Here is a 72,089-nt window from a genome sequence, read left to right on the forward strand (position 1 = left end):
CTCTGTGTATATACATCTCCCTACTGTATTTTCCACTGAATGCATCCGATGAAGTGAGCTGTAGCTCACGAAAGCTTATGCTTAAATAAATTTGTTAGTCTCTAAGGTGCCAAGTACTCCTTTTCTTTTTGTGAATACAGACTAACACAGCTGCTACTGTGAGGGTATGTCTACACTACGGAATAAGGTCGAATTTATAGAAGTCAGTTTTTTAGAAATCGGTTTTATATATTTGAGTATGTGTGTCCCCACAGAAAATGCTCTAGTGCATGAACTCGGCGGAGTGCTTCCACAGTACCGAGGCTAGAGTCGACTTCCGGAGCATTGCACTGTGGATAGCTATCCCACAGTTCCCGCAGTCTCCGCTGCCCATTGGAATTCTGGGTTGAGATCCCAATGCCTGATGGGGCTAAAACATTGTCGCGGGTGGTTCTGGGTACATATCGTCAGGCCCCCCTTCCTTCCCTCCCTCCCTCCGTGAAAGCAAGGGCAGACAATCATTTCGCGCCTTTTTTCCTGAGTTACCTGTGCAGACGCCGTACCACGGCAAGCATGGAGCCCGCTCAAGTAACCGTCACCCTATGTCTCCTGGGTGCTGGCAGACGTGGTACAGCATTGCTACACAGTAGCAGCAACCCATTGCCTTCTGGCAGCAGACGGTACAGTACGACTGGTAGCCGTCCTCGTCATGTCCGAGGTGCTCCTGACCACATCGGCTGGGAGCGCCTGGGCAGACATGGGCGCAGGGACTAAATTTGGAGTGACTTGACCAGGTCATTCTCTTTAGTCCTGCAGTCAGTCCTATTGAACTGTCTTATGGTGAGCAGGCAGGCGATACGGATTGCTAGCAGTCCTATTGCATCATCTTCTGCTGAGCAGCCATGAGATGTGGATGGCATGCAGTCCTTCTGCACCATCTGCTGCTAGCCAAAGATGTAAAAGATAGATGGAGTGGATCAAAACAAGAAATAGACCAGATTTGTTTTGTACTCATTTGCCTCCTCCCCTGTCTAGGGGACTCATTCCTCTAGGTCACACTGCAGTCACTCACAGAGAAGGTGCAGCAAGGTAAATCTAGCCATGTATCAATCAGAGGCCAGACTAACTTCCTTGTTCCAATAAGAACAATAACTTAGGTGCACCATTTCTTATTGGAACCCTCCGTGAAGTCCTGCCTGAAATACTTCTTGATGTAAAGACATCCCCTTTGTTGATTTTAGCTCCCTGAAGCCAACCCTGTAAGCTGTGTTGTCAGTCGCCCCTCCCTCCTTCAGAGCAACGGCAGACAATCGTTCCGTGCCTTTTTTCTGTGCGGACGCCATACCAAGGCAAGCATGGAGGCCGCTCAGCTCACTTTGGCAATTAAGAGCACATTAAACACCACACGCATTATCCAGCAGTATATGCAGCACCAGAACCTGGCAAAGCGATACCGGGCGAGGAGGCAACGTCAGCGCGGTCACGTGAGTGATCAGGACATGGACACAGATTTCTCTGAAAGCATGGGCCCTACCAATGCATGCATCATGGTGCTAATGGGGCAGATTCATGCTGTGGAACGCCGATTCTGGGCTCGGGAAACAAGCACAGACTGGTGGGACAGCATAGTGTTGCAGGTCTGGGACGATTCCCAGTGGCTACGAAACTTTCGCATGCGTAAGGGCACTTTCATGGAACTTTGTGACTTGCTTTCCCCTGCCCTGAGGCGCATGAATACCAAGATAAGAGCAGCCCTCACAGTTGAGAAGCAAGTGGCGATAGCCCTGTGGAAGCTTGCAACGCCAGACAGCTACCGGTCAGTTGGGAATCAATTTGGAATGGGCAAATCTACTGTTGGGGCTGCTGTGATGCAAGTAGCCCACGCAATCAAAGATCTGCTGATATCAAGGGTAGTGACCCTGGGAAATGTGCAGGTCATAGTGGATGGCTTTGCTGCAATGGGATTCCCTAACTGTGGTGGGGCCATAGACGGAACCCATATCCCTATCTTGGCACCGGAGCACCAAGCCACCGAGTACATAAACCGCAAGGGGTACTTTTCAATAGTGCTGCAAGCTCTGGTGGATCACAAGGGATGTTTCACCAACATCAACGTGGGATGGCCGGGAAAGGTACATGATGCTCGCATCTTCAGGAACTCTGGTCTGTTTCAAAAGCTGCAGGAAGGGACTTTATTCCTAGACCAGAAAATAACTGTTGGGGATGTTGAAATGCCTATATGTATCCTTGGGGACAGCCTACCCCTTAATGCCATGGCTCATGAAGCCGTACACAGGCAGCCTGGACAGTAGTCAGGAGCTGTTCAACTACAAGCTGAGCAAGTGCAGAATGGTGGTAGAATGTACATTTGGACGTTTAAAGGCGCGCTGGCGCAGTTTACTGACTCGCTTAGACCTCAGCAAACCAATATTCCCACTGTTATTACTGCTTGCTGTGTGCTCCACAATATCTGTGAGAGTAAGGGGGAGACGTTTATGGTGGGGTGGGAGGTTGAGGCAAATCGCCTGGCTGCTGGTTACGCGCAGCCAGACACCAGGGCGGTTAGAAGAGCACAGGAGGGCGCGGTACGCATCAGAGAAGCTTTGAAAACCAGTTTCATGACTGGCCAGGCTACGGTGTGAAAGTTCTGTTTGTTTCTCCTTGATGAAACCCCCCGCCCCTTGGTTCACTCTACTTCCCTGTAAGCTAACCACCCTTCCCTCCTCCCTTCAATCACCGCTTGCAGAGGCAATAAAGTCATTGTTGCTTCACATTCATGCATTCTTTATTCATTCATCACACAAATAGGGGGATGACTACCAAGGTAGCCCAGGAGGGGTGGTGGAGGAGGGAAGGAAAATGCCACACAGCACTTCAAAAGCTTACAACCTTAAAATTTATTGAATGCCAGCCTTCTTTTTTTGGGGCAATCCTCTGTGGCGGAGTGGCTGGTTGGCCGGTGGCCCCCCCACCGCGTTCTTGGGCGTCTGGGTGTGGAGGCTATGGAACTTGGGGAGGAGGGCGGTTGGTTACACAAGGGCTGTAGTGGCAGTCTGTGCTCCAGCTGCCTTTGCTGCAGCTCAACCATACACTGGAGCATACTGGTTTGGTCCTCCAGCAGTCTCAGCATTAAATCCTGCCTCCTCTCATCACGCTGCCGCCACATTTGAGCTTCAGCCCTGTCTTCAGCCTGCCACTTACTCTCTTCAGCCCGCCACCTCTCCTCCCGGTCATTTTGTGCTTTCCTGCAGTCTGACATTATTTGCCTCCATGTATTTGTCTGTGCTCTGTCAGTGTGGGAGGACAGCATGAGCTTGGAGAACATTTCATCGCGAGTGCGTTTTTTTTCCTTTCTAAGCTTCACTAGCCTCTGGGAAGGAGAAGATCCTGTGATCATTGAAACACATGCAGCTGGTGGAGAAAAAAAAAGAACAGCGGTATTTAAAAAGACACATTTTATAAAACAGTGGCTACACTCTTTCAGGGTAAACCTTGCTGTTAACATTACATACATAGCACATGTGCTTTCGTTACAAGGTTGCATTTTGCCTCCCCCCACCGCGTGGCTACCCCCTCAACCTTCCCCCCTCCCTGTGGCTAACAGCGGGGAACATTTCTGTTTAGCCACAGGCAAACAGCCCAGCAGGAATGGGCTCCTCTGAGTGTCCCCTGAAGAAAAGCACTCTATTTCAACCAGGTGACCATGAATTATATCTCACTCTCCTGAGGATAACACAGAGAGATAAAGAACGGATGTTGTTTGAACGCCAGCAAACATACACTGCAATGCTTTGTTGTACAATGATTCCCGAGTACGTGTTACTGGCCTGGAGTGGTAAAGTGTCCTACCATGAAGGACGCAATAAGGCTGCCCTCCCCAGAAACCTTTTGCAAAGGCTTTGGGAGTACATCCAGGAGAACCGCGAATACCAGGGCAAAGTAATCCTTTCACATGCTTGCTTTTAAACCATGTATAGTATTTTAAAAGGTACACTCACCGGAGGTTCCTTCTCCGCCTGCTGGGTCCAGGAGGCAGCCTTGGGTGGGTTCGGGGGGTACTGGCTCCAGGTCCAGGGTGAGAAACAGTTCCTGGCTGTCGGGAAAACCGGTTTCTCCGCTTGCTTGCTGTGAGCTATCTACTTCCTCATCATCATCATCATCATCTTCTTCGTCCCCAAAACCTGCTTCCGTATTGCCTCCATCTCCACTGAAGGAGTCAAACAACACGGCTGGGGTAATGGTGGCTGAACCCCCTAAAATGGCATGCAGCTCATCATAGAAGCGGCATGTTTAGGGCTCTGACCTGGAGCGGCCGTTCGCCTCTCTGGTTTTCTGGTAGGCTTGCCTCAGCTCCTTCAGTTTCACGCGGCACTGCTTCGGGTCCCTGTTATGGCCTCTGTCCTTCATGCCCTGGGAGATTTTGACAAAGGTTTTGGCATTTCGAAAACTGGAACGGAGTTCTGATAGCACGGATTCCTCTCCCCAAACAGCGATCAGATCCCGTACCTCCCGTTCGGTCCATGCTGGAGCTCTTTTGCGATTCTGGGACTCCATCATGGTCACCTCTGCTGATGAGCTCTGCATGGTCACCTGCAGCTTGCCACGCTGGCCAAACAGGAAATGAGATTCAAAAGTTTGCGGTTCTTTTCCTGTCTACCTGGCCAGTGCATCTGAGTTGAGAGTGCTGTCCAGAGCGGTCACAATGGAGCACTCTGGGATAGCTCCCGGAGGCCAATACCGTCGAATTGTGTCCACAGTACCCCAAATTCGAGCCGGCAAGGCCGATTTAAGCGCTAATCCACTTGTCGGGGTGGAGTAAGGAAATCGATTTTAAGAGCCCTTTAAGTCGAAATAAACGGCTTCATCATGTGGACGGGTGCAGGTTTACATCGATTTAATGCTGCTAAATTCGACCTAAAGTCCTAGGGTAGACCGGGCTGAAACTTAGAATATTAGTGTTATTCCATTTTGGAGGCTTGACCAGGGTAATGTCTATGCATGATATGCAGAGAAATCTGCTTTATTATCCAGCTATTCCATTTTCTCCTCCAGAATATGATTTTTTTTTCTCTTTCAGATATATTCAGTGATATATTTGGGTATTAACATTTGTGTGCTAACGACCCAGGAGTTCTAGTAAAACACTCCTAGCAAGATTTTTGTAAGAAGCATAAAAGTGCCTCTCAAAACATTTAAATGTATAGTTTGATGGTTAAACATTAGTATGTTTGAGTAAGCTTAAAATAACTTTTTAGTATGTTTAAAAAATGAATATAAACACATTATGCTCCTGAATTACATTAACACTTATTTTCTGTTTCTTAATTTGTTTTGTGAAAGAGAAACATGAAATATAGAGGAAGATATAAATCTCTTTGAAATTCAAAGACAACAAGAGGAAGAGTTGTTTTCATACCTAGCTACTTGGATATCATCTTTATAACAAACAAGTTTCAATAAATTATGCCCCCTTCTTCTATGACAGGTTTTAAAGTGTAAAGTTAAGTCCATCCATTCTCAGTTAGAGAAGTTAACATCAGTGTTATACAAAGTTAACAGAAAAGAGAACATTTGTTCCAGTTAGTATACTTTGCAGAGTTTAGTTTACACTGTTTGTTTTGACTTTCCATAACTAAAACCTGTGTTAATCATGGCTTTAGTAGTGTGTTTGTGTACTTTGATAGGGAGGCTTTCATGAATACTCATGTATAAGTTTCTTCATTGCCTTGTACCTTTTTTATTATCTGTGTTAACATTTAAAGTCTCATACTCTTTGTGAGATCCTTTAGCCTTCATTTTTCTTTATTATGAAATAACATGTTTGCAAATAATGATCTTATTTATCATTATATGGAATCTGTTACGTGTGTGTGTGTGTGTGTGTGTGTGTGTGTGTGTGTGTGTGTGAGAGAGAGAGAGAGAAATCTAGTTTTTAAGCAGAACTTTCAAGGATCTGGCAAATATTCTTAATGAGGCTTTGACTGGAAGCATAAACTACAACAAACAACTTTGCCATTTCCTCCTGTCCTGAGTAGAGCTTGTAAAAATTGTTTTTAACTGAAACAAATGCATTTTCAGGTGCACCAAAACTATTCATGAATTCAGCAAATGGTTTCAGCTAAAAAAACCTGAGAATCAAGATTTACAAAATGTTTTAATGAATCATTTTGTCTTTTTATTTTGAATCAATATTACATTTAGAAAATCATTTCTAATCTATATATGAAACATTTTGTTTGTCCTGTACAATTTTTTTCAGGTTTTCATTTTGTTGAGAAAAAAATCAAAATATTTAGTTTCAGCTTGAAATAAATCATCTTTTAATTATTATTATTTTTCAGGACTAATCGAGGAAGGATAGAAATGTCTCTTTTTGAGAATCTCTCAAGCCAACATTAAAGGGAACAGACTGCATTTCTTGAGAAAGAAGATTTCAAACAACAGCAATCAATGTTATTCCAGGCCATTAATGACATTTCAGCTTGTGAGACCTGTTCTGTTTAACCATGCCCAAGGGTTAGGTTAATTTTGTTATTGATATTACTTTCGAGCTAAGGCTTTTATTATCAATTACACTTAATAATCCAAGACAGTTCGAAATATGCACCTGGAGGAAAAACAAAACACTAACTCAGCAAAAAGGGAGAGAGAGAGAGAGAGAGAGAGAGAATGAGAATGTGGGACTTATGTAGAATTTAAGGATTTCATTAATTTAATTAAAATAGCCTGACTGAAACAATTTTACAAATGTGTTTGGAGAGTTAAAAAGCACAATGATATTTTTACGCAAAAACGTCAGTAACTTCTTTAAAATAACTGACTTATCAACATCACTCTAACAGTCTAACCTTTTGAAGGAGAATGGTACAGTAGCAGCAGAGGTAGCTTCAATGCAACATAGTTTTATAAGAATATTATTTCCCATTCATAAACTAGGAAAAACTTTTTCTGTAGAAGAGTACACTCACCTGGGGGAGCCTAATGATCAGGCCTGGTGTCGCAATCATCCAGTGCCCCCTACTGACAGCTCCTCTGTCCCTGAAGCAGTCTCTCTTCTCGTGACTTAGCTATTTGCCCAGGTCATTTTAAAGTCTCTCCCTTCCTGGGAGCTGCAGGGCTGTCCATACTAGGGTGACCAGATGTCCCGATTTTATAGGGACAGTCCCGATTTTTGGGTCTTTTTCTTATATAGGCTCCTATTATCCCCCACCCCCGTCCCTATTTTTCACACTTGCTGTCTGGTCACCCTAGTCCACACAATCTTGTGTACAGCTGCACTTGCCAAAGCTTTCTCCTTGGAGCCTGGTTCCAAACTCAATAGTTCATTTTCTTCTTGGGTAAGGTGTTTCTACACCACCTTTTAGAGTGACCCAGTAGAGGAACTCAGGCCCTCCTGTTAGTTCCTGTCCAGGGACCTTGTGGTGAGCGGTAAAGTCTGTTCCCTTTAATTCCTCACCACCTCCCTGGACTTCCTCCTACTTTGACCTTCCTTCAGGCACTTTCCCACAGCTCCTTCCTGGCTTCCGGTACTTCCGGCTCTCTGTAGGTCTTTCCACCACTCTCTAGCAGTTAAAGAGGGATTGCAGTATTCTTCCTCTCTCCCGCTGCAGCGCCCTTCTCACCTGGGCTTCCTTTATGCTTGCCACCCAACTCCTCACCTACCTGGCCTCATCTTCAGTTAAGCCTGGTTCACCCTCCATGTATATCTCAATTGAGCTTTCTAGAGACTGTTAACCCTTTTAGCACCAGTGTGGGGCATATGCCCCACCACAGTTCCACTTCATTGATCTTTGGGATGCAAAGTCTCTTTTTTTAGCCCCTACTATCCCTACCCCCATCTCCAAATTACATATTCTCCAGATTACATATTCTTATGTATTGCTTTGGAGAGTTGTTTTTTTTAAAATTCATTTGCACATAATAAAAAAGGCATAAGCCTAACTGCTTTTTTGCTTTCCACGTCCCTATCAAGATCTGACATGCTTGAAAAAAGTTTCTTTTGTCATCCAGTTTCTAGTCACCATTGTGGAAAAAACATGAGACAGCCTGATGTTTTGGGGAGGTGTCTGACCTGACTCTGCAGCCTCAAATGGTAGAATTTTCAGTCTCACCTAAGAGAATTGGGCTCCCAATTTCCATTGAAACTCAATAGAAGTTAAGTATCTAATTCTTATAGATGCTTTTAAAAATGCTACCATAATATATTTAAGTTGCCTAGTATTTTCTGTTATAAAAAAAAAATCTTAACGCACTTTATTTGAGATTCTGTACAACCTTCCTTGTTTCCAGCAATCTACTGAAATTCGTCCAGAACAAAGTCTTGGGGCTACAGACGTACATTTCATGCGTTTCAAGAAATTCCATTCAGGTTAGGCTGAGATACACACTTTCTCTCCTTTCACTTGCATTCCTCAGGAAATTTTAGCAGTCTGCCACAATACCTGAACACAAACATTCATAGAGTCATAGACTCATCGAAGATTAGGGTTGGAAGAGACCTCAGGAGGTCATTTAGTCCAACCCCCTTTCAAATCAGGACCAACACCAACTAAATCATCCCAGCCAGGGCTTTGTCAAGCTCAGCCTTAAAAAACCTCTAAGGATGGGAATTCCACCACCTCACTAGGTAACCCATTCCAGTGCTTCTCCATCCTCCTAGTGAAATAGTGTTTCATAATATCAAACCTAGATCTCCCCAACTGCACCTTGAGACCATTACTCCTTGTTCTGTCATCTGACACCACTGTGAACAGCTGAGCTCCAGGCTCTGTCAAACCCCCCTTCAGGTAGTTTAAGGCTGCTATCAAATCCCCCCTCACTCTTCTTTTCCGCAGACTAAACAAGCCCAGTTCCCTCAGCCTCTCCTCATAAGTCATGTGCCCCAGGCCCCTGATCATTTTCGTTGCCCTCTGCTGGACTCTCTCCAATTTGTCCACATCCTTTCTGTAGCGGGGAGGGGGGGAGGAGGGAAAACTGGACGTAATACTCCAGATGTAGCCTCCCCAGTGCTGAATAGAGGGGAATAATTACTTCCCTCGACCTGCTAACAATGCTCCTACTAATGCAGCATCATATGCCATTAGCCTTCTTGGTAACAAGGGCACACTGCTGATGCATATCCAGCTTCTCATCCACTGTACTCCCCAGGACCCTTTCTGCAGAAATGCTGCTTAGCCAGGAGGTACCCAGCTTGTAGCGATGCATGGGATTATTCTGTCCTAAGTGTAGGACCTGCTCCATGATTTTTCCAGGGACTGAGGTGAGGCTGACCAGTCTGTAGTTCCACGCGTGCTCCTTCTTCTCTTTTTTAAAGATGGGCACTATATTTGCCTTTTTCCAATCGTCCGGGACCTCCCCTGATCGCCAAGAATTTTCTAAGATAATAGTCAATTGCTCTTCAGTCACATCAGCCAATTATCTCAGCACCCTTGGATGCATTAGATCTGGACCCATGGACTTGTGCACGTCCAGCTTTTCTAAATAGTCCTTAACCTGTTCTTTCACCACTTAGGGCTGCTCACCTCCTCCACATACTGTCAGGTTTCAGAGTAACAGCCGTGTTAGTCTGTATTCGCAAAAAGAAAAGGAGTACTTGTGGCACCTTAGAGACTAACCAATTTATTTGAGCATGAGCTTTCGTGAGCTACAGCTCACTTCATTGGATGCATACCGTGGAAACTGCAGCAGACTTTATATATACACAGAGAATATGAAACAATACCTCCTCCCACCCCACTGTCCTGCTGGAAATAGCTTATCTAAAGTAATCATCAGGTTAGGCCATTTCCAGCACAAATCCAGGTTTTCTCACCCTCCACCCCCCCACACAAATTCACTCTCCTGCTGGTGATAGCCCATCCAAAGTGACAACTCTTTACACAATGTGCATGATAATCAAGTTAGGCCATTTCCTGCACAAATCCAGGTTCTCTCACTCCCTCACCCCCCTCCAAAAACCCACCCCCATACACACACAAACTCACTCTCCTGCTGGTAATAGCTCATCCAAACTGACCACTCTCCAAGTTTAAATCCAAGTTAAACCAGAACATCTGGGGGGGGGGTAGGAAAAAACAAGAGGAAATAGGCTACCTTGCATAATGACTTAGCCACTCCCAGTCTCTATTTAAGCCTAAATTAATAGTATCCAATTTGCAAATGAATTCCAATTCAGCAGTTTCTCGCTGGAATCTGGATTTGAAGTTTTTTTGTTTTAAGATAGCGACCTTCATGTCTGTGATTGCGTGACCAGAGAGATTGAAGTGTTCTCCGACTGGTTTATGAATGTTATAATTCTTGACATCTGATTTGTGTCCATTTATTCTTTTACGTAGAGACTGTCCAGTTTGACCAATGTAAATGGCAGAGGGGCATTGCTGGCACACGATGGCATATATCACATTGGTGGATGTGCAGGTGAACGAGCCTCTGATAGTGTGGCTGATGTTATTAGGCCCTGTGATGGTGTCCCCTGAATAGATATGTGGGCACAATTGGCCCACATATACATTGGACTACAAGCCGTCAGGAACACTATCTCCGATAATGTCACGGCTAACCTGGTGGCTGAACTTTGTGACTTTGTCCTTACCCATAACTATTTCACATTTGGGGACAATGTATACCTTCAGATCAGCGGCACTGCTATGGGTACCCGCATGGCCCCACAGTATGCCAACATTTTTATGGCTGATTTAGAACGCTTCCTCAGCTCTCGTCCCCTAAAGCCCCTACTCTACTTGCGCTATATTGATGACATCTTCATCATCTGGACCCATGGAAAAGAAGCCCTTGAGGAATTCCACCATGATTTCAACAATTTCCATCCCACCACCAACCTCAGCCTGGTCCAGTCCACACAAGAGATCCACTTCCTGGACACTACAATGCTAATAAACAATGGTCACATAAACACCACCCTATACCGGAGACCTACTGACCGCTATTCCTACCTGCATGCCTCCAGCTTTCACCCTGACCACACCACACGATCCATCGTCTACAGCCAAGCTCTGCGATACAACCGCATTTGCTCCAACCCCTCAGACAGAGACAAACACCTACAAGATCTCTGTCAAGCTTTCTTACAAATACAATACCCACCTGCAGAAGTAAAGAAACAGATTGATAGAGCCAGAAGAGTTCCCAGAAGTTACCTACTACAGGACAGGCCTAACAAAGAAAATAACAGAACGCCACTAGCTGTCACCTTCAGCCCCCAACTAAAACCCCTCCAACGCATTATTAAGGATCTACAACCTATCCTAAAGGATGACCCAACACTCTCACAAATCTTGGGAGACAGGCCAGTCCTTGCCTACAGACAGCCCCGCAACCTGAAGCAAATACTCATCAACAACCACATACCACACAACAGAACCACTAACCCAGGAACTTATCCTTGCAACAAAGCCCGTTGCCAATTGTGCCCATATATCTATTCAGGGGACACCATCACAGGGCCTAATAACATCAGCCACACTATCAGAGGCTCGTTCACCTGCACATCCACCAATGTGATATATGCCATCATGTGCCAGCAATGCCCCTCTGCCATGTACATTGGTCAAACTGGACAGTCTCTACGTAAAAGAATAAATGGACACAAATCAGATGTCAAGAATTATAACATTCATAAACCAGTCGGAGAACACTTCAATCTCTCTGGTCACGCAATCACAGACATGAAGGTCGCTATCTTAAAACAAAAAAATTTCAAATCCAGACTCCAGCGAGAAACTGCTGAATTGGAATTCATTTGCAAATTGGATACTATTAATTTAGGCTTAAATAGAGACTGGGAGTGGCTAAGTCATTATGCAAGGTAGCCTATTTCCTCTTGTTTTTTCCTACCCCCCCCCGCCCAGATGTTCTGGTTTAACTTGGATTTAAACTTGGAGAGTGGTCAGTTTGGATGAGCCATTACCAGCAGGAGAGTGAGTTTGTGTGTGTATGGGGGTGGGTTTTTGGAGGGGGGTGAGGGAGTGAGAGAACCTGGATTTGTGCAGGAAATGGCCTAACTTGATTATCATGCACACTGTGTAAAGAGTTGTCACTTTGGATGGGCTATCACCAGCAGGAGAGTGAATTTGTGTGGGGGGGTGGAGGGTGAGAAAACCTGGATTTGTGCTGGAAATGGCCTAACCTGATGATTACTTTAGATAAGCTATTACCAGCAGGACAGTGAGGTGGGAGGAGGTATTGTTTCATATTCTCTGTGTATATATAAAGTCTGCTGCAGTTTCCACTGTATGCAACCGATGAAGTGAGCTGTAGCTCACGAAAGCTCATGCTCAAATAAATTGGTTAGTCTCTAAGGTGCCACAAGTACTCCTTTTCTTTCCACATACTGTGTTGCCCAGGACAGCAGTGTGGGAGCGGACCTTGTCTGTGAAGACCAATGCAAAAAAAAAAGCATTGAGTACTTCAGCTTTTTCCACATCGTCTGTCACTAGGTTGCCTCCCCCATTCATTAGGGGTCCCACACGTTCCTTTTCGAAAGAGCTGGACCTGTGACTCCACCAAAGTAACAGCAGCTCTGTGGAGCATCTGTCAGCAGCTCTGTGGAGGAGCTGTGTAAGGGCATAGGGCCCGAATACACACCAAAGGGCATCATCCATTTTAGGAAGCAGGGCCGGCTCCAGGCCCCAGCTTTCCAAGCAGGTGCTTGGGGCGGCATTCAGAATGGGGTGGCAGTCCGTGTCCTGCGGTGGCAATTCAGTGGCAACTGCTTGGGGCAGCAAAATTGGTAGAGCCACCCCTGTTAGGAAGACAGCGTTCTCGAATTCAGGGAGAAGAACAGACTGTGACTGCTGAAGCTTACAGCAAACTCTGATTGCTGTATATATAATGTTTAACTAAAAATATATTTGTTAAATACAAGATATCTTTGTATTTAAGAAAAGAAGAACCCACCATCAGCAGCAGCAGCCACTGTATTGGGAACACCTGGAACCTTACTGAGCAGCTACAGTGATGGGGAAAGGAGAGGTGAAAAGCCACGTCAGGTCAGACCAGGCTTCTTGCCACTATCCCAGCTACAGCCCACCCTGCATGTGCTCCACTAAGATGCAACACATGGAACAGGAGCCTATGATCTCAAAAAGGGGGAAACAAAAGTCAAGCCAGGCTATTTTCCCCCACCCCAAACTTCCGCTCTAGAACAGCAGCCTTCTTCTGCTGCCAGCTAATGTAATTATTCCAGAACCTCAAGCAGTAGAAGTCTGTGCTGCAATGCTGAATGTTCAGGGTTGCTTGATAGGAGGCTGCATGACAGGAAAGTTGTTACACTGAAATTAATAGAATTTTTGAGGTTTTGTTTTATTAAAGTCTAGGAAATTGCATAAAAATGTAAATAAATATTATTTGGCTTGTAAAGTCAAGCACTCGATTGTTAGGAAATGCTAACTTACAGTTGCCAGAGCAACCTTAATTTAGCCCCCTTGTGCATATGCATTCCCATATTAGAAAGACAAGGTGCGTGAGGTAACATTTTTTATTGGACCAATTTCTGTTGTCGAGGAAAGAAGAGCTTTTGAGTTATACACAGCCCTTCCTCAGGTCTGAGAAAGGTACTCAGAGTGTTACAGCTAAATACAAGGTTGAACAGACTGTTTAACATAAGTAGTTAGCACAAATTCTAAGCAACCATTCAAAAGGTCACTTCATCTTGAATGGTCCCACAGAACAAAAAGGGCCGGTTAATGTGTTACAGATAGTTGTAATATGACATAAATCCAATATTGCTATTCAGTCCATGATTTTTAGTTTCTAGCAAAATTTTTTGAATTTAAGCTCCCAGGCTTGTCTTTTGAAACTGTTGTGCAGGTTTCCTTTGAGGATGAGGACTGAAGTGTCAGATATAGAGTGATCACTTTATAAAAAGTGTTCACCCACTGGTGATGTGGCGTTTTTGTCTTTTATCATTTTCCTGTGTGTGTTCATTCGAGAGCATAGTGATTGTTTGGTTTCACCCACATAATTGTTATTGGGGCACTTAGTACACTGGATGAGGCACACCACATGTTCTGATATGCATGTGTAGGACCCCTGGATCTTGAAAGGTGTCTTGTGTGGACTGTTGATTATAGTAGCAATGGAGATGTATCTGAAAGTTTTGCATCTGTTGTTCTGGCAGGGTCTGGTGCCACTTTGAGTTGGTGTGTCCTGCCTGGTCTTGTTTCTGATGATGAGCTTGGAGAGGTTGAGGGGTTGTTTGAAGGCCAGAAGAAGGGGTTCGGGAAAGATTTCTATCAGAATGAGGTCCTCACCGAGTATGGGTTGTAGTTGTTTGATGATAACCCAAATGGGGTCCAGTGCGGGGCATAGGTGACAACTAGGGGTGTTCAGTCATGGGGGGGGGTGAGTATTTTTGTATTGAAGCAGGTTCACTACTGGGTATTTGGGTAGCCCAATCCATGATCTACTTCCCTGATGGAGTGTCCTTGTTCAGTGAAGGTGGCTTTGAGTGCGTTAAGGTGTATATCCTGGACTTTCTCCCCAGAGCACGTTCTGTAGTATCTGCAGTGGTGGATTAGCCACTGGGACAACGGGGCCAGTGCCCAGTATGATAAATTTCACTCCCAAAGGATTTATACACAAAACATTTAAAGAGAATGAAAAATAGGGGTTAGAATGCAATGGCTCCTGCAGCCGTAAATATGAAGTCACCATCATAACTTTATAATTTGCAGGGGATCAAAAGTTTGTAGGTGATAGAAAGGAGAGCTAATCAGATCAGGGGCCCTACGCAGTATTATTAAACTGGTGCCCCTATGCTCCACTGAAGGCGGTCCCCAGCCGGCACCGCTGACCCCCCACGCCTGCGGACCCCCAGAACCTCCCCATTGCTGACACACACCCTGCTTCGTAGGGCGCAGATGCTGCGGCAGTAGCTCAAGGCAGGCTTCGCGCTGTCACAAGGGGGCTGCATCTTGCCAGAGACCAGGGCCCTCCTGCAGCCCTTGGCCACTCCTGGCTCACCATGAGCATTTTGACAGGAAGTATCAAGCAGTAATCACAACAAGAATAATACCTGTGTGTGTGTGTGTGACAGAGTGTGTGCATATGTGTGTATGTGTGTGTGTGTGAGAGAGAGAGAGAGAGCCTGTGGGGGGGGGACTGTGTGACAGCGCGTGTGTTGGGTAGCGTGAGCCTGTGTGTGTTTGCGACAATCTGTATGAGGGGACTGTGACTCGTGAGAGGCAGAGTGTATGCGGGTGTGAGAGCCAGTCTGTGTGTCTGCTAGGGAAGTGTGAGAGACAGTGAGCGCACTGTCACTTTAAGCCCCTCCCCTCCCCCCCCCCCAACTTCACTCTCCCCGCCCCCGCGACTCACGTGGAAGTTTCGCTCCTCGTGTCCTGGCCCTGCCCGGGCCCCGACGGAGACCGAGCGGCGCAGGCAGGCAGGCTTCGGGGAGGGACTCCGCTCCGGGCTCCGCGAAGCTGGGGCGGCAGAGCCGGAGGCTACAACCCTCAGCCGGCCAGCTGAGGCGCGGGGCTGGGGGCAGGGGGAGGCCCGCTGGCCAGCACGGGGGAGGGGCCAGAGAAGAGAGGATTCCCGCCGCGGCCAGCGAGGGGAATGGCGCCCCAAATCTTCCGGTGCCCTCGGCAGCCGCGTATGCCTAGGGATGGCCCTGACACCGCTCAGTGTCCAGAAAACTCATCACATGAAAGGAGCGCTCCAAACCCCTTTCCTCACTGACTTTGATTTCATTTTACTTTACCAGTTGATGGAAAAACTTGCAAGGAGAATTGAATACCTATTGACAGTTCATGTTTGAATTACACAGGTGAACTGAAATGAAATGCCCTTGCTTTGTGCACCAGTGAACAGCCCAAATTTTCCATTGCTTTTATTACTATTAAAACTACTAGCTTATTGTCTCCATTCTACAATTTTCAGAACAGAATTCTTAGTATGGTGTCTTGAATGGGAGTTCAGGACACTTGCCTCATTCTGGCATGAGGCCAAAGCTTTTGTTGTGCATGTTAATTTGTACTTCTCTCTTTGCAAATAGGAATCTAGAACCAGTACTTAAATTTGAACAGCGTGTCAGTCATGCTATTGATCTGTCTTGCTGTGTATATATAGCTGATACAATAAAATAAAAAGTCTCAGGATCTCTCTTCCACAAACCTTAAAAAAATTAGCACCGAGTTAACAATGCAGATGCTTGGATCTAAATCCTGTTGTCCCCACTGAAAAATAGCGCTGAGTAAACATTTACCGTATCAGAAAACCACCACACAAAATTTGACATGATTACCATAGATTCACACTTTAACCCACATACTATTTTGGTATCCTGTATTTAATTACCTGATGAATTATTGTGGCCTAAACAACACTTTGAAAAAAGGGTTGTTTTTTTTTACAGATAGATGTTCTCTTTATATTGTGCTGTGCTGCAAAAAATGGTGTTAACTTGCTTGTCATGTGCCACAAAAACCTGAATGTGCTGACTTGATATAAGGATCTGTTTTAGAAATACTAAATATAGCTGACGTGAGCAGATCAAGAAGACTATTCATTTTTATTAATGTGATTTTTTAAAGGATTATTCAAAACAAAAAATCATCATAAGCCGGAAAGATTTAAAGAAAGAAAAAAGTATATTATGTTTCTACATTTTTAAAATAGAAAGGTCACAGACAAAAAAGGCAGAAATTTATAAAGTTTAAAAAATCAATGCAATGTTTATTGAAGTTTTTAAATTCAAGCTACAAGCTGCAAAATTGACTTTGGCTTCAGCAATTCTAACTGATGAAATCCATCTTCTGTCCCCTCTTGTTAAGTGCCTCTTGTGTACTCTTCTGATTACATATACAAAAATTATCTTCAATAATTAATTATTCTAATGAGGGCGGGGAGGACAAACATCAATTCATGAATTACAAATGATCTTACCTACCATCCAAATATATTTTAAAATTATAATTACTATCACAGCATCTTATTTGCCCTCTGCCCATATGATTTGTCCCATTCACATATACACCTTAAATTTGGAGGTGATATACAAGTGATAAATTGCACAATAATGTAGCAAACAAATCTCACCTCTTCCTCAACCCAGAACTTATTCCTACATTCCAAACCTCTAAGCAAATTCAAACAGATCCTTCCCCTCCCCCACTTTAAAAAAAAACAACAGACACATATTTTTCCTCCCCACCCCCAATTTAAAGCTGTCCAAGGCCAGGGCAGATTAGATTCAGCCTTGCATCAATGACAGGTTTTCTACAAATAAAAATCACATAACTGGAAAGTCTGTTATCAGACTCCGTAAGTGAGGGTTTTAGTGACAGAGAAGCAGTTTCCCCTTCGCTACTGTTTGGGTGTCTGTCTCTAGGAAACACTTTAGCTTTTTAGTGCATTCTTCCACCTCAGTTGGGACAACATGATCAACTGTGTGGAATGCTGCAGAGAGGTCCAGGAGGCTAAGAATGAAAGTGTGACCATCCATTGACAGCTTGAGATCATCCATCAGTGCCATTAAAGCTGTTTCAATTCCATGTCCTTGCTCAAACCCAGATTGTACGTTCAGTTAGATGATCTTGTAGTTGGCCTTTGGCTAGCTTCTGTATGAGTTTGCTCAGGAGTGGAAGGTTTGATACTGGGCAGTAGGGAGTAGCTAGAACCAGTGTATCCAGGGAGCATTTCTTCAGTGCTGGTTGCGCTATCTTGTATTTGAATAAGGAAGGGAAGATTCTTTTCCCGAATGAGGCATTGGCTATTTCGGTCTTGAGTGGCACCAGCTGCCCGTGACTCTCCTTCATCAGTCAGAAAAGACATAAGTGAGACTCCTTTCGGGTGTCCAGTACTTCTAGAGAAATGAATGTATTGAATTCTGGTCATGCAGGTTGGCTGGTACATGGGGAACAGATCCATGCTGTTAAAGAAGCCTTCCTGAATATGTGTGATTTTTTTCAGTGAAGTATGTTGATAGTTCTTCACAGCACTTGGGACTGTGCTCTGTTGCAGGGTGTAGCCACCAGGACTAGAGCTGGGGGCAGAAAGGTAATTCCATTTTGCAGAGCATTTCCCTACTTTTAAATTTGGTTTTGTGCTGATTTGGATTTAAACCAAACAAATTTTAAATTATCCATGAAAGGGATAAAGCCGCAGTTCTAGGGCTCTCTGCCTGATGCACTACCCTGAAGCTACAGATCCTGGAAGTCCCTGACTCCAAAGCAGTCAAACTGATGAGCTGTGGAAGACCTCAGAGCTCTGGGCCAATACAACCCAGCATAGAGGTTCATCAAAATCAAACTTAATTTCAAAAAATCTTTTGATTTCAAAAAAAATCAGCAAATTCTGACAAAAACATGTTTCAGCATAATTTTCCAACTGGCTCTGCTCAGGACTGAGAGTTCCTTAGGGCAGGATTTAGCAGTTTCACTGGAAGCTGATAGGAAGGTTTCTTTTGGTATGTAGCACAGCCTCAGCATAACCATGGAGAAATTCTTTATGTTTCAACCTGTGTTACAACTTTCATTTTCTGCCATCAGTGCCCAAGTTTCCGTTCCTTTCTCTTCATCTGCTGAAGGGTGTTAGAAAACCAAGGAGATCAGTGTGGTGGTGGGATGGAAGAGGCGAAATGGAGGCCTCTCTGTCAAAAACCAAGACTAACATACAATTATGATTCTCCAGATCCTCAACTCCAGTTTCTGTGGGTGGACTGATGCTGTCCTTTAGCATGCTTTGGAATTTGGTTGGGCCCATGAATCTTCATGGTTGAGATAGGATCATGGGTCTTTCTTGTTGCCTGGGAGCTAGGAGAGTTCTGACCAGTGCCTAAATGAGGTGATGGCCAGCCCAAGACAATAGCTGGGTTGTGATGTCCTTGATATTAGAGCTGAGTCAACAATAGATTTTTGGATCCCTGGCAATTGACAATTAAAAAATGTTTTGGGTTGACCCAAAAATGATTTAAAAAAACAACATTGAATACAAAAATTAAAAAAAGGTTTCAGATTTAACTATATGTTTTGTTGAGTTCTACCTTTCTAAATATCTCTCTTTTAAAAAAAATAAAATTAAAGGAAATTTTAAAATGAAATTTCATTTCAAATGGAAAAATCAAAATGTTTTATTTCAATATTTTCTGATTTTTAAATTTATTTTTAAACAAAAACAATCTATGAATTCATGAAGTGTGTTCGTCACACCAAATTTGCATATTTAGCCAAAAATATTTCAGACAAAATATTCACCCAGGTCTACCTGATACTGACATAAAATCTGAAGGCCAGGTCCCCGTGGTGACCAGCTGTGTAGGTTGCACCAGAGGTGACCTGAGAAAGTCCTAGGGATGTAAGTAAGGAGAAGAATTCCTATGCTTTTGTATCGGAAGCCTTGTCAGCGTGAATACTGAAATCCCCCAGAGTAACATGAGTAAGGTATTTTATCACTAGCACTGACAATGTATCAGTAAGTTGCTTTATGAACCCTTTAGTCTTTTGTTGCTCTGTAGATGAACATATAATCTGTTCTAGCTTTGGCTCTGGTGTCTATTGATAGATGAATGAATTCAGAGACTCCTCTTTTGGATTTCATATTTGAAGACGGTGAATGTAGTACCACCTGCTTTCTTGTCATGTCTAGTCTGTCCCTATGTGCCATAGAGTCCAATAGGGTGATCTAGGGGATTGAGTACTTGGATGTGCTGGCTGTTCTTCACCAGATAAGGAGGACATACGGGCTGTAGAAACCTCAGCATAATAGTCTGCAGTGGTAAGTATTGTATTCTCCCCACCCTCATGGGACCACTACTAAGATAGACCCATTTTTTTAAACTGGATATGCAACAGGGAGGGGATTTGCCCTGTAATAACCTTTGTTATTGCCTAAATGTACAAATTAATCTGTTTTAATTCTAATTTTCTGACATCAAGGTTGATCCAATTTATTTACTTAAATTACATTAGTGCACTATACTGACCTGTTAAAATGCTCATATTGTCTTGGCTGACAACTGTGTAATAGTGTATAATATAACTTCCTAACTCTTTCTTCATCAACATATTATTTAGTTAAAATTGAGAAGTGTATGTTGAATAGAAAGCCAAATATACTACCTTATGGAACAGACTTGTAGATATGAATAGAAATTCAAACAATTGTATTTTATAGAAATTAAATAGAATTTTATAGACATTACTGTCAAATCCTACTAAAATTGATAGAGAATTCTAGAGAAATTCTATTTTACATCAACATCTGCAATATAATAGATAATTATATCACTTCTGTGGAATTTTAACCAATCAACAGACTTCTATAGAAGTGTCATCATTCGCTATTAAATTGTATAGGACACTCTAATAAAGGTATATGACTACGTTTTGATGAGAAAAGGGTGATTAGAGGTGAATATTTGGGAAAGTATGGATTCTGATTGCAAAACCCCATATATATCAGCATATTTGTATCCAGTGTTTTCCTTTTGTCCATTATGGAGTTATCATATTCATATCCTGATCCAGAGTTCAAGCTGGGGTTTTAGTTCAGACCTCTACAAGAAACTTCAAGGGCTTTTTGGAGTATTCTAGATGCTTTGTGAAATCCCCAAAAGCTTAAAAGTCTCCAAGGTCTTGTGATATTATTGTTAAAGTGTCAGGGATGTATGTCCTCCACACTGCACAAGACACAAATAAAGGAACAATCTTTGCTGCAAGGATCATACAGTTTATACATTTGTGCACTTTTTATCGCACTGTTGAGTGCATTGTATGCAGTATAAGGGTGGCATTTCAGTTGTTGGTGAATTGTTGAATTGGAAAGCAGCTGTTGCGTACAGATGACAGAAAAATTAGTTACCTCCTGTGGTTGGTAGAGTAAGGGAAAGGATTTGCTTATTGTTACTTCCAGAACTGTTTTTCTTTTCATTGCTGCCACAATTGCTCTCATTTTCTCCAGTGCTGCTTCATGAAAGTGGTAGAATGTTGCTTCAGGGTTGAGCAGCCTTCCTTCTCTGCAATTAAGAGATACCTGGCCAGTTCTCTGAAAAAGTTTTTCACCACTGTTTATTACTGGGCTTAGAAGGATTAGATTTTTTAATCAGTAAATGTTGGTAAACACCAATTTCATTATATATGCACAAATGACCAAAAAAAATTTATATTGACAATGATAGAAATTTATAGGTAGGCAAAGTAAGAAAAATGTTGTTTGAGAACTTTTTTGAGTTTGATTTAATGATATTTACTTTATGTATTTTGACATGTGATGATGACAGTTTGTGTTTTAACACTTAAAAAGCTTTAACTTTTTGAATCTCAGTATCTACTGTCATTAAATAATTGTCTAATCTATTGTCTCTCATAGTTTCCTGCAACTGTGAAAATTAAGAGTGATAAAATTAGAAAAAAAAATACTAAAAAGTAAACATTGATATTATCCATCAAAATTATAAAACATAAAAATCAATTTCTGCCAAGCCTAATTATTACTGACACGTTCAGGAAATGCAGAGGCAAAAGCCTATGTACTCTTTAAAAATGTGTGCCACACTAATCAAACTCCCGTGAGAATATTACATTAATACGGCTAGAAGAAATAGCCTGGGTATGCTTCACATTAGCAGAAAACTTAAGCAATTTGGTTGCTGCTACTGTTACTAAGCTTTTGAGTGTTTTTTTTCCTTTGCCTCTCCCTCCAGAATTTCACTGAGATACCGTTTTTCACTTCGGATTTGTCTATATGGCACCGACAAAGCTCACTAAAGGAGTGTGATCTGTATAGTGTTTGAAAATGTTGAGTTCTAACTTCCCCGTGTAAACCCTGCTGGCATGCTCTAGAAGGAACATTAATGTACATAAATGTTTGCAAGATCAGGTCAAAAACTCCAGATCCTAATAACTGTGAGTATGTTTGGATACAGAGGTGAATTTTGCTACTTGAAACTATCTCATATTCAGAACACTTCATGGCCAATTCACTTCACTGAATCAGCAAGCCAGAATCAGAGCAAGCTAATTAATTTGGTTCTGACAGCCTTATGTGAGCAACCATACTGTGAAAAATCAATACATATTTATGGTTAAAATGACTTGAAATAAAGCTTTTAGAAAACAAGGGAAATATAACACTTGGGAAACAGACATTAAGGAGCTTACCTATTATAGCCTTGATCAAAGGAAAAAATGAAAATGTATTCTTGTTTAACAATGAAAGCTACATGATAAAATTTAAGACAAATAAAAATAGTTGTGTGCAGTTATTTGTATACAATAGACTAAATAAATGAAACATGTTATATTACTCCATACTAGCTGTAATATGTTCTAAGTGAACACACAAAAACGTGTGGCCTCTTTCTGAACAAGTTGAAGCTTTAATGATCTTCAAGTGTAACACCACATACAATATTTTAATATTCCTTTGGAAAAGAACTTCTGAGTACTGCTGCTTGTTGGACCTTCAGCTGCTTCTGGTGTCTAAAAGAAGCTAGATTGTGTATCTTATTTACAAAAGACTGCAGGGGACATATGTCATTTGGATATTTCCCCAGACAATCTCACTCTGGATCAACACTGAACTTTAGTCAATCATGCAAGCCTCAATTTTGGCTAAATATTGGGAAAGCCATGAGGCCCTACCAGCCAGGTCTGATAAAATATGAAGCAGATACGTAGAGCTGAGTGTAAACAGTGTATTGATGACACAGCATATTGAAGCCACTTGGGAGTGATAAGAGGTTTAGCTACCTAGCTCCCATAATGTATTTATATACTTGCTGAGAGGAATAGAATATCGGGGCACCCCCTATGAGAGAGTGCCTGGGGTACATAAGTGTCATCCACAGGTACAGTCTGGGTCCTTTTCAGGAGAAAAGGAAGAGTGAACATTCTGTTGCTTGGAGGATATAACTATTCAGAAGACTCTGTTTCCATCATTTTCAGAAATTAGCCAAATAATTGTTGGCAAAAATATCAGATGTTCATACCAAGACTGCAAGTAACATTTATTTTGGAAACGAAAAGTGTGAGCTAGCACTAAGTGCTGCCATGTTCTCAGAAGCCTTTCCAAGTATCCTGTCACAAATAGCAGAAACACTAAGCACTACCTTCTAGGATTGTCTTGCTGAATGGCATTTCTGTATGCCTGAAATACCTGAGTATTTTGGGAAGGCGCCTCAGTTGCTGAAGAGAGCTGAAATTTCAATTCCGATCTCTCTCTCTCTAGTTTATCTAAATAAGCTGTGATGGTGTTCACTCACCACAGTGGAGCCTCCCACTGGCTATCCCAGGGATTAGCTCTGACATTTGGTGCACCCTCTCCATGTGGTGCTTCTCCTGTCATCTCTGCCTGCAGACCCATACCACTCCAGGAACCACAGCGTCCTATTCATTACTCAACCCTCCAACTGAGTCACCATCTGTGTTTCCCCCTTTCGGGGTGCATATCACAGTCTATAGTTAGGCCACTTCTGCAGTGACTAATGGCAGGGACCCAGGCCCGACCACTACCCGGTGTCCTGACCCAGGGATCCTGTAATAGCAGCCACCTATTGCATCTCTTTAACTTCTCTCAGTGCTGCTATGATTCCCTGAGCCGCTTCCCGATGGCCCCAGCACCTTTTCTACCCTTATCTCAGAGCACTCAGATATCCAGCCCCAGCAGCCATCCAGGCGCATCATCTTGTTCCCCAGGTCCCTGCCAGCAACTGCTCTGTCCAAGGTGCTACAGTTCCTTCAGCCTGCTAGGAACACAGGCCTCACTCCTTGAGCTCCCAGCAGCAGCTGACCCCTGCTCTCCACTGCAACTTCTTATATATGGGCCCACTTGGCCCAGATTGACAGCTCCCTGCAGCTGTTTTCTGACTGGCTGAACCCCATGCGGCCTCTCTATGCCACTTGGAGGACTCAACTCCATTGCCCCTGTTGGGGCAGGATAGGGTAGAATCATGAGGCCTCTATTAATCCCTTCCACTCTTGTGTGGGGTGGACACACCATCACAAAGCATTTCTGTGTTAAACAGGTAAATAATTCACTTTTACTTAAAAGGTGAAGTGTAATCATTTGCTAGTAAAAACCTTGTAAAGAGTAATAGGAAAGTTTGAAAATTTTCCTAGTTTTTACATCTAAGATGTACTAGAATACATCATTATATCGCTCAGTGGAGGTTAAATATTAACAATCTAATGTTTTATTTTCCTCATTGTTATCCATGCTGCTAACAATTCATCAACAGGACATTTTCCCCCAACAGTGTGACAAATTAGAAAGGTGTAAATTTGATACTAAAATTTGCCCTTATACTAATATTGTGCAGAGAAACAAGTGAAAAATGAGGGACAACAAAGTATTCATGAGACACTTTCTTTGACAAATCCCCCTGAAAGTGTGCAATGTTTTATTGTCACTTATTATCCATCAGTCAGTCTGAACACCTTTTTCATTTTGGAGCTGTCACATCAAACTGTATTTGACTAAAATAAACCTTTAGAATCAAATGTTGTTATACAGTACAGTAGTTTCTGCTACCCATAAATCATTTGGCGATTTGACTTTTTCATTTGAATGAGCTTTCTGACTTGGCAGTTATAACTCACAGTCATATTTATTTATGACCTCAGGATTTTATTGCAGCAGAATACCAGTAAACATGATTCTAATGGTAACAGATGTTAGAAATGAGATGGACTAATATGCACTGGAAGTATGTACCACCAAAATGCTTATGGTTAATTGAATAACCTCCTCTAAATCATGAGCAGCCAAAGAGATGAAAGGTCAGGGATAAGGGTGAATGAATCTATAGAAGAACATCGATCATTTGTACTGGGTAAGAGTCACCACATGCTGAAGTCCAGCATAAAACCCATACCCACTAAAGTCCCATATTAAGTCCTATTTGAAGGGCTGAAGTGCTAGATAGGTCTTATGTTGGGCCTCTGCACAAGGGTGAATTACACCCTTTGAGAATTACCTGAATGAGCAAACAAAGAAGTGGTTAAGGCATTAAACTGGGGAATCAGGAGACCTGGGTGCAATTCCCTGCTCTGTCAAAGACCTGCCACAGTATAGCCTTAGATGAGTCACTTAGTCTCTCTGTGGCTCAGTTTCCTCATCTATAAAATAACAGTACTTCCCTACTTCAGTGAGGAGTTGTGAAGATAAGTTCATTGATGACAGTAAAAGAACAAAAAGGATAATTCATTGCAAAAATATTCTTTGTTAATTTTTATATGTATAGTTTTATTTATTATATTATTTAGGGCATATCAAGTTATATAAGAAATTAATTCCAAGGAATATAAGACCTCACTTGAGCACCTACTGTTAAGTTTTGCTGAGAAGTGGGAGAGAAGATTGTTTCTTGTTTATGAATTGCTAGTTGTGCAGATAATTGAAATGGCCATTAGTGATGTTCTGCTCTAATTATTTTTAATTTGATTTGGAATTTACTTTGGATCAGGGAAGCTCTGGAACTCAGGTGTCAACCTTCCAAAAATACCTAAATCAATAATATTGACCTAAAATGATTAGCATCTCCCCATGTTTGTCCTTCTGTGCTAGGTATTGTCATCACACCAAGCTGTTTTCAGTCAGACTGAGTGGCACTTGCATAAGGTTGTATCTTTAGGGGTCTACTAGGTTAATTAGTAAAGTAGAGCAGGGCTTCTCAAACTTCATTGAACTGCGACCCCCTTCTGAGAACAAAAATTACTACATGACCCCAGGAGCGGGGACCGAAGCCCCAGCCCTGCTGCCGAGCGGGGTTGGGGAGGGGAGGCAAAGCCCAAGCCTGAGCCACACTGCCCCAGGCCAGGGAGGCAAAGCTGAATGTCAGGGGCTTCAGCCCCAGGTGGGGAACCTGTAACCTAAGCCCCGTTGCCCAGGGCTGAAGCTCTCAGGCTTCAGCCCCGGGGCAGTGGGGCTCAGGCTTTGGCCCCGGACCCCAGCAAGTCTAAGTCAGCCCTGGCAACCCCATTAAAATGGGGTTGCAATGCACTTTGCGGTCCCAACCCACAGTTTGAGAACCGCTGAAGTAGAGCAAACTGGTTTGGATAAAATAAGCAATGTGCAGCATTGCTGATTTCTCAGTGAATTGAGCCTGAATTCAAGGTTAGAAAAACTTAGCTAAATTCTTCATGTGGGGATGGAGGAATTTATACCCTGCTATATGTCCTGTGTGATCAGTACTAGTTATAGGCACATTCAGTATAAAAAGAGACAGTTAATCCATTTGTCCTGAACAAATTTCAGCTCAAGCAATGACAATCTACCTTTCTAAATTCCTCCTGTGATATTCCTGTCCTAGATGATTGTCTAGTGTTCCCCTTTACTAGTCAATAGTTGCTGTGTTTCATCCCAGAGATGGCTATATCCCTCTGGTGGGAGAAGTGATCTATATATATATAGTTTATGCAATCTGTACAGTTTGTAGAGTGCTTTGGGCTCTATCCAAGTGCAAAACAAAATAAAATGTACTTTCATCATTATCCACAGACTGTCTTTTGAGGCTCTTCCTTCAGAATTAGTCTGAAAGACTCTAGTAGTATTTCTATAACTATGCTGGGTTTATGGAGAGTATTTAGTATCATTTACAATCGCACAAGTAGCTGTGTGCCATCACAATTAATAAATTAATTAAATGCCTGCCTTTTGCAGTACCATCCAATTTCTAATCAGAAGTGCAAGAAGTTCAGCTTTCCTTACACTGACCAAGCAAACAGAGAAGGACATGCCCAAAAGAAGTGGATTGGGGAAAGGGAGTATCATCACTAAGCATATTTTAAAAAGATTTTCATTCTATAAAGTCTCTCATACCCCTCATTAGAAAGAGATTCCTTATTTTAGACCTCTACTGCCTCAGTCTAGGACCGTGTCACACAAGCTTCTACAAGCACTCTCTAAACAATTTGAGATCACAACTACCTACTTCATGAAAGAGCGGTGATTAAAAATCTTTCTTATAGTGAAGGTATTAATTCCCTTTCCATGGAACAGTAGACTAACCAGGCTAGTATGCCTCCGTGTGGGTAAGTGTAGCATAGCAGGCTCTCCACACCTAGTGCCCCCTGCCGGCAGAACTCTCTGGTCAGTTGGTGGTCTGGCTCTTCTCGTGAGGCAGACCTCCAGCCAGTTCACACTTTAGTCCCACCCTTCTTGGTAATAAAAGTACAACTAAAAGTTCAAAAACATCCCAACATCCTTCTCTCCCTCTTGAACTGTTCCTTGGAACATCCTTGAGCCTCTACCTTCAGCTCCACCATGGGTTCAACAGTCCTTAGCTCAGGCTTCTTTGCCCTTCCTTAGGGCTTGCAGGGGAAGCCAGGCCTGGCTTCTCCCTAGGCCCTCTCATCTCCTTCTTTGTGCTGGAATGCTGACCTCTCAGCACTGTCTCTCTATGCCTTGGCCTGTTTCCAAGGCATACCACAGGGATTAATTCCATCCCTCTGGCCTTCTTTAGCTGGCTTTCCCCAGGCCCTTTGGCGGGGGGGCTTAAGGGTCTCCCTACATTCTCTCTCCTGGGTTTCTCTGTCCTGGGACCCCTTACAGCTCTCACTTCCTTCTTTTATGAAGATGCAGCTCTTCCTCTACTGGGTCTAATAACAAATCAAGCCTAGCAGATGCTCCAGGTGATGCAGATGGGTTAATTGAGCTTTCAGATTCTTATTAACCCTTTGATCACCCATATGGCGTAGACACCCCATCACATCATTTTAAGATTCCTACAGTGTTACTTTCCTGGTTTTCCTAGTGTTTTGTCTTTGTGCCCACTGTGTTCAATAACTGGACTTTGGCGGGCAAAAACGTATGAATGACAGAAATAATGGCAAGTTCTGGTGATAATAGAGCCCATACCATATTCATAGCTGGTTCACTTTCACATGTTAATGGTTCTCAGACTTCCCCAGAAGCCGACTGTACAGTACAGTATAGCAATGTCTCCAATCAGCCTGAAAATTCACTGTGACTGAACTGAAGTTGGAAGGCATCCTAGGTAAGAATATGCAATATGAGTCACAACAGGTCAAATGATTGATCTATTTAGCTAAATGTTGACTGAAATGCGGTTGACATCAGTAACTTTGATTTTGTGAGATAAGCCACAAATACTTGATTAGTGAAGGTCATAGAGGAAATCATGACTACAGTTGGCTCCTCCCATATATTCTCTAGCTTCTTGTAAAATGTTATAAATAGGATTTTGTGGAGCAGAAGCAGTTTAGGGCTTATCTCTATGACACAAATTTCAAGAATAGATACAGCAGGATTAGAAAGAATTAAAGTCTGCCTGACAAGCAAACCCAAGCACAGGTGCACAGGCAGTGACAGAGAGAAGCAGCTAGTTGTGATAGACAACTCTAAGGGCTGGTCTATATGAAGTGTTAGTGCACCAATAGGGGTGTAAATTCCAGCATGCACCAGCATATCTCACACTGAAAGTTCTCCAGGATACATTGACATAGTACTGTTTGAAACAGGACTACATCAACACATGCTAAGGAACTTCTAGTGCACACCTGCAGAGTCTACACACGACTCTGTGTGCCACACTGTGTACACACTGGTGCCAACTAGAATTCACATCCCAGCTGGTGTGCACTAACGCATCATGTAGACCAGCCCTTAGAGTTGTCTGCCAAAACTACTTTTTCTCTCCCTGTTACTACCTGTGCACCTGTACTTGGGTTTGCTGGTAAGGCAGACTTTTATTCTTTCTAATCCTGCTGTACCTATTCTTGAACTTTTAAGAGTAGATGCCCCAATGGGAACCAATTTGTCAATTGGTAGCAATTAAACTTCAAGTCTGGAATCTATTGCTGTGAGCAGATTTAAGTGAGAATTCAAGTACATCTTATGCTCAACACTATAAGCAGCAGCGGGCAGGCAATGTTCTTTCTACAGCACTGACATGTTGAAAAATAGCTCGGTCTCATGGGGAAAGAGAGCATCCCCATGATGTCTCCCACTGAAATACATAAAATTTCCAGGACACATGGGAACATGTTCACTTGCCCTATGGGACCCTCATTACATCACAGGACTGTCAGAAATATAAGAATGACTGGACAGAGTTGTGGAGTCTGCATTAAGGTCATGATCCTGTCCTCAGCACTTAGCCTGGGTAAGTCACAGATGAATGCTGGGACCAAAGAGAGTTAAAAGGTGTATATATGGAAGATGGGGAAGGGGAGAGAATGGAGCAGGGGAAATAGCAAATCCATATAGCAGTGGGTATGATTCTTTAAGTCAGATACCTTCCCTTCAGTAGTAGTCCCAAAGGTTTAAACCAACTAGATTTCCAGGACCATAAGCAAAGGTCAAAACACTGACTAGACAGTGTGGGGAAGCAAACACCAGCCAATACTATACTTATTTTATTGGTATGACAACTGAGCACTTTTCACAAGTACTGCCTTATTTTTTAAATATAGAAAGTAAGAACTTCTCTTTTTTGCCCTTAATAATATAAAATATTTCACAGAAAAAAATGCACAATACTTGGAGTTAATAGCCACTTCTTGCCAACCTAAGTAGGTTTCTCAGGAAAGTGCAGAGCTTAGTATTGTGGATTGGTAAGACTGGTGTTCTGCCTGCCAATTCAAGTCTGCCTGCCACTCACTTTGCCTCACTTTGCTTTGCAGGTTAACAACAGGTGCACCCAAGTCCCTGAGCCTCTTTTATTTAATGATCCCCTGTGATATCCAGCCCCTGTAACTAGCTACTCACAGAAATAGGAGGTTTGCTATTGCCAAGGGGACAGTGTACGCTAGATTTGTTTGATTCAACTGAGGATCAGCTTCTATATAACATCACAGCAATGAGATATATTTAGAGTGAAAACTATCATAGGTTTATTATCAAAGGGCAAGATTTAAGAGACAGTGAGTAAGGATAATGGAAACAGCAAGGTTAGATATAAAAGAAAATCAATACATTGCTTTCTAGAGACTAAACGTAACTTTAATAGTCTAACCATCTGTCTAAAAGCAGTCTTATCTCTCCTAAATGTCCTTTGCAATGCTTTCAACCAGGGCAGGTTGGGATTCCATTTTCATGAATGTAATCATATTGCTCAATTACTTCCTCAGGTGCAGAATAAAGAGATGTCCTTCTGCCTTCTTCTTCTGTCCCTCCCCCCAAAAAACCATGATTTGTCCCTAGAGTCAGGATAATCCCCCAGGGTTTATTCCCTAATGTGCTGACTTCATAACAAAGTCACATCCTCCTGTTGACTTTGTTTGTAAATGGGGCTTTCACTGTGTTGGCTTTCAGAGCTCAATTTACATCTGAACAGAGGCAGGCAGGTTAATATACATCCTTTGTTTGGCAGCAACCTGTTTGTCAGCACTGTCTTGATTCAGACTTTTTATTACATGGTATTTGTACATACATTTCACAATGTTACTAATGACCAGCATGACCCCTAGCTTTTATTGAAGACCTCACATGACATTTCTAATGGATAAATACTGGGAAAGCGGTGAGCTAGGTACAATGAGTTTGTCAGGCCTGTCAGGAGTTACTATTACAGAACAATGAACCCTTTGCCAGTTGGCACTGGGACGTTCTTAGGGCCTACCAGTAACTCGCAGTCCCCTGATGGAGGGAACATCTTTAAGGATGAGAGTAATTCAGTCTGTGCCCATTCAAGCCACCTCTTCTCCTCCCCCAGCCCTCATTGCCATGTGGCCTTGCAGGAAAACTGCAGAGAGGAGCCAGCCAGACTTCATCAAATAGGAGCAGAAGCAGTCAAAGCAGAGACTGCTTCACAGCTGACAAGGGGGCAAACTGGGGCCTAATCAGGGCCACCTCTCCCCCAGCAGCCACTGGATCGAATACTGTGCAGGGGCTGGGCGCACACGCTCTGTGGGGCTAGGAGCCAAAGCAGGGACCAGGGATTCCAAAGCAGGGACCTTTTCCAAGTTTGAACATTCCAGTTAAAAAAAAAAAAAAAAAAAAACACAGACACTGCTGACTTTCTCTGCCCTGGGCTGATTGGCTGTTTGCTCCAACCCTTTCCCTTCTTCTCAGTATCTTCAACTCAGCTGCACTCTTTGCCTGCCCCTCTTACTTTTTTGCTCCTGTCCTATCCCCCTCACCTATTCCCTTCCAGCTCATTCTGTGCTAAATAACTTCCCCCCTCCCCTCAAAAAAAAAATGTGAGACTAACATGTCATTTGCTGCCGTCACATAAATCACTCTGCTTGTGTGTTCTACCCCTTCCCTTGCCCTGTGTCTGTCTGGTCTGTTTCGATTGTAAGTTCTTTGAGGCAGAGGCCATCTATTACTCTGTGTATGTACAGTGCCCAGGTTCTTGGCTGGCCCTTAAGCAGTACCACAAAAAACATGATTAATGAGAATACCGACAACACAGTTGCTAATTAACACTATTTGTGATTCTCATATGGGATGTGGATGTGCCTGTCTCCTGGGAACTGGACTGGAAATATCAAATCTTTTTATGCAAGGCAGCAAGTGGCCATGAGACAGCAGCAACTTTCAGCCACGACCAAACTGTGTCAGATGTGAAGTGGTGACCTAGAAGTGAAATGCTCCATAGCCTATTGCCAATTCCCTCAGCTATCCAGCATCTCTAAACTACTAACTCTTGTTTTAATGTCTTCAAGCTCAGGTTTAGTACTTTGCTATTCAAATTATCAAGATGAATAGTGTATGATCTTTCTCCATTTTTAAACAAACAAAACTAACATAAAGAACACATAAGAAATATCCTGCCTCACAACTTCAGTCCAACTATCTAGAGGAAAACAAATAGACTATTACAACTATATGTGTTGCCTGTGTTGTACAAGCCAAACAAGCTAGCTAAAAGCTTCCTGTTTATCTGAATTGAAGACATTAATGCATTAATATAACCTGAAAACATGCATTTTAATCATAAGGAGCAGCCAATTGAAGTCAAAGCAGCCTAGTAACTTAGTCTGTCCTCCACAATGTAGGAATTCATACCCATGGTCGAAAGAAATACTGTTATTAGTAAAAAGAAAAGGAGGACTTGTGGCACCTTAGAGACTAACCAATTTATTTGAGCATAAGTTTTCGTGAGCTACAGCTCACTTCATTGGATGAACATGCATCCGATGAAGTGAGCTGTAGCTCACGAAAGCTTATGCTCAAATAAATTTGTTTGTCTCTAAGGTGCCACAAGTCCTCCTTTTCTTTTTGCGAATACAGACTAACACGGCTGCTACTCTGAAACTGTTATTAGTGCTGTATTTAAATCTATATAGTGTGCAAAGAATAGAATATGAATTGTTCTAAACTTGAATTATTTTGATTTAATCTATTCTAACAGATGGACATTTTTCACTGCTTCTTTTTCTGTTAAAATGAAAATAAATTTAAAATTCTCTCATATTTCGCAAAAAGAAAAGGAGTACTTGTGGCACCTTAGAGACTAACCAATTTATTTGAGCATGAGCTTTCATGAGCTACAGCTCACTTCATCGGATGCATACCGTGGAAACTGCAGCAGACATTATATACACACAGAGATCATGAAACAATACCTCCTCCCACCCCACTGTCCTGCTGGTAATAGCTTATCTAAAGTGATCATCAAGTTGGGCCATTTCCAGCACAAATCCAGGTTTTCTCACCCTCCACCCCCCCCACACACAAACTCACTCTCCTGCTGGTAATAGCCCATCCAAAGTGACAACTCTCTTCACAATGTGCATGATAATCAAGGTGGGCCATTTCCTGCACAAATCCAGGTTCTCTCACCCCCTCACCCCCCTCCAAAAACCACACACACAAACTCACTCTCCTGCTGGTAATAGCTCATCCAAAGTGACCACTCTCCCTACAATGTGCATGGTAATCAAGGTGGACCATGTCCAGCACAAATCCAGGCTCTCTCACCCCCCCTTTTTTTTTTCCCGGGGACACACACACACACACACAAACTGTGTGTGTCCCCAGGAAAAAAAGGGGGGGGGGTGAGAAAGCCTAGATTTGTGCTGGACATGGCCCACCTTGATTACCATGCACATTGTAGGGAGAGTGGTCACTTTGGATGAGCTATTACCAGCAGGAGAGTGAGTTTGTGTGTGGGGGGGTGGAGGGTGACAAAACCTGGATTTGTGCTGGAAATGGCCCAACTTGATGATCACTTTAGATAAGCTATTACCAGCAGGACAGTGGGGTGGGAGGAGGTATTGTTTCATGATCTCTGTGTGTATATATAATGTCTGCTGCAGTTTCCACGGTATGCATCCGATGAAGTGAGCTGTAGCTCACGAAAGCTCATGCTCAAATAAATTGGTTAGTCTCTAATGTGCCACAAGTACTCCTTTTCTTTTTGCGAATACAGACTAACATGGCTGTTACTCTGAAACCTCTCATATTTCGGTTTACTTACTCTGATCAGTGTTAAAAAAAACACAGGGCAAGCACAGTACATGGACTGCAATATATTCCTCTCTGCTCTTAGAATAACTTGCAACCTTTTCTGGAACCACAGTCTTGCTGGACTGGTTCTATCTGCCAATGACATTTCAGAGCCAAAAATGTCAATTCACTGTTTCTGAAATTTCATTTTGAGAATATCTGCATATCAATTTTTACCAGAGATAAATTTTCAGAGTGGTGGGTAGAGACACAACTGACTGATAGTGGGCATTTTATTACCTGCTTATGTCGAACAACTGTTTAAAGATACTCTGCAAGCGTAGTTTCACATTAGATCGGAGTATTTCATTTAATCTGTCTTTTCAATAAACCAGTAGCATAAAACCATTTTCTGTAGTAATATAAAACAGTACACATTTAACAACACAAGAAGAGTTTTCATGGCACACCTATGTGTCTCCTTATATTTTCCATTTTCTTTTTCCAAAGATCAAAATTAACACAAATACACACACACACACCCCACAACAACCAACAGACAGGAAAAAAATAGCGAAAAAAAGAGCAAAAAGAAGTAATAAACTGCTCAGTGTTTACTGCAGGGAGGCAACTTTCTCAGGCACATCTATTCTCCAAGGGTGCATATCCACTAGGAAAAAAGGGTGTTCTTACCTCATGTTAGTTAACACAAGGCAATTAATGTGAGGAAAATTCCTAATGAATTCAAGGCAGTTCGAGTTTTCACATATGACAGCAGGTTGAGTAAAGACTATGGAGGAGCCTAGGATTTATCTCATCCTAAAACACAAACTGCCTTGTCTTCAGGATTTTACTGAATGTTACGTGTCACATGTTGGCTAGCATAAGCTAAGAACACACCATTTTTCCTAGTGACGTCAAGGCTGACGCATGAACCAAGGCTAAATATGGAGACTGCCAGACAAATCCTCTTCTTCGTCAGGCAATAAATGTGACAAAAGGGTCACAGACAGAGCTGTATTCTAATACCTTTTCTTTGTTTACCTTGTTAAATTTGTGGTTTGTGCTTCTCTAAGACTATCGTATTTTGTATCATATGAATTATCCTATGGCAAAGGGGAAAAGCGTCTTTCAATCTTCCTTCATAGCAGCAACAATTCTATCAACTTTGCCCTCTGGCCAGGGCCTCCAGTCTCTGCAATATCACTTCTGAGGTACTTTTGAGAAAATAAAGTTGTCTAGTACAGTCTGTATCCATGAACATCACTAAGTGACACTGAAAATGCAGAAGAGGGTTAATCTCTTTGTCATGCAATTCCTCCCATGAGAAGTTAACATCCTCACTGTGCTAAGAGGTCAGCTTTCATTTGAAGCATTTCCTTCTAAAGCAGCATGAAGTCTCAAGTGAAACCATGAAATGCCCAAAAAACAACCAGTGCTTCAGCTAAAAATGTTGTGGCCACGTTGAAATTTAGTACAGAATTACTTTTCAAGGACAATGATATCTTCTAGATTTGCAACCTCATAGTGAGTGGAAATGAATTTCACTCTGAGTAAGGCACTCAACTTTGTCTTACATGTTAATCTAGGATATTTTTCACCTTTGAAATATCTTTCCAGATCAGTTAATGTTCCTTAATAGATTTTGGAAATGCAATAATACTGCCCCAATAAACACAACACTTGCTGTAGGTCATTCCCCTAAGTACCTCATTCATCAAATGCTGAAAAACTATGGGCCCATTTTCCAGGGCAAAGAGCATCATAGTGAATTGGAACTGACTCCCTTGCATGATGAATGCTTTTTTTTTTTTTTTTTTTTTTTTTGTAGTGGTCTTCAGAGGCCGCTTCAACTTATCAAAAAAAAAGTGTCTAGGGAGAACTAAAATAGTATGTGCCCTGTGCAGCCCTTCAAATATTGTCCGCCATGTTGGCTGCAAAGAAACTAAGTTTGTTGACAATAGTACATTTTCAACCTTCTATTGGAAAAAAATCTAAGATACCATCTATTTTTATTAAAACAAAAGGAAAAGTTGTTTACAAGGTTCAGTCTTTTTGATTATTTTTGTAGCATTGCATCACCTCAATCTGAGTTCTATCCTCTGTCTTCCTTATCTTTCTTTTTCTTCATAAACAAACCACCACTTGCCTCTACAAGTGATTCATACAAAAATATGTACAAATACATCTAAAGATCCTAATATGCAGTAGCAGATCCAGAGTAGATACCTAGAGCAGAAGCTAGAGATTTGTTGAAATTGATATAACTAATTCCTATTCTCTATATCCAGATTTGTGCTACTTTATATGATAGCACTCCTGGCTTATAGGAAAGATCTATTTTAAAATACCTTGGATAGGATTTTCATAAGCATTCAGCACTGACCTAACTCTGCTGCCGATGGAGTCAATAATAGTTTTCCTATTGACTTCAACTGGACCAAAATTAGGCCAATGTTAACTGCTTTTGAAGATTCTATGCTACATATGACAGGATAAAGTTTGGAAATAAATTATTCTTTAGTTCTGTGGCCCTCTCCATATTTTTCAATTCTCTTTTTTTCTCCTTTAGAATTTGAGTTTTTAGCTGCACTACAGTGTATTTCATGAGACAAGGTGAGTAAGGTGATATCTTTTATTGGACCAACTTCTGTTTGTGAGAGAGACAACGTTTTGAGCTACACAGAGCTCTTCTTCAGGTCTGGGAAAGGTACTCAGGGCAGGTCTACGCTACAAACTTATATCAGCACAGCCGCACCAATGCAGCTGCGCTGCTGTAACGCACCTGGTGAAGATGCTGTAAGCCAAAGGCTGTCCTGTTTTAATAAGTCCACTTCCGCAAGAGGTAGTAGCTATGTTGGCGGGAGAAACCCTCCCACAGACATAGTGCTGTCTACATAGGGCGTTAAGGTCAGTATAACCACATCACTCAGGGATGTGGATTTTTCACACCCCTGAGCGACGTACTTATACCGAAGAATGTATGTAGTATAGAACGAGCTTCCGAGTATCACAGCTAAATACAAAGGGGCTTTCAGATTGTTTAGAATAAGTAGTTAACACATATCCTGGGACCAATACAAAAGAGATATTTCTGCACAAACATTGAAAGCCCTAGTATATTTTTAGACCATCAAATATATAAAATGTACCCTAGAAATTATCTTGTTTGCGAGAGCTTCCCGATACAGTCCTCCTCACACCAGCATATTTTTCAGCATGGGCTACACCAATCTAAAGCAGATTACATTTGGCATATGTCATCGATAAATGTAAACCTGTTTTCACTGGGGATGTGCAATAAAATCAGCTATCTTTTTTAATGACTTCTTAAAAACATGTTAGCTTTCAAATCTCACCATGATGGCACAGAAAGATCTATTATGACCAACCACCTTAAAGCTTCAGAGTATTGGATTGTCTGTGCTTACGTTTAAATGGATTAAGAGTACCTTAATGATATCACAGATGGTATAGAGAAGAGAAATTGGATACTCCTATATATCCTTTTATACTATGAGAACAAAGGGACATTCAAGGGTAAATAATGTGGAGGACAGGACCGTCATACAGTGCAATCTGGATCACTTGGCAAGCTAGGCCCATTAAAACAAAATGTGTTTTAATACAGCCAAATGCACAGATATACACCAAAGAACAAGGAATGTAGACCCACTATATCTACACGGTGGGCAGTTATACCCTGGAAAGTAGTGACTCTGAAAAGGATTTTGGAGTCATAGTGGACAAGCAACTGAACATGAGCTGCCAGTGGGAAGTCATGTCAAAAAAGGCTAATGCAATCCTTGAATTTTTAAACAGGGGAGTAGTGAATAGGGGTAGGAAGGTGATTTTACCTCTGGAATATTGCATCCAGTTCTGGTGACCATATTTTTTAAAGGATATTGAAAAATTGGAGAGGGCGCAAAAAAGAGCCATAAAAATAAGCAAATGCCTGAAGAAATGTTTTACAGTGAGAGACTTAAGTAGTTCAGTCTTTTAACTTATCAAAAAGAGGACTGAGAGGTGATTGATTATAGTGCATAACAACCTTCATGTGGAGACAATACTGGGCTCTAAAGGGCTCTCTAATCTAGAAGAGAAAGACATAACAAGAACAAATGTCGAAAGCTGAAGCCAGACCAATTAGAAATTAGGTACAATTTTTTTAACCATGGAACAAACTACTCAGGGAAGTGATAGACTTCCCATCTCTTGATGTCTTCAGCTCAAGAGTGGGTGCCTGTCTGAGAGATATGCTTTAGTCAACTATAAGTTATTGGGCTCAGTACAGGGGTAACTGGATGACATTTAATGACCTGTAATATACAGGACTGACTAGATAATTTAATGTTCCCTTCTAGCCTTAAACTCCATTAATCTATACATCTGGTAATTAACTAAATTGAAAGGCAACACACTTTAAACTTTGAATTACATATATTTATTATTATTAACAGAATTGACAATTAAGGTGTGGAACTCTTTGCCACAGCATACTAACGAGGCCAAGAACTGTCTCTGACCCTGGGCTCACAAGTCAGTCCCAACAGTAATCCTAGCCTGGAAGCAAAAGTGGATGTCAAACCTAACTGACTGAACAGTACCAAAAGTAAGCCTGGGCTCCATGAGATGGGTGCCGATGGGACAAAATTGCAAGCCTGGGCTACAGTAAAGGTCTGTGCAAGTTCATGAGGTCAAGGGTTGAAATGATTTTGAGTAACCAAACTAAGCAGAGGTTGCAGCCAAACTATGGACATTGGGCTAGGATTAGTCTTCAATACGGTTTGAGGACATGGGATAGGTCTGGGGATGGGACAAGTTAGAAGGTTGAGGCTAAGGTTAGATTTTTGCAGAAGTCTGTGGGATTACACTAAGGTTAGGAAGGGCATCAGCCTATTAAGCAGGGCTGGTTCAGATAATACTACAAACCTGGTTTACAAGCCTGCCCATTCACTAACCATAGTCTCAGTCCTAGGTTAGCAGGGAAAGGCTGATATGATACCAGTTTATTGCTTTTGCTCCACTGCCATATGGTGTGTACTATATGTTGCTTTGTGCTCACTGAGTGCTCCGTTGTGATAATAACTTGAGCCTGCTGTGCAATCTGGACATCTCTTTTTTCATGTCTGTGGCGGAGGCTACCTTCCAAATTTCTCCTGTCCCTTTTTGTTCAGTGAGAAACCTCCAGTCAGTATCTCAGGGCTCAGTCTCCATCCCCCCTCCAGGCCACAATGCATGGGAATTTAGGGCAATGAAGTGGAGGAGATCACACACTGAATCAGCTCTTGTATTCTGGATGCCCAACCATAAAACTTTTGCTGGAGGCCCAGGATTTGCTTAAACCAGCTCAGACTTTGAGGTTGGTCTCTCTGACCATTGATAGACAAAGTTTTACTAAGAGTTAGGACAAGTACAAATGGAGGCAGGAAGTTTCACAACTTAGGGCCCAACTCAGTAGACTTGCTACTTAAAGCATGATGGTGGGATCTTTAAAAATTTATTGGTGAAAGTGTGTAAATTCAGGACAAGACTCAAGGGTATCAGAGGATATTTGCCAATATCATATGGCATTGAAAAAGATAGTTGATATAAAGCTACGGTTTAATATAGAATATATTTTGTATCATGTACAGTACTAAACCTGTTATGTATTGCATTTCTTCTGTCCAATCTTATTGGGTGGCGGTGAAGAAATATAAGGGAGAAGAACAACCCAGTCTAGAAAAATAAGGATAACTGGGTACTTCTTTGTCTAATCTCTGGGCATTCTGAAGTATTTCATATTAGGGTACCCATTCATCTCTTACAGGATACATTTTCAAATATACCTGCCAAGAGTTTCTCCTCCAAGTGGAAAATTGAGCTTCTTCATAAATGAATTTGCCAGACTTCCTAGTGATTTCAAGTTAATAGTTCCACAAAGGGCATATGAACCCTGAAAAACAAATTTGTTTGGATGCACTAATCTCAATAGAACCTCAAGTGACCCATTAAATTTTGATCATTTGACTCACTGAAATAATTTAGAACAGTTCATCCAGATAAATTTTATATCAAGCACAATTTATTTTGTACCCACGTGAAAAGTCCAGTCAGCAGAAATTCACATCAACTAGGATTTAACAAAAAGAGCAAAATATATTAATGAGGAGTAGCTATAAAACCTTTAGCAAATATAGTTCTTAATAGAAAAGAGTTCTATTTACTGATGGAAAAACAAACTTCTATAATTATGTTGTGCACGTTTTTGCATTAAAATAAATTATTTTAAAACTAAGTATTCATACATTCATCTGCAAAATCCATTTTAACCAGCTGCACAAGCAGTGCTGCAGGCAGAGCTGCATGGTAAATGCATCTCAGAGTAACAAAGAGTGCTTGAGGGAGGGAAAGGGAAAATATCTGAGAAAAGTGTCTTTTTCTCAAATTGTTCCATAGGTGTTTCTAGATTTTTATATAGGTCTCATTGTCAGTAGCAAAACCTCCAAACAATAAAGATACAGGGCCAAATCATTAGGTTTTCCTGTTAAAACTGCTTAACAGAGTACAATATCACCCTACCAAAGTTATTTCTGGTGGTGAGGTTGGTGTGGGTAAGATAGTGCAGCTCCACGGTTCTTTCCTCCCTCCGCCCCCAGTGGAGGGCTGTGGCTAAACATTTTAGCCCTTATTTTGTTGCCGTGACTAGATAGATACATGTAAGAAAGCTTTGATAGCTCATTGTCCAGACCTAGAAAAAGTATTTCACATACTGAGTCATGCAGAGACACATGAGGAATCTCCAAATGCCTCTTGTACACATTTTCAAAGGTAACAATTTCCAAGCTCTCATTGAAATTCAGATTTCAGGCCTGGCAGAAAAATTAGCTTTCCAGTGAGTCTTCATATCAGTCCTTTGAGGTCTAACTAGTCCACACATTTTAGCATGTTTAGCAATTAAATGGCTAGAGATTAATTGGGGAGAGAACATACACTCTCCGAGACCAAGGAATATCTCCTGCTGGAAGAAAATTGGATGCTCAATAATATATTTCCTATACTCTGCCAGTTGGAATCAGTAAAGTACAGTGCATTCCAATTTGCCATTTTTGGCTGAGTGATCATACCCAGGCACATGTAGGACATGGCTGGTTGTCAGTTATGTGTATAAGTGCAGTAGGGCTTCAGTATTCCCTCTTCTGATGTTGTCATCTAAATGCAGAATGTGAACTGTCCAAAGATGTCCTGGCATAGCAATCATCAGTCACTTTCACATCAGAATACTTGGTGCAACATTCCTTTACACTCTATGCAAGAGCAGCGGACCTTAGCTCTCCCATGATCATCAGCGAATATGTGGGCAATCCCATGTAACAGTTTGTACCAAACCCAAAACCTTTAGTCATGAATTTTTATTTACATGACTTCAAAGATTATTCCTCTTTGTCAAGAGTGTAGGGCTTTTCTGAGGCATTAATGAACAGAAAACCTAGAAATGAAATCAGACCTTTTGCCCTTGAGATAAATTCTTCTTATGTTAACAAACAGATAGAGACAGGATAATCTATGGGAAATACCTATAAATAAGAGCTACAGAAGGCTGTGGAACTAAGCAACTAGGCAACATGACAAAAGATGAAATGCACTTCAGATAAGTGCAACATCATTTAAATTAAAAATGAACCATTTACTCAAAATATATTCATAGGTTCTCAATTAACTGTAATCATCCAGAAAAGAGACCTAAACATCACCACGGAAAGTTCAATGAAGATAGATAGTTATACAATGTGTCAGGGTGATGGGTGGGTATATGCATGTATCTGTGTGTGTATATACACACATACACACACACACAGAGTCATTCTATACATGGATGATTTGCACTTACCTTGAATGCTGTTTTTGGTCCAGATCACTTCATCTCAAAAAGGACACAAGGGAAATAAGAAGCAGTCAGAAAAGAGTGACAAAAATTGTAAGAGGCTTGGAAATGCTTTCGTAAGAGAAGAAATTGAAAAGTTTAAAATGGTTTGGTTTAGTTTAGAGAGGAGGCACATTGACAGTGATATACAAAATAATAAAATAATGAATGGTATATGCACAGTGTAAACTGGGCATTCCTCTACCCCTTCTCATAATACAAGAACTAGGAGACAACCAAATCAAAAAGCAAATTTTTTTTAATATCCTTCCCAAATTAAGACCTATGCCACAATTAATCTGTGGAATTTAACACAACAAATTGATTTCAACAAAGAGACAAAAAGTGTTTAATGGGATTTAAAAAAAAATATGACACACATAAAAAAGGGAAGAAGGAGAATCTGGGGAACTACAGACCAGTCAGCCTTACCTTAGTCCCTGGAAAAATCATGCAGGAATCCATTTTTGAAGCACTTGGAGGAGAGGGAGGTAATCAGGAACAGTCAACATGGAATCACCAAGGGCAAGTCATGCCTGACCAACCTGATTGCTTTCTATGATGAGATAACTAGCACTGTGGATACGGGGGAAGTGGTGGATGTGATATATCTTGACTTTAGCAAAGCTTTTGATATGTATTCTTGCTAGCAAGTTAAAAAAGTATGGATTGGATGAATGGACTATAAGGTGGATAGAAAGCTGGCTAGATCGTCGGGCTCAACGGGCAGTGATCAACAGCTCGATGTCTAGTTGGCAGCCGGTATCAAGCAGATACCGGGGGTCAGTCCTGGGGCCAGTTTTGTTCAACATCTTTATTAATGATCTGGATGATGGGATAGATTGCACTCTCAGCAAGTTTGTGGATGACACTAAGCTGCGGGGAGAGGTAGACGAACTGGAGGGTAGGTATAGGGTCCAGAGTGACCTAGACAAATTGGACGAATTGGCCAAAAGAAATCTGATGAGGTTCAACAAGGACAAGAGCAGAGTCCTGCACTTAGGACAGAAGAATGCCATACACTGCTACAAGCTGGGGACCGACTGGCTAAGCAGCAGTTCTGCAGAAAAGTACCTGGGGATTACAGTGGACAAGAAGCTGGATATGCATCAGCAGCGTGTCCTTGTTGCCAAGAAGTCTAATGGCATATGGGGCTGCATTAGTAGGAGGGAAGTGATTATTCCCATCTATGCGGCACTGGTGAGGCCACATCTGGAGTACTGCGTCCAGTTTTGGGCCCTCCACTACAGAAAGGATGTGGACAAATTGGAGAGAGTCCAGCGGAGGGCAACAAAAATGATTAGGGGTTTGGGGCACATGACTAGTGAGGAGAGGCTGAGGGAACTGGGCTTATTTAGTCTGTAGAAGAGAAGAGTGAGGGGGGATTTGATGGCAGCCTTCAACTGCTTGAAGTGGGGTTCCAGAGAGGATGAAGCTGGGCTATTCTCAGTGGTGGCAGATGACAGAACAAGAAGCAATGGTCTCAAGTTGCAGTGGGGAAGGTCTAGGTTAGATATTAGGAAAAAGTATTTCACTAGGAGGGTGATGAAGCACTGGAATGGGTTACTTAGGGAGGTGGTGGAATCTCCAGTCTTAGAGGTTTTTAAGGCCCAGCTTGACAAAGCCCTAGCTGGGATGATTTAGTTGGTGTTGGTCCTGCTTTGAGCAGAGGGGTGGACTGGATGACCTCCTGAGGTCTCTTCCAACCCTAATCTTCTATGGTTCTATGATATGCATAACAGTGTTAAAACATCTATAGATAGATTAGATTAGATACAGAATTCTAAGGGATATAAACTATCAATACATAGGCTGGCTACTAACTGCTTGTGTTTAGGAAGACACTTCCCCCATGGGAAAATAATTAAATTTTTTACATTATGAAATTTTATACTTTTATCTGAAGAATCGAGATCTGAGGCTAGATTGGTCACCAGTCTGATCTAGTATGGCAATTCCCATGTTCCCACAGGAAACAATCATAGATTTAACAGAGCTTGAGTTTCTAACTCATTTTATCTAGGTACATTCAAATATACACTGTCTTAACATAAGAGAGCAGTGTTTCATGTAATCAGTTTTGTGTCTAGACAGTTATGTAGATTAAAGATCATCTGCTAGCATTAATCTCTGAACCACTAAACAGCAAGCTACTGTGTGGGCCTTGACATGATAAAACATAATGGCATAAGTGAAGTGAAGTTTCAGAAGCAAAGTGAGAGCATAATGGCAGCAGTTAAAATTATTAGAATGGCATAAGTGAAATTCTAGTTACTTACAGACATTCAGACACCACAAAAGCACCACAAATTAAGGAAAATCTGCAGTTTTTGACACACAAAGGGTATAAATAATGCAAACTGGACAGAACAATTTAAATAACTCATGCATACTGACAGGTTTTGAAGTAGTTTTAATCACTATGGTGAAACAGCTAGACATTATCGTGAATATCTCAACAAAGATGTCTGCTCATTGAGCATTGGGGTCAAAAAGTGAATAAGAAAATGCTATGCTCTAATATGAAAAGATCGGAGAATATTCTAATGCAATAAAGACATAGTATACAAAATGGTATGTTCTGATTAGAAGTGGGAGAATAGCAAGGAAAAACATTCATGAACATTCTAATGAATTCTAAATCACATCTGGATTCCACCACCTTCTCACCCTTTTTTGTTCATTTTCCATGCACATTCGTATGAGGGCAACTTTGTTCAGATAAAATGTATGCAGAAGATGAAAATATGGATTCAATGTAAGAGTTATTAAAGAAAGATTACATTTTAAGTTTGAATTCAATTCATTTCAGCTTGAGGCAGAAATAATCCAGTCACCTCAAGCAATCAGGAACAGAAAAAAATCACAGCAAATTCCAAATATTAAGAAGTGAAATAATATTTTCCATAACAATACATAGGCTGGAATTGGCTTACATGTTAATTCATTTTTTAAAAATGTTCAGCATATTCACATATATTCTTATTGGTTCATAAACAACATGCATCAAGTAAAGGGTTACATTTGAATGAAATGTTTGTAATATATCATATTACTTACTCTATTTGGAAGAGTAATACATTCCAGTTCATTATAAACAAAACATCACTTACTTTATTAAGGTTACTGCTGAGAGGCAATGATTCAGCCTTTACAGTCGGATTATTCCTGCCTTTGAAGCAGTTGATGTTATCTATTTTTAGAGCCAGAATATTGTCTTCAATTGATAACAGAAGCTGGAATCTCACTCCCCCTTTCCTTCACCCTGAATCCCTATCCCCATCATCCTGTGCAAGATCTGGTCCTCAATCTCTCACAGTACCTGAGGGAGACCTTCTGTAGCCAAGAGACAACTTTTCCACCTCAAGAATCATGGGAAGCCATTTTCAAACTGACCATTTAGCCCACCACTAGAGGGCACCTGCTCCTACCTAATCAACCACCTCAGTCACAATCTGCAGGACAACCCACTTGACACGGCTACTGTTACTGTGAGGAACAGTCTGCAGAATGGCCAAGGAACACTTTTAGAAGCCTCAAGTAAGATAGTAGAAGGAGAAAGCAATATGGTCAAGAGGTACTGATGTGATGTGTGGAAGGATTAAGAGATGAGAGATGGAAGGAAAGAACACATAAGCAATATTCTGAGTGATAAGCAGAACTGAGAATATGGTGGATTGTGGTAGATGAGGGTTAGAGGAGAGAGGGTAGTAGTGGAGAATATTTTACCCAGGGAATGTTGCATACCTCACGGAAGCAGTACTTTTTTGATGGAACCCTATTTTATATTTTGGTAGCACATCACTGGATCTAGCTGGCATTATTTGTCCCTTCCTTTTATGAACTGTAAATTCATAAACAAATTTAAAAAGGAATTAAAAACAAAAACCATGAAAACGAAGCCTGAATCAGTAAAAAAGAGCAAAACAAATTACAACTACATACAATCTTATATACAAGAGAAATCTGCATACAAATGCATAAGGGATGAAATCAAAGTCTTTCTGCATAGTATGGGCTTTTGCACTGTGAAAAACACACACGTTACACAGAATATTCCACAAATCCCTTTTCAGGCTAACAAGTAAATCATAGAATCATAGGACTGGAAGGGACCTCAAGAAATCATCTAGTCTAGTCCCCTGCACTCATGGCAGGACTAAGTATTATCTAGACCATCCCTGACAGGTGTTTGTCTAACCTGCTCTTAAAAAATCTCCAATGATGGAGATTCCGCAACCTCCCTAGGTATTTTATTCCAGTGCTTAACTATCCTGACAGTTAGGAAGTTTTTCCTAATGTTTACCTTAAACCTCGCTTGCTGCAATTTAAGCCCATTGCTTCTTGTCCTATCCTCAGAGGTTAAGAACAATTTTTCTCCCTCCTCCTTGTAACAACCTTTTATATACTTGAAAACTGTTATCATGCACCCTCGCAGTCTTCTCCTTTCCAAACTAAACAAACCCAATTTTTTCAATCTTCCCTCATAGGTCATAGACCTTTAATCATTTTTGTTGCTCTTCTCTGACTTTCTCCAGTTTGTCCACATCTTCCCTGAAATGTGCCGCCCAGAACTGGACACAATACTTCAGTTGAGGCCTAGTCAGTGAGGAGTAGAACAGAAGATTTACTTCTTGTGTCTTGCTTACAACAATTCTGCTAATACATCCCAGAATGATGTTCGTTTTTTTTTGAAAGAGAGCGTTACACTGTTGACTCATACTTAGCTTGTAGTCCACTATGACCCCCAGATCCCTTTCTGCAGTTCTCCTTCCTAGGTAGTCATTTCCCATTTTGTATGCGTGCAACTGTTTCTTCCTAATTGGAGTATTTTGCATTTGTCCTTATTGAATTTTATCCTATTTACTTCAGACCATTTCTCCAGTTTGTCCAGATTTGAATTACAATATTATATTATATATGTGAATAATATTCAACACTATTGTCAAAGGCCCAAATTTAGTCCTTAAAGTGTGTGCCACTCCCAAAGATTTCAGTGGGCTCTGTGCATGCCAAAGGCAGAATTTGGACCACAATTGCTTACTCTAAATGAGAAAATAATTTTCACATATTACTTTCACTTCATATATTTGGCCAAATTCTGCTCAGTTATAATCACACTTGCGTCACTAGGGTGCATCGCTAAATATGGCCCATAACGTACAAAATCTGAAGCAAAAAGTTCAGATATTTTTTATAATAAATTCTTGAAATAAACATTGAGACATAATGTTGAATATTCCAATATTATGACTGTTTTCTTTTCTATGGAGACACTGTTCTACAGACTATCATGTTTCCAGGAGAACCACAATCAAAAATACCATCTAAATTCGTTTGGAAAGAAAAAACAACATGTTTTCATTAAAAAAAAAATAATTGGGGATTTCAGCAAGTGATCTTCTTATAGGTTTTACCAGATGAAAGCAGACTATGATGGAACCAGAAGGATTTATCCATTATGTGCTGAATTGCTTATTGCATGATAAATAGCGAGTTTATTTTTAATCTTCATAACTCCAGGAAGTTATTTCCCGATATACAGCAGCGGAAAGTTGCTGAAGCCACTACTTAGCTGTGCAACAGTAATTTAGTGACAGGTTTCAAAGTAGCAGCTGTGTTAGTCTGTATTTGCAAAAAGAAAAGGAGTACTTGTGGCACCTTAGAGACTAACCAATTTATTTGAGCATAAGCTTTCGTGAGCTACAGCTTACTTCATCGGATGCATATGCAGCTTGAATTTTACAGACTCCCAGAGTAAAATCACAGCCTTATTAAAATCTTCAGTGTTTTGCCATTGACTTCAGTGGAGCCAGGATTTTATCCTGGAAGCACAATTCTACTTTGTCAGACTCTGCCTGTCTTCTCTTTAACTATGCTCTGGATTCTGTTTCCAAAATTTTCCTCTCTGCTAAGTTAAAGTTGTCTGAAAAGTTCCCTCTCTCTGATATATATTTTCTGTTAGGGAACAGGCCTCAAAGAGATGCTATGAGAATTACACAAAATAGGACCCAAAGGGAAATATAATTAAATAATATTTGTTATTTACCAGACAAAGCATACAGCATAGAGAAAATGAGGCAAATATGAATATACAGAAACCACATTACTAAATCTAGTATGTTCAACCTATGAGACAGTTTTGTAGAGAAAGAGTGAGAAAAATATATTGTAAATATAAAAAAATGAATAGTCGTTCTAAGTGGTCTTCATTTAACCTTTGTTCAGGAGCTTCTGCTTTTAATATAAAATATGATGTGAATGGCTGCCAGAGAATGACTTTATGGGAATAAAAGTGGCCGACTCCCTGTGCCCCTTTGTTCTCAGTTCAATGTCACGGGCCTCTTCTTCTCAGAGGACTAAGATGAGACTGTGAACCCCTGACTTATCCTCTTGATGGGTTACTTTAAAATTCATTATACGATGTGCATACACAAGTTAATGAGATCTCATAATTGCCTTTCAACTGTATATGCTCAAGAAGATTACATTAATTAGTAATCAAGTTTATAGCTCCATACATCTACACAATGTTTTAACAGGGTATGACATTTCCTGCCTTGAAAGAATTTCAAGTCAATCTAGGACCATTGACTGACCTTTCTGAAGTCCAATTTCAGGGGAGTAGTCATGTAAGTGAGTCTTTGTCCTGGCGTGCAGTTTACATGTTCACTGCCCCACAATAGATTCACACTGGAGAATCAAAGGCATTTTTCTCATCACATCAATAGTGTCATTACGGGCACCCCATTATTGGCCACTTTGAGCCTAACAGACCTGTACAAAATCATCTGCAGAAGCATTCATTCCATCAACAAAAATAAACACAAATTTCAGAAATTTACAATATATATCTGAAGGGACCATAAGCCCCTGAGTATTTCAAAATGACAAAGACTTCCTCCCTGCCCCACTACCCTTTTCAGATATTGTGGGGTGGGGGAGGGGGAATTACTCAGAGGCACAGGCCTTTGTTCCAAGTTTCCTCCTGGAGTGGCTTTTTATACCTGAGTTACAAATCCATGAGAAACAGAAATCATGAAGAAAGTGCTGATACATCTTTTAAGTATAGGGGCATGCTAGGTGCTTCCGTAATACAATTCCACTACTTCCTGTACATTTTAAATGTACCTCTTTTGGGGAAGGATCATCAGTTCTTATATAGACTAAGAAAACACAAGGATATTCTTTTTTTAATCTATGCCAAACAGAATTACAATGGATTTTGAACTTTGAGCCCATGTTATTCAGAACTCTCTTAATATTTGACTTTATCCATTGATTTTTCACCTCCACTGCTACAATACCAGATCTGTACATTGCAGAAAAATAAGATAAAGAAACTATTTTAAGAATTTAATGGTAGAACTTTTAAAATATTTAAGAGGAATTTGAATAGATATTATTCATATTAATGGTACAATTTATGATTGCTCGCCAGGAATAGAAATTTTCTCATGACAAATGCTGCTATTAGAATTCAGTAATGAATGATTTTTTAATAAGGCAATGATCTTGTTAGCTTTAAAGGTGATTTGCCTTTCTTTAAAGCATTTAAAAGTTGTGTAAACTTCATAAGTTAATTAACCAGCACTACTTGTTTGCTATTTATATCCACTCTGAAGGTTGGATCTGCAGCTATTTCCTTATCATTTGGAATCTGATAAATGTTTAATGTTGCAGAATACAGAAGGTATTAACATTTTGCAACATTATAAAGACACCAGTTAGTGAACAACAAATAAGGCATCTATGTTTATCAACCATATACAATGTAGCAATTTAATTCTAATCTCTAAGCAACATAGTGATGATTTTAAAGTGATGATTTTCATTTACTGATTTTTGACTAGAGGCTACTTTCGGTAACTATGGAAAAAGAATACAAAGTATAAATCCTCAATGAGGCTTGCCAATTTTGGTTGGACGTATTCCTGGAGGTTTCATCACATGACATAATCTTTAATTAAAGATTAATCTTTAATTCCTGTGGATTCCAGGACAATCCTGGGGGGTTGGCAACCCCCATCTCAACAGGTATAAATTGGTTTCAAGTCACTGAAGTCAGTAGAGCTATATTGATTTCCACCTGCTGAGAATCTGGCACTAGTTGTTATAGTATGTCCAAAAGATTTCCGACCTTCCCCTCACAGCAACTCCCAAATTGTCAATGTTTTTGTTTGTTTGTTTTGAAATACTGGAGATCTTCTAAATTTGTTTTGAGAAAGCGCCAAATTCCCAAGCTAATAGAAATAAGACCTAGCACCTATTTTGAAAATTATATGACTGATTTACTGATTCTCTAAATTATGTATTTACTATATATAAATCAATAATAATAAATATTTTTAAAAGCAACAGATGTCCATATGGGGAGATTTGTGATTCTTTTTCCTGACAAAGAAGAAAAACAGCACTATTATGACAAGTGAAAACTCCAACCTTGGCTTGAACTGGATGAAAGGTATACCAGTGGGAAAAGTAATCTAGATCAGTGGCTCCCTCGGCCCGCGCCTAGTCCAGCAACTCCCACTGGCCTGGAGCAGTGAACCGCGGCCACTGGGAGGGCGACTGGCCGAATTTGCGGATGTGGCAGGTAAGCAAACCGGCCCGGCCCGGCAGGGGTTTTCCCTGCACAAGCGGCGGAACAAGTTTGGGAACCACTGATCTAGATGATACTGGGACAGTGGAGTGATGTGAGTACCACATGATCTGCTTGCATCAAATACCTGAAAAAAACTAGTGGAAAAACACAGTGACTTTGCCGATTTGTTAACTATCGCAGCAAGGCTGATTTTGTTATAAATATAGGTAAATTCTTACTTTGACCTTTGTTGTTAAAACAGTCAGACTAAAAACTTTGAACCTCTATATTTGTATTCTTTCTATAGATTACTAGATATTATTTTATTTATTAATTAAAAAGCAATTGAGAAGGTAAAAAGTAAAAACTTTGAAGAACAAAGTGAGATTTTTCAGGAAGTGTGTAAAAGTTTGGATTTATTATATTTAGGGGGAGATGGTTAAAAACATGAAAATGCTGACTTCTTGGAGGCTTTCAATCGGGATCCACACTCAGGGTTTCAGAATATTATTTATTATGAACGATATTTTCAGAAGTGTACATGCATTTGTCCCTCTAATTTGCTTGAAAATAGGACTTAGGCTCCCAAGTTGCTTAGTTCTAGGGCAACATTTCCAAAAGTTGCTATTAAATGTCCTTCTAGACAACCATTAGAAACACGCCACATGGAAAATCAGTTGCAAAATTGTAACTTGTTGACCTTTACTCCATTACTTTGTGTAAAATGTATATTGTTTGCCTAACTCTCATAAGAGTAAATAAAACAAGATGAATCAACATTTGCTGAATAATGCAATTCTGCCATTTCTAACCTCTTCTCTTTTTAAAATTACTTATAGTTTACATTTAATATCTAGATCCTATAGTGTTATATTACAGCAAGCATGTCCAATTCCCAGTTTGGATAACTTAAAATTGAAATGGGGATAGGACTTACAAGTGACCTTTTCAGAAAAACTGTGACGGTGTACACTAAGGTCTCTTCATGAATTTGCTAGAGAAGCTAAATAAAACTCATATCGTACAAGGTTCTACAAGGTATACATTGGTCACCAGCTAGAATCGAAAATGATCACAACAGCCAGAGGTATAAATAAATTAAATGTGACAATGGGCATATAGCTTGGTCCTGTCCAACTGAAGAACATCAACATACTAGAAAATGCAGCAGGAAATGATCTACCAGAGATCTTCAAACACCTTCCAAATTATTTGCTGCATGATTTTAGTAGTATACCAGATGTCAACATTTATCAGGCAACACAAACAAGAGAGCAAAATCAGTATTGTAAGAAAAGTGCACTTTGCTTTGGTGGATATATTCATTGCCTGCCACACTAAAAGAACAAATTTTCTATATAAGGGATACTGCCTATTTTGAAGTATTGACACTGATGCACAGAAAGAATGACACTTTGTAAATAGAGATGTTTGGAGCAAATTATTTCAATTACGTATTTGAATGTACTGTGTGGATGATAAATAATGATTTGTAGCAGCTGTAATAATGTAGCAGCTTCTCACATACAGTGCTTATTTTACATGATATTAGATCAAATTACTGAGTTAGGGCTTGCCCAGCGGAGGGGAAGGATGCTTTACAGTCACTTTACTTATTGTCTGTTCATTTACATTTTTTAACTTCCTTCTATTATATACATTTCTTTGTTGTGTATTCTGATTTTGTTCTCTTTATTATTCTTTTACTGTGTGTGTTCTGTGGCACTAACTCTCAATTCAATTAAGACAGCTAAACCTAATTATGCTACTCAGCACATCAGAACAATGGTCCATCTAGCCTAGTATCCTGTCTTCTGACTGTGGCCTGTGCTACAGGCTTCAGAGGGAATGAACTGAACAGGGAAGTCATTGCATGTTCCATCCCCTGTCATCCAATCCCAGCTTCTGGTAGTCAGAGGTTTAAGACATGCAGAGCATGGGTTGCATCCCTGACAATCTTGGCTAACAGCTATTCATTGGCCTATCCTCCATGAACTTATCTCATTCTTTTTTGACCCCAGTTATACTTTCGGCCTTAACAATATCCCCTGGCAACAAGTTCCACAGATTGACGGTGTGTTGTGCATCCTTTTGTTTATTTTAAACCGCCTGCCTATTAATTTCATTCAGTGACCTCTGGTTCTTGTGTTATGTAAAGAGATAACTAACACTTCCCTATTCACTTTCTCCACATCATTCATGATTTTATAGACCTCTATTATACCCCTGCTTAGCCATCTCTATTCTAAACTGAGAAGTCCCTGTCTTTTATTCCCCTCTCTCTCCTCATTTGGAAGCTGCTCCATATCCCTACTCATTTTTGTTGACCTTCTCTGTACTTTTTCCAATTCTAATATATCTTTGTTGACATGAGGCAACCAGAACTCCAGGCAGTATTCCAGATGTGGGCATACCATGGATTTATATAGTGGCATTATATTTTCTGTCTTACTAGCATCCCTTTCCTAACATTCTGTTAGCTTGTTTGACTGACACTGCATATTGAGATCTTTACAGAGAACAATCCACAATGACTCCAACATTTCTTTCTAGAGTGGTAACTGCTAATTTAGACCCATCATTTTGTACATATAATTGGGATTATTTTTCCAATGTGCATTACTTTGTACTTATCAACCCTGAATTTCATCTGCCATTTTGTCATCCAGTTTTGTGAGATTCCTTTGTAACTCTTTTCAGAGAGCTTTGGAGTTGACTATCTTGAGTAATTTTGTGTTGTCTGCAAACTTTGCCACGTCACTATTTAGCCCCTTTTCCAGATCACTTATAAATATGTTGAACAGCACTGATCCCAGTACAGATCCTTGGGGGACCCTGCTACCCTCAACTGTGAAAACTAACCATTTATTCCTATCTTTTAACCAATTATTCATCCATGAGAGGACTTTCCTCTTGTCCCATTTCTGCTTGCTTTGCTTAAGAGCCCTTCATGAGGAACCTTGTCAAAGGCCTTCTGAAAATTCAAGTACACTACAAATATGAGATTTATATTTCATACAGCTGGATTTTTATACTACAAGGTGATGTGAATGCCATCATACAATTATGAAATTAGTGATCTCAGTTATTGGGTGTTTGTGGTTATTTTGGATGCATATCTGTGTTAATTTATGTTATTGATTAATAAATTATTAAATAAAAAGAGGAAGGCCTTGAATAAAGGAAGGTAAATTGTAAAATATTTAAAAAGCATATAATACTTTTAGTCATATGGTTATTATTACCACCATCCTCTCAAACTATAGTGTAAGTGTAAAAATTTCCTTTAGCACTTATTTCATACAGCATATTATTATTGAATATGAGCATTAAAAATACTCTACATTTATTCATGATGCACTGGGAGCTAACATTGCTGCGATTTTTCACACATAAGACTTCCCCTTTATGTATGTTCATACAAAAAATATTTGTTCACTGACTCACTTTCCATTTGATAGAAAATAGTAGAGAGGAAATGCAAAATTAAGGCACAAACGTACAGCGAGCCAGATACTCAACTTGTATAAATTGTCAAAGCTCATTTGAAGTCAATAGAGCTATGACAATGTATCACACCTGAGGATCTGTCCCAATATGTCTACAAAAGCCCAGGCTCAACAGGTAGCATTAAGAAAATATTTAAATATCCTGTTCCATTGTTCCTGGATACCAGAAGATGTGACATATTTCAGCCTGAGCTGTCAAAGTGTTCCCTGCTTTTTGTTTTCTATCCACACAGAAAAGTATCATTTATCCTTATCTCTTCTTTCTCTCTCAGAGCAATACAGGAGATCTTGTTTGTTGCTGAACTCTCTAGTATCTTATTAAATGCCACACTTCCAGCATTTCACAGTGGTGTCTCAAATCAGCAAACTTTAGAAGCAATGATGAAAAATCACAAGGCAAGAATGAGATGTTGGCTCAAAAGATAAATGCCTGAGAAATAAAAACACAGGATAGACAGCTGTAAGTTTAGATATGTCAAGCTTCCCATCCCAGAAATACAGCAATAATAAAGTGTGAGTAACTGGTGATACTCTTGGGAAGACATATTCCAGAAAATCTTGAAAAATTTAAGAAACTGTTGGGTAAAGGCTAAAAATACAAAGAAAATAGATGAGCTGTAAGGAAGAAACATATGTCATATCTGAATGGAATGTGTGAAACAAACAGAGAAACATAAGAAAGAGATGATCTTGTGTCTATCTTGTCTACATCTCTCTTTGTCAACAAGCAACAGAACAGAAATACAATGAGCTAATTTAAGCAATTTCATTTTCATAAACAAAAACTTACTATCTGCTTACCAGACAAAATCTGAAGTGATGGCAAGAAGGAAGACAGATAATAGCTTCCCAGCCACAGAGAAGTCTCTGTGCACGCTAATTTCTTTAAAGGCTGATTCAAGCAGAAAATCTATAAATAACAACTTTGTGAGGCTCAGGGGCAAAAAAACCGCCATTCCTAAGGCCACACATTTGTTTCAAGCTGGTTTAGCCGTCCACTGGGGGGGTGAAACTTGATTCTCCTCAGTAGCACAGTAGCTAGAAAGCCAGATTTTCAAATGTATGGATTAGCATGCTCACAGCTTTCATACATAACTCCATATGCATCTTTTCAATATTGGAATAGCTCGTGGAGATATAATTTTTTTCTCAAAATTCTTAAATACCAATATAACCCTTTTTTGCCAGAACCCGTTCTCTTTCCCCAGATCAATACTGTATATTTTAAAACATGCACACATTGTTCCTTATCAGTGAAATGCCAAATATTAATAGATGCTTACATTTAAACAGTGGAAATGATTTAGCTGGATACAGCTAAAAATCAAGAAATGGAGTATGAGGGCTGATGTTATGGTACAGCACTTGTGCACAAATCATTCCAAAGACATTTCCTTAGCAACATGATTTATGACAGTCAGCCTTGTCAGTATTATCCTTGCATAGGTCAGGCTCCTTAAGATGTTTTTAAACATACGTGTTTAAAAATCATTTTTATTGTTACCTCCCATATGAGATTATTCCCCTGAAGGAATGTTGGTTTGGCCTATCAGGAAATAAAGCTAGTGTCTCTGGCTTGCAGAAAAATGGTTATCTGAGCATAAAGAATCTGCAGGAAGTATCCTGAGCTTTCCTCTACTGTGGAAGCAGGGAAGATTTTTTTTTCTTCATAGTGACAGACTAGGGAAACCTGGACCTGGAAAAGTGGCAACAAAGAAAATATACATTGCGTGAAATATGGATATCAGTGGCAAAATTCAATGGAGCTAGGATTCACCTATAGCTGGCTGGTTGGATTAACCTGTCAAGGTTTGGATTTCAGGAATTACCATTGGCAGGCAGGGTAATGGGTATTTTTTCTGGGGTTGAAAGTTTTGTCTCTCTCTTTACTTCTTTGCGTATGTTTACGCTGCACACTGAGCCCAGGCTCTGATGCAGATTTAAGCCCAAGCTCTGTTCCATCCACACACAAATCAATCTGGCTCGGGTAGCAAGCACTAGGGAACTGGATCCTAGGATCCTACTAGTGAGGTGGGTTGTAGCCTGAGTCCCTCAGGTCCAAGCCCTATCATTTTGCAGTGTGGACGCAGCTCAAGCCACAGATCCAAGTCAAAAGGTCTGAATAGTGCCATGTAGACACATTAGCATGGTTGCAAGACCCAGATCCAGCAATTGTAAACCCGGATTAACAATGAGGTGCGTGTAGCCTTGGAAACACCAAATCAGAACAGACGTGAAAGTGTAGTATGCAGAGTAAACATACCCCTCCTGTCTCCACAAAGATATCTTCTCTTCCTGCTATTCCCAGACCACTGTAATCAACTTCAAGCTCACTTTCCATACCTCTGATTCTAGATAATATAGTCTTCTATTCCTGGTTTCCCTCTCTTCCAGGCTTCCTTTGCCCACCCAGCCTTGCCTGCATTGTGAATCAAGGACATTCTCTCACTTTCCACTTATCTCCTAGTTTTCCTGATTCTTTTCTGACCTTATTGTAGCCATTTGTCTGTACTAAACCTCAACCTTGCACCACTACTGCTTACCTGCTGAATAAATTCTTGCTGTCCTACATCCAAGCCATTTGAATTTAATAACGTGAAATGTTTTCCAAGTCCTTTTTGCATTAGCGTAAATGGTTTTAAATTGCCTACATCACAGCAGAGATTGGATAAATAGAGCTTTTAATGGGGGACAGGGGGAACTGAAGGGGAAAAACATCTGAGACGAAAGAGGCTTATAATCGTCATTTCAAATTAAGCACACTGATCAGAAAATGGATATTGGGGTAAATGTGAAAATATTGAAACCATCAGCATAGTACAGAACAGCAGTAAAAAAGGCAACTAGGACACTAAAGTGTATTGTCAGAATGATAAAATAGAAAATGAAATATAAAGTAATACACAAGTATGGTACAAGGCACTTGTTAGACCCCATTACTGGACAACAAGCCATAGGAAGATTTTATTGACTAAGGGCAGTAAAAAGCTGGAATGAGACTAAAATATCTGACATTATGTCTACACTGCAATAAAAGACCCATGGCATGGCTACAACTGGCCTGGGACCGCTGGGTCAGGCTTTGGGGCTAAAAATTGCAGTGTAGACTTTTCGGCTTAGGCTGGAGCCTGAAATCCCACGAGTGGGGAGAGTCTCAGAGCTCACAGGTTCCAGCCTAGCCTGAACCTACACTGTAATTTTTAGTGCCGCAGCTTAGCCCAACGAGGTCGAATCAATTGACCGGGGCTGTAATACTCAGTGCTATGGGTTCTTATTGTAGTGTAGATGTACCCTAAGTAACTTTGTCAGGAAAGGAGTTGAATTTATTCTCACTGGAAGGAAAAAGTCAATTAGTTCAGAGTTAGACTTGGGAAAATATTGCAAAATATATTTGGTTGGATTTTTAAATAAATTTGTCCTCTTTGTAACAGGTTTGCTGCAATTATAAAATACTCACAGAAAACAGACGATGAATTTTGGAAAACAAGGCCCCAATCCACCAGACACTTACACATGTGCTTCACTTTATGCACAAGTAGTCCCAGTGAAGTCAATAAAATTATGTATGTGTGTGTGTATTTGCAGGATTGAGGCCCAAATATTCACAATGGTAACCTTATTCCAAGACCTTGCATAATGACAGGTTTCAGAGTAGCAGCCATGTTAGTCTGTATGCTGTAGCTCATGAAAGTTTATGCTCAAATAAATTTGTTAGTCTCTAAGGTGCCACAAGTACTCCTTTTCTTTTTGCTTATTCCAAGAGTTATACCAGTCAAGTTAAGGAACAGAAATTACAATATGTGACTAAGATATCAAACCGATGCTGCTTTAAATCTGTGATACCACTCAGAATGTACTGTGATTTTACAGAGAAAATATTATTTACCAAAACTATTTTTTTAAGTCACCAGGACTACTCACATGCTTAAAGCTAATAATATATACAAGTGTTTGCAGGATCCCTGCCATTGTTAGCATGGCCTCTGTTTCTAGACCTCTGTGATTAAAAGGGTAGATTTTGTGTATATAACTTGTTTTGCCAAAACCGCTGCAATAACTGATCTGGTACTGCTATGTAAATATACCCAAACTGTTGCACCTGGTTGCATCCACATTGCTAATATGTAAAATGAAATATTGTAAACAAAAAAAATGAAATATTCTAAACGTTCATGAAAGGTATTATAAAATTCTTCTTTAAAAGAATATTTTCAGTATGATAAAAAGACTTCTATCCAAAAAGCAGTGTCTGAGGGACAGAAAAACAATTCTAAAAATAATAGCAAGATACATTTTTTTCCGGAGCAATTTTGCTCTATTGCCCTCTAAGTTCTCAGGCCAGCCCCATCAACATAGTAATGAAGCTACTCTGATTAAAATATTCCAAATGATTTTCTGTGAATATGTGAACAAGCAGAATAATCAGAATTTACACAGGATTGGGGATGCAACTGAAGTTTAAAGAAGAAAAATTAACAGCCCTACAAAAAATATATACAATCTGCAGATGACTAAGCTATAAAGGGAGAAGTAAAATTTGGCATTTCTTTTTCAGCTTGGACATAAATTGTTCTAAGTACAATAACAACAACACACAAAGCTGACCCCACAAGGATAGTGAAACATTTCAAAGCATAAACATGACAAGCAGTCGAATGACAAATGACCTTATTCTGTAAAGTAAAAGCTTCATATAGCCCAGCCAGGTTACAGGCAGCTGGACACCTTTCTTCCTATCCAAACACAGCTGACTGCACTTGGAAGGTCTGGAGGCCCAAGCCACAGGCTAAAAGGTTTGAAAATATCACTCCAGGAGAATTGACTGAACAAAGTGATACAAAGTCCAGCCCTGGAGGAGTGAGCGAGAACTCAAACATTCTTTCTGATTAGTTTTAACAAACAAAGAAGAAGACTAATGCTATCAATGCTCTTTCATCTCTGATAACAGCGGAAGTATGATGGAACAATAAGTTAGGATCGCTTGGGTGTCTGTTTTTAAACCTCAAATCTCACTGATGCTCAGTGAAAGAAAACAGTTTGATGAAATTGTTGCAAAGCTCACCAAATTCAGAGCACAAGGAAAAGGGAATACAACAAGTTATACAGCTTAGTGTTGTTATATTCATTTGTAAACAGTCTCTATTATAGATCAATAAGAAATCAGGCCAAGCAGTTTTAGTCATTTTGAAAATGTTAGTTTTATTAATTGTAGCTGAGTAACTGGCAAAGCATTTTTCTCAGATATCATGATAATTTTTTTTTGGAAAATGATAGTGACGGTCTCTCACAGTATAAACCAGACAGACATTCGCTGTTACTTCTATTTCTGAGCCATATGTCTGAAACAGTCTTGCCCTTACTTCTAGAATCTTCTAGACATTCCTGTCTGATTCTCACTTAACTTTGAACAGCAGAGACTAATTTATAACCAGTGCTAACGAGGAACAAATACTTCATCTGGCAGGAGAGGAAAAAGCCTTACTTCAGTCTTCAGGGACTACTCACATGCATGAAGTTACCCATGCATGTAAGTATCTACAATATTGCGGCCTGGTTCCATATACTCTTCTGGGCAGGGACCATACTTGGGTGTTCTGTTTGTTTTGAAGTGCAAAGCACATTTCAGGGCACTCAAAAAGTGATATTTTTTTTAAAAAAGATTAATTCCCAGGTAAAAATTAAAGTGACAACTAAGGTTATACAGAATTTTTTCCTTTGTTTCTTTAGCTACGTATTTTTCCTTTCCTCCTTTTTCTCATTCTGTGTGTTTATGTCTCTCCTTGAGAACAAAATCTGTTTCAATTGGTATGACTTTCTTTGTTCTGTACTGTTTGGAATCCACAATTTAATTTACACATTTGCATAAGTTTCTATTTAGATCAACTATTGTACTCAGAAATTCATAGGCATTCAAATATCCTCTTAATTTTGTTCATTTTTCTTTCATACTTGCTTGATTTCAGGTGCAAAGTAGAATGGAGCAAGGACAGCGGCAGAATGGAGGCTCTTAAGATGCAGTACAATTGGAGGAAAACAACCCCAGGAGCATTGAAATCTCTTTGTAATTCTTATTTTAGATTTTTTGACACAGTGTTTCTATCAGAGAGTGGGAAAGAAAATGTTAAATGCTGCATTTTTTTCCACTTTAATTTCCATTTATACTTACTTAACTATTTTCTGTTTCCTAAAGGCTGTTAAGAACAGACTTTTATCAGCTTCATTTAAAAATGTATATAGATCTTAGTGATAAACTAAGCTTTGGCTACGGCCCTAAAAGAGCTCACTGACAGTGGGATTTTTATTCTGATACTGATCAGAGATTTTCCTTTCTGGAGTTAATCCAAGGTCACTGGATGAGGGAAACAGCAGAGCCACTTTGGCACCAATGGGAGCAGCTGGACACTCAGCACTTTTTGAAAGAAAGTCAGATTATTTATTTAGGAGTTTAATTTTGGCAACTATTTTTAAAAACTTTGGTCTTGATGTTATAACTAAGACCTTTGCCCAAAATACTGAACATTACATAGCCTGAATGAATACTTGAAGTAAAACCATACACCATCAGATACTTTTAAATGTCTTTCTGTAAAATCCTTCTGTCAGAATATTTCTACCATAATGTATTTTTCCTTTGGGAAGCTGACACTTTTACTGGGCAATTAAGAACCAATATTTGAACAGCTAACTCTGTTGTCAAATTCATGGAACAAGCATTAGGACTCTTAGATGTTACCATTCTTGGTGGAAGCTATGAGTCATTGCTATGACTAACAGAAGCAGCTTTACATTTTGCTATTTGCTAAATTCTCAAATATGGCAAAATATTTAGAAATGGGATGTACCTAGTAGTTTTCAGAGCCAGACTGTATTGGTCTTTATCCTAGGTTTCTAATGAAACAACTGAAATGTGTTTTCTTCTCACTTTCTGAAAATTTAAAGGATTATCCCTAAAAAAATAATCAAGGTGTCAATATCTTCAGATAGTGCTTTGGTTACACTTATACCTCTCAAAGAATGTGCTGAGCATATTTATGTCTTTATCAATCCGTGTGAGCCAGCTCAGTTCAGGGCTTAGTGGTGCTTAGTTTCACAGGATCATTATCCCTTTTAGATTACTTACATAGTTTCCCAGAAATTTTTATACAATTATTTGACGTTCTTATGTAATTTTCTAAACATGAAAGGGCATGCTGACCTTTACCAAAAGTGTATCTCTGATCAGATGGAACAAAGCAGAAATATCATAGTTTGGATTCTTACAGCTGGAATCTAATTCTATGTTCTCATAAACAGATGGAATTTTGTGAAATGCTGGTAAATTGTAACTGATACCCCTTTGATCCCAGAATGAATACAAGTTAAGAAAGCCAGACTTAAAGAAAACAATCTCATGTGATATTAACAATTATTAATTTAAGAAAATCCAGCCTTATAATAAATTCCCTGTATTTTACAATGAACACACCTATCACTTTTGATATGTTGACACCAAGAATTTTCAGAGTATATTTATTATTGGGAATGAAGAAACTAGTTCAAGTGAAAAACAACATCAACAACAATTCTCCTTAAACCTATTAAATATTTTGGAGAGGAGGGAGAATTGGGGGAAGTATAGTTAAGGAGTCCTCATTTCCCTTGATGGAAGAGGGAACCTACATTTTACCCATATGTTTCTTACTAGAGCTTGGTGGGGATGGTGCACTGCTTTATAACATTTAAAAATAGCCCAGATAAACTAGAGTTTGCTTTTATTTAAACCTGATTGTTAGAGCAGTCACTGAAGAGATAAAGACACTTATACAAATAAAAAGAAAATACTTTAACAATCAGGATAGCAAATATACATACTAATTTTTACCTCTAGATTCATACACAGTACCTAACTTGAACTCCATCAAACCAGATTTCTGTTAGGGACTAATGAATTGATTTGGAATATATAAGACTCCATTTGAACCTAAAGGAGCTTTTGAGGTTCAAATAAGAATGGGATTTTTATAGGTGGGTTGTTGCTTTTGGTTTTTTAAATTATGCATTTCCTGGATCAGTGCTAAAATATAGCCAAGTGTTGATCTCCTGTCATTTGCAACCAGGAAGAACTGGAAATCATGTGAGAAAAACTTGATCTTGTAAAATTTCCAGCCTAGTTTACAGACCAAAAAAGATAAAATAAGCTTCAACAATAAATATCCAAAATCCAGACCTCTTAATGTTGTTTGCTATTTACCATCCAAGTGAGTAGCAGAAACAATAACTTGTGACTTATGTGACCAAACACCATGTATAGCTGAAGATACAATTCAAGACAATTTTATTTAGTGGGCATCCATAATCCACTAATGGGAATATACAGATCTTAAAGATAAAATTCATGAACAACCCATTGACTGCAATTAACTATAATAAACTATTTGCCAATAATTGTAAACCACAAATAGATTTGTATGAGTTGGCATCACCTTGTGAACAGACAAGGAGCTAAATTAATCAAATAACTTATTTGAAACAAGTAATTTGACTAGCTCTAGTTATCACATTTAAATATCCACTGTTTTGCAGGCAAATATAACTATTTTCAAACTGTTGGAATGCCAGGTGGAATTTTATATAAAGCTATCTACCGTAGTGTGACAGATTTCAGTTACCAATCTGACTGAGGCATCAGGTGATCGGGCTGAGGCCGCAGGATCATTCGGGGGAGGAGATGACGGAGCACGCCAAGGGTCTAAGTTTTAAAGCTTTATTGATAAAATAATAAAACAACAGTGGAGAGTGCTGGGGGGTTCCCCACTGATCTGCCTCCTCAGGGTACCTGCTGAGGGAGGGGGCCGTGGAGGTGTGACATCAGTGGAGAAAAGCATAGGAGAAGTCATGCTGTAGTATCAAACCTCACACATTCAAACAGGCACATCCTATGTGGGACATGCACTCTGTCTGGATATTTGGGCCTACAATAAGTGTGTTACTGTAAACAGAAAATACTCAGGTATGAATTTTAAGACAAATTCCTAAACAAGCTAAAAATCATACTTTTGAGGCTTGCAAAAAACTTCATGAATAATCAAGTAGCTGTCCAAATATCACAAAATAACCATTTCATAAATAAAAAAAGAACATTTTTCATGTCTACTCTTCATGCTATACTACACGTTCAGATAAAATATTTGATTACTTTAGATAAATACTCTGGTATTTCTTAAGTTTTACTTTTCTGATTTTTTCTATGTTATAGTGTTTCTGTATAGTTTACCTTTTACAGCTGTCATAAATATAAAGGGAAGGGTAAACCCCTTTAAAATCCCTCCTGGCCAGAGGAAAACTCCTCTCACCTGTAAAGGGTTAAGAAGCTAAAGGTAACCTCGCTGGCACCTGACCAAAATGACCAATGAGGAGACAAGATACTTTCAAAAGCTGGGAGGAGGGAGAGAAACAAAGGGTCTGTGTGTCTGTCTTTGTCGGGGATAGACCAGGAATGGAGTCTTAGAACTTCTAGTAAGTAATCTAGCTAGGTGTGCGTTAGATTATGATTTCTTTAAATGGCTGAGAAAAGAATTGTGCTGAATAGAATAACTATTTCTGTCTGTGTATCTTTTTTGTAACTTAAGGTTTTGCCTAGAGGGATTCTCTATGTTTTGAATCTAATTACCCTGTAAGGTATCTACCATCCTGATTTTACAGAGGGGATTTCTTTACTTCTATTTCTATTAAAAGTCTTCTTGTAAGAAAACTGAATGCTTTTTCATTGTTCTCAGATCCAAGGGTTTGGGTCTGTAGTCACCTAGGCAAATTGGTGAGGCTTTTTACCAAACCTTGTCCAGGAAGTGGGGTGCAAGGTTTTGGGAAGTATTTTGGGGGGAAAGACATTTCCAAACAGCTCTTCCCCAGTAACCAGTATTTGTTTGGTGGTGGTAGCGGCCAGTCCAAGGACAAAGGTTGGAATATTTTGTACCTTGGGGAAGTTTTTGACCTAAGCTGGTAAAGATAAGCTTAGGAGGTTTTCATGCAGGTCCCCACATCTGTACCCTAGCGTTCAGAGTGGGGGAGGAACCTTGACAACAGCCTTTGCTTGAATACAGTGATTGTCAGTGGCATTTTAATTTGCCATCAGTAAACCTCAGTAGATCCTGTTGTGGTTCCACTCTCAGGCACGGAATATGTGTAAACATCAGAAGAGGAATATCACAAGAACAGGCAATCTCACAGCACTTTCTGTTCTTGCCTGGCTGGCTGAAGCCAGAAGATGCTAAGGCATGCAAATATAAAACAAAGGTTGACTACAATCACATGGCATCCACATTTTTAAAATCTCCAAGGAAGTTTGGTTCAAATTTTGGATGAAGGTTGAGACAATTTTTAATTTTAATTTGAAGTCATTAATCTTTTTAATTTCCTTCAGCAAATTGTCCACAAACATCTTAGTGTATTTCCAGAGAGTTTCCAGGTTAAAGCAATGTCATGTACTTTTGTGTTCAACGTTACAAGACACAGAGGCTTTTCTTAAAGGGAGATGATTATTCTAAGTATGATTTATTAAAGTTTTTACAGCTTCTTCCCATGTTTATATAATCCAAGAGCAGCCAAAATCTCCATAATACTGTCCAAGCAAGGGAAATTACTTCTGTCTCTCAGTGTTCCTACAGTGGAATATTCCATCATTTCTAGGAAGAATAGTAGTTAGCTATAAAAAAAGATACATGTAGTGAATGGGTTTGTCAAGTTCTGCTTTAGCTCACCTGATAAAGCTGTAGCTGTTAGGTGCCTGAGTCCTTGCTTTCAAGACCTGGCTGCTCTGCTTCCTTACTAATTTCTGAATTCTTCCTATTTAGAAGACATCAATTCCAGCTCTTAGAAGCTATTTCTTACCTATCCAATAACATCAGTAAGTCTGAATCTGATGGATCTGGAGGCAATTAAAACTTCTTGCCATGGTGTTTCCCTCAAGTCTGCATTCTGCAATACAGCTTTGATCTCGTTGTTATTCAATCCACCAGACTAGAGTCTCTTTTTCTGTTTTTCACACAGTTGAGCAATATCTTCTTCAGTCTCCAGACATATATTGCCAATTGCTTAAATCTGAGACGTATTTCTGGGCATGTTGGATTTGCAAGTAGAAGTCTAACACTCCTTGGTATAGTATTTTTATACAATACACTCTAGAAATATCAATGTCATGCTTTTAAGAAGGTGTAGTTTCTTTTTGTTTGGAAATCCCCTTTAACGCTTTGAAGATTAGATAGATTAGCCCCTTTCTGCTTCTCAGGTCGCAGACTTGGGCAGTGTAATTTGGTCATATGTCAGGAAAATTCTCTCCTGGGAACATAATTGGGAGTAACAGTTCCACAGAATTCTGCATGATGTAATTCTCTTAAGAGTAACTGTACCAGTTTCCACTCTGGTCCTCTCTCATCTTCCTCTTTCTCACCCTAGAATAGGGGGCATGTCAGAACTCTGCTCTGCTATGACAATCCTCCATTGGTACAGGATCCATTAAGGATCCTATATCAGTGGCACAACCTAGGATCTGCCCATCATCATCTGTAACTAACATCTGAACTAGTACGGGCCCTCAGTATAAGGGAGATGGATTTGGCTCCTTGATGTTCTCCACTCTGTCCGGCACCTAGCAGAGTTCTAGCACAGGAGAGAATCTGGATCAATATATTACACATGAATAGAAATAGATATAGTTATTTAAATTTTATTTTATACACATGGAGGTGATAAGTTTCAGAGCTTTGTCATAAACTTATTGTGCACCTCTGAATACTTCACCTCTTTCTGCATTCTCTTTCATCTCCCATGGGACTTAATCTACTATTATTCTGTGTGTTTGTGTGTGAAAGAGAGAGAGAGAGAGAGAATGAGAGAACCAGGCACAAAATGTTTTTTCTGCTTTTCTTCTTCAAATGTGAAACGTCCTCCCCGGAAGTGACCCCTGTCTCACATAGGAGACTTAAAATATAAAAATGCATAAGATCATAAAAATAGCGTGAATTTTAAGTCTCATATCTTATAGCCCTACAGGATTAGAAATAGGAGCATTATAGAATTGGAAGCTGTGAAAACTTCAGAGATAATAAAAATATCACAACTTTAAATTCTATGTCTAAAAAAAAAACTTGTTTAGGTCCTTTTTAGAGATTTACAGCTCCTTTTATGCCCACTGTGTTAGACTGACTGTTAGCAAGACACCTGGCTTTACAGACAAATGAACATGAAAGGCAGAATCTATAGATCTTATAGAGATCTAAAACACTCTTGTTTCTCTTAATGGGGATATATACAGAACACTTGTATTACCGGTAAAGGTATGCTGTTTATGTGTAGGTTAACGCAGGGATGAAAGTAACTTAAAGGACTTACCAGTACGCTGGAGTCCTGAGCAGGGGGTGGGGCCTCAACTGGAAGGGGGCGTGACCTTTAAATCCCCAGGCCCTTTAAATCACCTGGGGCTCAGACAGCAATTTAAAGGGCCTGGGGCTCCCGGCTGCCGCCACTACCCCAGGGCTCTGGCAGCAATTTAAAGGGCCTGGGGCTCCAGCCACTGCTGGGAGCCCAGGCCCTTTAAATCACCAGCCTGTGGAAGCTGCCCCCTGCCGGTACTGTAGGCTGTGTACCAGCTCTTGCCGGTACGCCATACCGTACCAGCTTACTTTCACCTCTGGGTGTACGAATGGAGCGCCAATTCAGTGGGCTTTGGATCCAGTTCTTAACCAACACCATTCTTTCGTGGATTACACGTGAGCATTTGTGCATATACTTGCCTGGCAGTCTCGGAAGTGGACAGTATTCAATTAAAATAGTCATTATCTGATCCAAAACCTAAATAATATAAAAAAGTGTTCTGCAGGAGCCCAGCCTAAATTTATTCAATCGACATAAATTATTACTATATTGTACAATTTATAACAAATGTGGAGCGGACAAAATAAAATACCCTTTGAAACAGCTTCCACTTACAAGATCATAATAATGGCCATACCTGGTCCTTCTAGCACACTATCCTTTCTTCTGACAGTGGCCAATGCCAGATGCTTTAGAGGGAATGAACAGAACAGGGCAATTATTGAGTGATCCATCCCCTGTCATCCAGTCCCAGCTTCTGGCAATCAGAGGTTTAGGGGCATCCAGAGCATGGGGTTGCATCCCTGACCATCTTGGCTAATAGCCATTGATGGACCTATCCTCCATGAACTTATCTAATTCTTTTTTGAACATAGTTATACTTTTGGCCTTCACAACAACCCATGGCAAGGAGTTCTGCAGGTTGACTGTGTGTTGGGTGAAGTAGTACTTTCTTTTGTTTGTTTTAAATATGTTGTCTATTAATTTCATTGGGTGACCCCTAGCTCTTGTTTTTATGCTAAGGGGTAAATAACACTTCCTTATTCACTTTCTCCACACCATTTATGATTTTATAGACTTCTTTCATAACCCTTAGTCAGCTCTTCTCTAAACTGAACAGTACCAATTTTTTAATCTCTCTTCATATGGAAGCTGTTTCATACGCCTAATCATTTTCAATGCCTTTCTGTGTGCTTTTTCCAATTCTAATATATCTTTTTTGGAAAGGAGAGACCAGAACTGCATGCAATATTAAAGGTGTGAGCATACCATGGATTTATGTAGTGGCATTATGATATTATCTGTCTTATCAGCTATCCCTTTCATAATGGTTTCTAATATTCTTTGTCAGGTTTTGTTGTGGGGTTTTTTTTGTTTTTTTTTTTTTTTTTGACTGCTGCTGCACGTTGAACAGATGTTGTTGGAGAACTATCCATGAGAACTCCAAGATCTCTTTTTGAGTAATAACTGCTAATTTAGACCCCATCATTTTGTATATAGAGTTCAGATTACGTTTTCCAATGAGCATTATTTGCATTTATCAACACTGAATTTCATCTGCCATTTTGTTGCGCAGTCACCAAGTTTTGTGAGATCCCTTTGTAACTCTTCTCAGTGAGATTTGGAGTTAACTATCTTGAATAATTTTGTATTGTCTGTAAACTTTACCTCCTTACTGTTTACCACTTTTTGCAGATCAATTATGAATATGTTGAACAACAGAGATTCCAGCAGAGATCCTTGGGAGACCCTGTTACTTAAACCTCTCTCCACTGTGAAAACTTACCATTTATTCCTACCCTTTGTTTCCTATATTTTAACCAGTTATTGATGCATGAGAGGACCTTCCCTCTTAGCCTATACATGCTCACTTTGCTTAAGAGCCTTTGGTGAGGGCAGTGATGAGCTGCCAGAAGCTGAAGAACCGGTTCCTTCAGTCGCTCCGGGTCTTCGGCAGCACTTCGGCGGCATGTCCTTCAGTCACTCTGGGTCTTCGGCGGCACTGAAGGGCCTGCTGCCAAAGTGCCGCCGAAGAACTGCAGGGCTGCTGGGTGAGTAGAAATTCTCAGGGGAGCCTCCCCAGCCAAGAGCTCAGGCGGGATGGACAGGACGGTCCGGCGGGCCAGAGTTTGCCGAGCCCCTTTAACAACCGATTCTAAACCTGCTGCAAAATTTAACAACTGGTTTGTGCGAACCGGTGCGAACCGGCTCCAGCTCACCACTGGGTGAGGGACTTTGTCAAAGACATTCTGAAAGTTCAAATATCCCAGAATATCCACTGAATCACCCTCCTCCACATGTTGACCCCGTCAACAAATTCTAATAGATTAGGGAGGCATGATTTCCCTTTACAAAAGCCATGTTGACTCTTCCTCAACATACTGTGTTCATTTATGTGTCTGATCATTTTGTTTTTTCCCCCTATAGTTTCAACCAATTTGCCTGGTACTGAGGTTAAGCTTACTGCTTCTGATATACTTCAAAAAATGCTGTTTATTTTTACGTCTTTTGCTAGTTAGTCTCAAATTCTTTTCTCATAAACAACTTGAATTGCCATCCGATTGTTAGATGCAGCAAAATATGCAGTAAAAATGTTAATTGTAAGCAATGCTATTTTAAGACATGTAACCTAAGATGTATCTTGCATAAGCTAAATATTTTCCTTTCCATGGTATATGGAATCACTCCCTTTCCGTCCAACACCTATTTTGTGCTCCAACTTCCCGGTGGTCCAGTACCTCTTAAAAAAACAAAACATGTGGCCAGGCCTCAGTTCTCATGCCCCATCACACACCACCAGATGCTCATCTGCAACAACCTAAAGAAAACCATCTTCTGAGAAGGGCCTCACTTACTGCTTTTAAATATCACAAAACATAGTAAGTCAAAGTCAAATGCACTGCACTGTGACCCTTGGATGACTACTCAAATGAAAGCAGGGTACACACAGTGTGGAACTTAATTCCTAAATCTGCCCAATCAGAATCCCTACACTACCTGGGCAAATAGAGAGAAAGGCAGACTGCCCCCAACCCCTTCCTTAGCAAATACCAAGTCTTAGTTAGGAAGGCAGCACAGCTGAACTGAGTGAATCAAACTCAAAGAGTTGAAGCGTCCTTTCTCTACCACTTGAGCTAAAGGAGAATGCACCAAGTGTTCTCTTCTTCTGCATGTTGCAAGAGAAAGCAAAGGAATTCTAAACAGGGTGGAAAAGCCATGCAAACAGATATCTCTATTGCATTCTCCTATCCCTCTGGGAGCAGATCTCATGTAAAGTGATTCTCAATGGTTTCGCACAGCTCTCCGTCATCTGAAAGCTAAACTCATTTTCTTTATGTTCTTTGCAAACAAAGCTAAATATTCTGTTTGTCTGAAAGCTAATGTGTATTTTCATGTCTTTTTATACCCAGTAATTTTATTAAGGGGATTTTATTTTAGAAGCAGATTGAGCAAAGCAATTTAAGTGCACTCAGAGGAGTAATAAGCAATCGTGATTTTTGGTGGATGAACAAGTTGTTTCCTCTTTATTTCTCTATTACAAGTTCAAATCAGGAACATGCCTGTTGACTCTAAATATATATAAATGCAGATTTCCTGCATCCTCTGCAGTTTAACAACAATGGTGATTATGTTGGGTAGCTGCAGGGCAAAAGGGTGTTATTTTCCAGTCACTTCCACTTTATAAAAGTCGTTGTCAAGTCCATGTGTTTCAAAGCTTACAAAACATGAAACAAATCCATTGTTTCAGTGTTTGTGATTTTAGGGAACCGTCAGGCACATCAACCTTTATTTTAATTTTTCTAACTTTTTATCATTCATAAAGGTGCCCTACATTCATTCTAATGGAATTCAAAGTTGTATTTAGAAAAGATTTTAGAACTTATGCCCCTGATATTTCCTATAAATAACCTACTGAGTTATTTAAAGGTCTTTCTGAAAGAAGTAATGTAGACTTCGAGCATGGGGCTAAGGGATTTTCTTTTTAAAATAGGGGATACCAGAGCTTGCTTGAATAATGAAGGGAAAAGACAAGAGCAAACCAAGGCAAGACAGAGGAAAGGTTTGTGATTATACAAGCTACTGGAGTTAATGAAGCTGGTATATTAGACCATTAGAAGAGATAAGAAGTGAAACATGGCAAGAGGAAATTGAAGTGTAAGATTCAGAAGGAAGCCTCAACAACTTCTTCAACCGAAAGGTAAAAAAGCAAGCACCAAAGGGCAGAAATGAGCCAGGATTCAGGAGTATCAGGCAGGAAATGTGAAATAAGAAGAGCAGCCAGTCTGAGAGGATTTAAAAGGGAGACTGCACATGGAGGCAGCAGAGGCAGAGTCTCAGGAAGAACACAAGCGGGGAATTCTCACACAAGTAGCAGGCGAACATGGGAGAATGTGAAGAAATGGGGGAGATGAAGAAGCAGAAACAGAGGCAGAATGGTCATAAGAGAAAACGAGGACTAACAGTGACCAACAGAATGAGCTGACTGAGAATGATTAAAACAAAATAGGAGAGACCAAATAATAAATAAAGGAGAATGCCAAAATCAGAGAGGATACTTAATCACACTTGAAATGCTTTCCTGTAGTTAAGGAGATTTTCTGTCTTGGTGGAGAATTCCACTGGCTGGATAATATTGAATTCCTGTCAAATGTGAAGACCTAGTACTACCCAAAAACAAAAAAAAAAGGAAGCCCAAATGAATAGGCAAAGAAAGTACTGTAACACAGCTTCATAGACAGGGAAATGGAGACAACACAATATCAAAGACCTAAAAGAAAAGTCAAATGTGGGGTACAAAAATTTGCCTGAAAGAAGAAAATGAATAGGATCCATCCACCAGTACACAAATGGCCTGGGGTGTTGAAGAAACTCAGAGTACGAGAGCTCAGAGCTGCTGGAGAAGCAAGATTACCTGTGGGTACCTAGGTTTCATGTGAATGCAAAGAAATCAAAACAGTTAGAGATAACATCCATGACAAAAGATTTACAGAAAACACATAAAGGCAATAAGCCCCTCTGTCTTGATATGGCCTTCCATGTAGTCAGATAGAAAATACACACATCCTGCCCTATAAATACTGTACCTCAACTTTGTTTTGGTGCCTGAGTGCAGAACAGATTCTCTCAAAGGAGCCTTCCACAGTCTTGTGTCAAACAGACTGAGGGGAATATAGATTAGATTTCTAAGACTCCAATTTAGGGAAGAAGGGGGACTTTGATAAATATTTCTGGTTCAGGACAATCTCTAGTAAAAACAGAAATTGAGTTACTCAGTAGGAAGTCAGCAGTGGAAGACAATTCAGTAGTGACTTGTTACAAGATTAATATCCCTTGAGACACAGGATCAGTTGAGAGACTCAAAGTGGAGAGCAAAAAAAACAAATTAAGAGAACAAAGTACTCATCTGGCAATTTAATAAAACAGAAGCTACTAAATCAAAGGAAAATTATGAAAACCATGAAAAGCATCAGCACTGCATTTTAGAGAAGGAGACATAATTCAGCTTTGCATAAGAACACAAGGAACAAAACTCAAACAATGAAGTTTCACAGGGGATTGCTCAATGACTTAAGGTTAAAAGAGAACCTGCAGTAGGATCAAAAAAGAATACACAGATCTCTTTTCCGCTACCCTTACACTTAAAACTTTCCAGGAAAAGGTAAGTGAGTCAATGAGAGGTAAAGAAGTTTAAGAAAATAAGAAGGGCTTTTATAACGATCAGAAGGAAAGCCGAACTAGAGAGCTAGCAGTTTTACTTCTCAGAGCCAGATACAGCCATACTTATTTTCCTTCAGCTGTACCTTACTCCATAGATACTCCCACTGACTTCAATGGACTATGTAAAGTAGTTGTAAGTCAGGCGGGCAGAATAATGAAGAAAGTGAAACTAAGGAAGTAGCTGATGCTGATCACAGTTTTAAAATCTGTCTTCAACAAAAAGAACACAGAAAAGATGTTTAACCAGTTAGAAAGTAGAAAAGATCTTATACAAACAGCTTTAGACAGCTGTAATTTATAGTAGTTTATAGGTGAGGAAACTCTTGGAAATTATTAGCATATAAAGGTTAGCTGATCTGAGTGATAAGCAACTTTTATCAAGAGAATTAGTAAACAGGATGTCACTGACTATTTTTAAAAACTCAAAAACTAGAGAGGTATGAAAATGGAAGAAAAGCAAACATACTATTATCTTTCTTTTTCTGAAGAAGAGTAATCCTAGCAATTATTACTCTATGAGTTTAACTCTATTCCTAGGAAAGAATGGAATATGTATGAATAGCAATCATTAAACATTTACAGAATAATGAAACCAGAAGAAATATGACGCTTGTTTTTATAGAACATATCTTTTACAGAGCAGTACTTCTTTTCCTTTTTTGATAGAATTGCAAAATTAGTGAATCATGAAAATGTACTAGATATACTATATCTGGGTTTTATTAAA

This window comes from Eretmochelys imbricata, chromosome 11 (genome assembly GCF_965152235.1).
Source record: "Eretmochelys imbricata isolate rEreImb1 chromosome 11, rEreImb1.hap1, whole genome shotgun sequence".
In the NCBI taxonomy this organism is placed as follows: Eukaryota; Metazoa; Chordata; order Testudines; family Cheloniidae; genus Eretmochelys; species Eretmochelys imbricata.